Source organism: Chenopodium album, chromosome 8, assembly GCF_948465745.1.
Source record: "Chenopodium album chromosome 8, dcCheAlbu1.1, whole genome shotgun sequence".
NCBI lineage: Eukaryota > Viridiplantae > Streptophyta > Magnoliopsida > Caryophyllales > Amaranthaceae > Chenopodium > Chenopodium album.
Window position 1 is genome coordinate 10,027,424 of NC_137841.1, and position 72,089 is coordinate 10,099,512.

Genomic DNA, 72,089 nt, shown 5'->3' on the forward strand with positions numbered 1-72,089 from the left:
CTGTTAATTGTTGATTAAATTCAATTTAGAGTTTTTCTAAGGTGGGTTATTGAACTATTGGGTACGATAATAGAAAGATTATGGCCAGAATTTGTGTTATTATTCATATTCAATTTAGAGTTTTCTAAGGTGGGTTATTGAACTATTTGTTTAGGGTTAATACATTGTTCTTATATATCATTTTCTTGTTTTGTGTAATGTAGAATGGAAGATGAAAACATTAGACAAGCATGCATGATTATTGCATTACAAGAACTCCGCGATTCACTAGAAGACAATCCTGATTCAACAACAATACCACCAATAAGGCAACCGAGAAGAGAACTAGGGGAAAGTGGAGCGCAATATATACATAGGTTGTTAACAGAAACTCCTACGGAATGTCAAATTCAATTAAGACTTGATCGACACATGTTTGTTCAATTAGTGAACTTGATGCTTGAAAGAGATCTACTTCACGACGCTAAATATGTGAAAGTAGCGGAGCAAGTAGGTATATGTCTATATATTTTAGCAAAAGGAGGTTCATATAGTGATGCTCGCGACAAATTTAAGCATTCTATTTCTACGATATGCAAGTATTTTAACCAAGTGTTAGAAGCGTTGGTTATTTTGTCCTTCGATATCATTAGACCACATCGTGACTTATCAGAGGTGCCTCTCGAGGTAGCTAATAATACAAAATATTGGCCTTATTTCAAGGTATAACTTCATTATTTATATTCACTTGATTACATTTCAATGTCGAAAGTTTAGATGTTTATTAAAGAATTAATTATAAATGCCATCATTTGTCAGGATGCTATTGGAGCTTTGGATGAAACTCTTATTGATGTCATTGTAAGTGATACGAATGGTGTGCCATTTCGTGATCGGCATGGGAGAAAAAGTTGGAATGTCTAAGCTTGTTGTTCGTTTGACATAATTTACACATTTATTAATGTCGGCTGGGAAGGAAGTGTTCATGATACAACGGTGTGGAAAGACAGTTTGGGTGATCCAAAATTTAATTTCCCTCACCCACCTCCGGGTAAACCCTGATTCTTCAATTACGTATTAAATATATATTTTCATTTATTATGTGTATAGTAATCTTAAATCTATATAATATTATTATTAATGTATAGATTTATTATGCTTGATTTTAGAATACTGCCACCTAGAGGATTAAAAGAACATTTTAATAAGCTTCATTCATCGCTAAGAATGAATGTGGAATGTTAATTTGGACAATTGAAAAAAATGTGGAGGATACTACATAACATGCCACAAGTGTCACAAAAGAGTCAAATGTCAATTATTATAGCCACTTGTACACTACATAATTTTGTTCGGATGCATAAGATTGGCATACCAATCATTCAACATGACGCAAGTATAGGAGTAGCAGATTCAACTATGTATGCACAATGGCGCAAAGATAGTATGACCAAAGTGCGACATCGTATAGCACGCCGAATTTGGAGGGCTAATCGCTCGGAAAGCGACAATGAAGGCGATGACAATGAATATCAAGATGACAGTGAAGATGATGAAAATGAAGATCATATGGAAGTAGATGGTTAATTCACCACAATGTTGTAATAATTTGAATATTTTAATCCATTGTCATCTTTTATCTATTCACTATAAACATATGTTAACGATGGTACACATCTATTTATGTTTTCATTCACCCATCAATTATAATAGTGGTAGTAGTAATAATAATAATAATAGTGGTAGTAGTAGACTAGTAGTAGTAGTAATAGTAATAATAATAATAATAATAATAATAATAATAATAATAATAATAATAATAATAATAATAATAATAATAATAATAATAATAATAATAATAAATAATAATAATAATAATAATTAAAAAAATAATTCTAATTCTAATAATAATAATAATAATAATAATAATAATAATAATAATAATAATAATGGTAGTACAATGCGATAATGATAGTAATAATAGTATGGTTTACACACTGTACAGGATAGACTGTCTCTTTGGACTGGCATTAAACAGTTAACTGGTATATCTGGAGCTTGGTTGTGTATGGGTGACTTTAACTCTATTCTATCCTGTAGTGATAGAATCAATGGGGCTATGGTTACTGAGTATGAAACTAGAGACTTTCAGAATCTTATTGATGATTTGTCTTTGACTGAGATAAAGAGTAAGGGTTCATTCTTCTCTTGGTGTAACAAGGCTCATAATGGTCCTAGGACTTACTCTAGAATTGATAGAGGTCTTGTAAATCTAGATTGGATTGAGGTGTTTGGGCATGTGGAGGCTATTTATTTGCCCCCCTCTCTTTCTGATCACAATCCAATTCTTGTTGATTTTTTTCATTCTCAACTGGGCAAAGGGAGACCTTTTAGATTTTTCAATTGCTTGGCTGATCATGAAGATTTTTTGTCTGTAGTGGACTCTTCCTGACAATGTTCTGCTACTGGTAGTGCTATGCATAGAGTGTGGTATAAACTCAAGCAGGTTAAGGCTGCTCTCAAAACCATGAACACAGAGAAATTTGGCAAAGTTGGTGAAAGACTTGAAGCTGCTCAAAGTGCCCTCACTGATATCCAGCAGCAGATTATCAATGATATTGATAATGCTGTCCTGCACACTCAAGAGCATGCAGCTGTTCAGAAAGTCAAATAATGGATCAATGTTCAGGAGAGTATCTATAGGCAAAAATCCAGAATTGATTGGCTTCAACTTGGGGACAGTAATAACAAGTATTTCTTTGCTGTCATGAAACAAAGACAAAGCAAAAATAGAATTGATACTATATTTGCTAATGATGGTACCTTATTGAAAACCCCTGATGCTATTGAAGATGAAATTACTGGTTTCTATAAGGCTCTTCTTGGTTCTTGTGCTATCTCTCTGCCTGGGATTGATCTTAGTACTGTGAGAAGAGGTGCACAGCTGTCTAGGGATTCTCAGCAGTCCCTTATAGCCCCTATCTCTATTGAGGAGATTGATTCTGCTTTGAAAGATATTGATAGCTCCAAAGCCCTTGGGATAGATGGTTTTAATTCTCACTTTTTCAAGAAGTCTTGGGATGTGGTGAAAAATGATGTCTATGTTGGTGTTTTAGAGTTTTTCAATACTGGTATTATGTTGCAGCAATGGAATTGCACTACTATAACCTTAGTTCCTAAGGTCTAAAACCCTTCCTTTTCTAAAGATTTTAGACCAATTGCTTGTTGTTCAGTCTTATATAAGATCATTTCTAAAATTCTTACTGCAAGGTTGGCAAAAGTGATTTCTGAGGTGATTGATGGCTCCCAAGCTGGTTTTATCCCTGGGAAGCACATTGGTGATAACATTCTTTTAGCAACTGAGCTTATTAAAGGTTATAGGCATAAGTTTCTTTCTCCCAGGTGTATGTTGAAGATTGACTTGAAAAAGGCTTATTACTCAATTGAGTGGAGTTTTTTGAAGACTATTATGGCTGAGATTGGTTTTCCTAACCAATTTATTGCCTGGATTATGGCTTGCTTGACTTCTGTCTCCTTCTCTATCTTGATTAATGATATCCCCTCTAAGCCCTTTCCTGCAAAAAAGGGTCTTAGACAGGGAGATCCAATGTCTCCTTTCTTGTTTGTTATTGGAATGGAGTATCTCTCTAGATGTCTCTCAGAGTTACATTTGAATCCTGATTTCAACTATCACCCTAGATGTGAGAAAATGTGCTTGACACATCTTATGTTTGCTGATGATTTGCTCCTCTTTTCTAGGGCTGATGCTCAGTCTGTTTCCTTGCTTTTCCAAGCTTTCTCTAAATTTTCTGGAGCTTCTGGTCTCTCTACAAATTTGGATAAAAGTGAGGTGTATTTTGGTGGCCTTGATGCTGCTGGTCAAGATGAGCTGAGAAATCTTATTGGGGTTCCTTTTAGGTACCTTGGGGTTTCCCTATCCTCAAAAAAATTGACCATTGCCCAATGTAAACCCCTTGTGGATAAAGTGACTTCCAGAATCAATGGTTGGTCTGCTAATCATCTTTCTTATGCTGGTAGACTTCAGTTAGTGAAGAGTGTCTTGTTTGGAATACAAACATACTGGGCTCAGATCCTTATCCTTCCTAAAAAGATCCTGAGAGAAATTGAGGCAAGATTTAGAGCTTTCTTATGGACTGGGAAAGCCAATCCATCTAAGAAATCTCTTGTTTCATGGTCTCAAGTTTGTCTTCCCAAAGTTAGTGGTGGTTGGAACCTTCTCTCCCTTCCTGAGTGGAACTGTGCTTCTATTTCTAAGATGCTTTGGGATCTTGCCCATAAAGCTGATAATTTATGGGTGAAATGGGTTCATATTTACTATTTCAAAGGCAATCCTTGGTGGGACAAGCCAGCCCCTAGGAGATGTTCTTGGGTGCTTAGTAGAATCTTGAAGTGCAGAAATGTAATTGATGATATTGGTGGTTGGGATGCTGTGAAGCATGGTGGTAGAGTCAAGATTAAAAAAATCTATCTGAAGATCATGGCTCAAGCTCCCAAAGTTCCATGGAGAAGGCTTTTTTGCAATAATGCTACTACTCTTAAAAGCTTGTTCATTCTGTGGCTAGCTGTTAGGAATAGATTGCTTACAAAAGATAGATTGAGCTCATGGAATATGCAATGTGATCCTATATGTTTCTTATGTAATATTTACCTTGAGTTAGTTCAGCATTTATTTTTTGAATGCAGATTTTCTAAGGCTGTTTGGGGAAGGATCTTGGCTATATTTGGTTACAACAGGGCTATTTTAAGCTTTGATGCTGAAGTTATGTGGATTGCTAAAATCTGCAGGAAGGATAGAACTAAGAATAAACTACCGGGAATGTGTTTTTCTGAAGCTGTTTATCATATTTGGCTGCAGAGAAACTCTTTGATCTTTACAAGAAGCTGCAAATCTAGTGAAGCTGTGCTCAGGGATGTTCTGTTTGTTGTTGCCTGTAAATGCCCTGTTCCTGATAGGAATTTGCTGATTTTGTAGCCTTGTGTTTTCTTTTGGTGTTATTTTGTTTTTGGTGCTTAGTTTGGTGTCTCCAACCTGAGTACAATTTGTTTTTGGTGTAATGCCTCTTTGTTTAGCCCTTCTGTGTTTGCAGTTGAGTCTAGGTGGAGGTGTTGTGTTTGCTGTAGTTTGCAGCTTGGTTTTTTTAGTTTTTGCAAGCTTTTCCTTGCTTTTCTATGTCTTTTGTCTGGCTCTGGCCCTCAGAACCCTTCATAGAAGGTGGCTGAAGCTTGAGTCTAGACTGTTCTTGTTTCCTTTTCTAGAACCCTTCCTAGAAGGTGGCTAGAAAATGAACTTGAATTGTTGGGTGGGTGTTTGGCCTGTTTTTGGTCTTGTGGTGTTTGTTGCTTGTTGCAACTTTTCTTTGTAAGTTGTAACTTCCCCTTTTGGTAATAAAATTTGTTATTTACCAAAAAAAAAAAAATTCAATTTGGATTGAAAAAGTAGAACTTTATCACCAACATAAAATGTTTTTTTGGTTAACATTTATCAACTTTGTTATATCCTTGTAAATCTGAGCATTATCATAAGATTCCAATTGAAGTTCCTCAAGTTCCTGTAGATGCAACTTTCTCTCAGTTCCTGGTAGGTCATAGTCCATGTTACATTATTTGATAGCCCAAAAATATTTATGTTCAATTTCAACAGGAATATGACAAGACTTACCAAATAGCAAACAATATGGGGACAAACCTATGGGTGTTTTATAAGTAGTTTTACATGCCCATGAAGCCTCATCAAGTCTAAGACTCCAATCCTTCCTATTAGGCCTCACTAACTTTTCTAAAATGGACTTAATCTCTCTACTTGACACTTCAACTTTCCAATTAGTTTGGTTATGATATGTAGTGGAAAGCTTATGGGTCACATGATACTTTGCCAACAAGTACCCTAGGTACTATCGGCGAAGTGTGTTCCTCTATCACTAATGATTACTTTTGGAGTTCCATACCTATTAAGACTTCGACTCTTGATAAAATCCACCACAGTTTTAGCATCATCAGTTTTAGTAGCTTTGGCTTCTACCCATTTAGACACATAATATACAACCACAAGTATGCAAACATAACCAAAGGAATGGGGAAAGGGACTCATGAAATCTATGCCCCATACATCAAACATTTCACAAACCACTATATTTTCAAGGGCATTTGGTTCCTACCAGCTAAGTTCCCTGTACGTTGGCATTGGTCACAATTCCTACAAAATATATATGCATCCCTAACAAGGGTAGGCTAGTATATTCCACTTTCTAAGACTTTGTGTGCGATTATCCTAGGTCCAAAGTGTCAACCACATTTAAAAGTATGATAAAATTGTAAAATAGATTCAAATTCATTGTCATTCACACATCTCCTAATGCATTGACCTGAATAATTCCACAAATAAGGATTATCCCACAAATAATACTTAGCCTCTAATTTTATCTTTTCTTTTTGAGATCTTGTGAGTTTCGAAGGTAAGTTCCTAGTTCACAATATCAACATACCAAGAAATTTCTGCAGAAACAACATATAAATATTCATATGGAAAAGAGTAGTTCAAAGGTAAAGTATGTTCCTTTTAGACCATTTGACTCAAGTGGTCTTTTACTTGGTTTTCCGCTCCTTTCTTGTCTTTGGTTTGCAAATCAAATTCCTACAACAATAAAACCCATCTAATCAATCTAGGTTTAGCCACTGATTTAGAAAATAAATATTCCAGTGTAGCATGATCAGTGTACACAACTACCTTAGTTCCTAACAAGTAGGAACGAAACTTCTCTAAAGAAAAAACAATAGCATAAAGTTCCTTTTCAGTAGTGGTATAATTAGATTGAGCAGGGTCAAGGGTATGCAAAGCATAAGAAATAACAGTTAGAACTTTACCTTGCCTTTGCCCTAATACTGCTCCAACAACAGTATCACTTGCATCACACATAATTTTAAGTGGTAAGTTTCAGTTAGGGGGTTGCAAAATAGAAACTGATGTGAGTCGTTCCTTTAATTTATCAAAAGATTCCTTACACGGATCATCAAAATTAAACACAACATCCTTGGCCAAGAGATTACACAAAGGAGTTGCAATTTTTGAAAAATCTTTAATAATCTACAATAAAAACCAGCATGTCCTAAAAAAGATCTAATATCTTTAACACAAGTAAGGTATTGGTAAGGAATTTATAATTTCTATCTTAGCTTTATCAACTTCTAATCCTTTAGATGACACTATATGACCAAGTAATACAACTCGTTCCACCATGAATTGGCATTTTTTAAATCTAAGAACAAATTAGTTTCAATACATCTTTGTAATACCATGCTTAAATTAGTTAGGCATATATCAAAAGAATCTCCATGCACAAAAGTCATCCATGAAAACCTCCTATTATTTCTTAAAAATTCATAAAATATGCTCATCATACACCTTTGAAAGGTGAAAGGAATAAGTTCTAAAAGGGCAAGTAAAAGTGGTTTGTTTCTTGATCTTCTGGAGCTATGGTTATTTGAGTATAAACTGAATAACCATATAAGAAACAAAAGTGAGATTGACCAGTGTAGGGAATATTTCAAGCATCCCACACTTGAGCCCCACTTTGATCATACACTTAAGCATGGTGGCGTCCAAAGGGAAGGAGGCTAGAGTAAAAGAGTCTCCAACAAGTTTTAGGAACTTGTAACCGTTCACAGGGTGAAGGTTACACCCCTTCACGATCCATGAGATCGCTAACTCCATAGTAGTCTAGAACCATGACTGGATATTCGGGGATGAAGGTACAAATCCAACCTAAAAGTGATTGAACCTGCCCTAAAAATAAGCCTCTACTTTATTCTTCTCATATTCATGTGCGCTTTTTGACTAACATACAATCAATAGGTTAACCCTAAACCTTTTTAATCTATGTTGGTTCAATATTAATGCACAAACAAATCTATTATTAGTGATCACTTGAATTATAATCATATTTACCTAAACAAGATTATTAATTATCTTATTAAGTGTGATTACAAGTACAAATTCCCTTTAAACATGCATAAAAGGAGTGATCAAGCAATAATAATACCAAGCAACATAACAACAAATCATAATCATCACAATAATATTCCTAATAAAGCATAATAATATTAGCAAGATCCTAGGCATGATACTAACAAGATTAATAAAAAATCCTAGCATGTCACTAAAAAATAAAGATCAAGGCTTTATCCCTAACATGATACTAGCATGATAGAAAGAAAGAATAAAAAACAACCTAAGCATGATGCTGTAAAACAATAACAACATCCTAACATGATACTAGGAATAATAATATAAGCATGCTTTCTACATCAAAGGAATAATTAAATTACTTACTTCGTTGCCTCGTATCTCTTTCTAATAACAAAATACACGCATAAGTAAATTCAAGGAAAATATTAAGTCAAACAATAAAATTAAATAATCAAAATAGGGATTTGGGACCAAACCCTCATAAATTATCAACCTTTCACGTCTAGGGAGAAGACAACATCTAATTTGGCTAGGTATGTCTAGAACTTGTGAATATGGAATTTTGTAAAAGGGAAAGCTTAGAGAAAGAATAGAAAGAGAATAAGCTTCTAGCTTTTAGAGAAGAGAAGAATAGAATAAGTGATTGTGAATGATTGTTGATGAATGAAAACGGGGAAATACGACCCCTATATTTATAAGAAAATAGTCCAGAATTGATAGAAACTAATCAGAATATAAATCGGAATAAAACTGATCTCTGTCGCGAGCGACAGAGCCCAGCGCGAAACGACAAGGATAGCGCATGGCAACAGGCTCTGTCGTTTGGCGACAGGCTTGTCGTTTTGCGACAATTAAAACATAAAACGTGCTTTTAGTACGGAATCCTTTTCTTAATATAATTAAGCAGTTAAAACTCCATTTTAATTAATTTTAAATCAGATTTTATCAAAATAAACACTCGTTTTATTTCAAACCAAATTCATTATTTTTCTAAAAGAATAATTATCAATACTAATGCTATTAGAACTCAAAATAACCTCCTAGAATATTCTTGAAGACTATAATCAATCCTAATAATTTTAGAAATAATAATTAATGGGCCGTCCAATAGATCATTGGGCCATAAAATCATTTCAGACCCAAACTAGTATTTGGACCATAACTTCCTCATTATTCATCGGAATTGGCCTTATAATATATCATTGGAAAAGTCTTTACGAGCCTGACCCAACTACACTATTAATGGAACCTTATCATGGACTAAGTTAAATTGGACTGGATATTTCCATAAATAGAGAAGATTTCGAAAAGAGAAAGAAAGATTTTTATTAAAAAAAACTCACACAAGACTTTTCACACTTTTACCTCATTCGATAATCAAGAGACGTGAAAAGTATTCATTGCTGGGTTTGGTTTTGGGGAGACACATTTGGGTGTCTACAGAAGCCCCTACTTTGACTGAGTTTGGAGAAACGCATGTTTTGAAAACAAAAGTCAAAGTAGCGATAGGGACGGAGAATGATTCATAACGTTTTGCGATCCTAAATCATTATTGCAACGCCGATACTTGCAAACTAGCGTTAGTTAAACTGATAAAAGAGTTAAGAAACGCGCCTTCCACCGTGTGGTACCTGGTTTCTAGTGGACAAAGATTAGTCTACCAAAGGTTCCACTTAAGTGTCTGATAAGACTTATAAACAAAACTTAGATTCGCCACCTTATTTTTATCCGAATAAGGATGAATTTTAAAACAGTCAATTTAAAAAAATAAAACTAAAAAAAATCGACTGTTAACTCCATAAAGATAAATAAGGCACATAGTTCGGGGTTTAGGTTAAGAGAATCGAACGTCTGTAACTCATCTTCCTTTCCGTTCTAAGGAACGAGCTCTTACTATTGCGTTGTTAAAAATCAAGTTTTAAGACATATTAATTACAAAAAATGATATAATAATTAATATAAGGTAGATTTGAGCACCAAAGTTGCACTACGTACCGATCATAGTGAGATTTTGAATTCACTCACGGATCAAAACCTCCGTAGTTCAGACAGGTGCCATGTTATAAATAACCAAATCCATTAGGTTTTTAATTTGGGTAGATGACATAAACGACATTTTTGTAAGTGGGATTTTTAGTGATCTTTGACAAATTCACTCATAAAAGTAAATTGAACCACCTTGGTTTAGGAAAACCACCTCGATTAGTGATCACCAAAAATTTCTTTTGAACAAGACAATTCAACAAATGCGTCCCAATTGACGACTTTTTGGAGGTCAAGGTATTTTTTGAGTGAAGCTGGAAGGGTTCATTGTATAATCTCACTCAAGGGTAATTTTTGTAAGGTTTTAAGAGTTATGTGATTAGGCTTAATGGAACTGACCAAATAAAACACGACACCTGTCAAGGCCTTACTTCCAAATAAAAGGGAACAATAAACTATTTAATCATATTCGATTGTCAATTAATCCATCGGGTAATTATAATGGGATATAAGCTTATTTTTATGGAGATGGATAATTGTTACAACCTTATATAATTAAATAATTAATCTTAAACCTCATGTCTAGAATTGAGGCCATAACCTCATATTAAATATCATTAATTATTAAAACAAACAAGCAAAGTTATGATTCATTCTTGCGTTGCCAAAGGATTTGAAATAAGAAGGTTCACAAAATTATAAAAAACAAAATTAAAGTTTGTTGAAACTCTTATTTTTGAAGTCATCTTTAAAATAAGATTAAAGATTTTAAAACGTTTTTTTTAATTAAAGATTGTGAAAAACTCTTATTTCTAAAGTCATCTCTAGATAAAATTAAAGTTACTTAAAACTCTTAATAATTAAGGTTCTATAAATATTAATAAATGATATAGTGTAATATAGGTTCCATAACACCATTAGTTTCTTGAAAATAAATTAATACAATTTCTTTTTAAAAAAAATTAAGAGAAAAATGTGCCTATTTCATCTCTTTGATAGCTTAAACTAAAAAAATCATTAAAAATCATAGAAAAATTGAAAAAAATTATTGTGAGATACGGTTGGAAATCTTTTGAAAAGTTCTATCACTTGAGCTAAAGAAATAGAACTGATTTTGGACGTAAGGGTTGTTTTATAGGCTATCTTTAGGACGTAGTAAGTAACTCTTCACTCTTGAACACCCTTTACATAAACTCTTAATTCCTTAGGTCTTTAAGCTCACTTTAAGAAGGAAATTATTTTTAAAAAATATATCTTAGATAAACACATGAATGTATTAACCTTTCATATTTAAAATGCATTATAAAGAGTTGCAATGCAAAATGCAATTAATCCCCCTATTTGTAACCTATCACCTCATTAATAGGCTTCGCTTTCTAAATTGGAGTAATGAAAGATTTAGGGCTAATTTAGCACCTAATATCGTCATTACCCCTATTGGTCTCATCACATGGAAATAAACACATTAGTTAGCATAGTAATAATAATTAAGGAAATTAAGAAAGGAATAAAGATAATACCTTGAGCTAGATGTAGCAATTTTTTTGATAACCTCTTTAGTTTATCAAGAATGAAAAGGTGATAACTCCTTAATTAAAATGCAATGAAAGAGACTAAGTGATATTTTTTGGAATTTTGAGATATTAAAAGAAATTAGTGCAAAATAAAGCTAGTGATTTTATTTATTTTTTTATTATAGAAAATAGACTTGAAAAATAAAACTAAATCTTAATAAATAAACTAATTTTTTTTTTTGGTTTTAGTATAGAATAGGAGTACTTAAATAATTAACTAATTTTTTTAACAAAGATAAAAATAACAACAATACTTGAACTTGAGATATTTTTTGTGTTTTTTTTTTTTATTTTTATTTTTATAGGAATTGGAGATAATAACAATACTTAAAATAACAACTTAATTATATGATGCTTTTTATCAGCTAATAACTTAAAAATAAAGCTAAATTAGAAAGATTTTAACTATAGCAAAATATCCGAGGAGAATTTTTTAGAGAGAATGTTTAGAGAGAGAATTTGTAGGAAATTTTTTATGTCCCAAAATGAGAAAATTAGGGGGGTATTTATAGGAAAATAAAGGGGTTAATTTGTAAATAAAAAAAAGTAAATAAAATATAATTTAGGGATTATTTTGGTAAATATCAAGATTTTGGTAATAATGAGAATCTTGATATTAAATTCTCTCGTTTTATATGTAACAAACTACTTAATTTGTTTTGCAACACTTAAACTGATAAAATAAAGAAAACTGTAATAAAATCAACTCTAATATTCATATAATAAAAAGGTTCTAAAATGCCATGGTATTACAAATAAAAATGAAAATATATGACCAAGTCATATCACAACTCAAAAATAATACTCACATGGTATATGATAACAGAGTGCCTAAATTTATTTAGCGACTATTATACTCACCAAGGTACTAAAACAACTCTTATAAAATAAATATCAGCTCTGAGATGTCAACTATGAAAGTTACACAAAGACATTAGGTTACAATACTAGTAGGTTGGACATAATATTTCAGAGTTTATTTAAATAAGTAAAAAAAAAAAAAAACCCATGCCCTTATTAGATAGTACATATAAATTTACCCAAGAACATCTAAACATACGACAAAACCTTATAAACACGAGCATTTCAAATAATAACCCTTACTAAAAGTATAAAGTAAGGTAAATCATATAAAATCATAAGATTGACATAGTCAAAGTGAAAATACACCATGTAAAATCATACAATATTAAGTCATACGACATAAATTTAAGGTAGTTAAGGGTAAAATATATTCCCTTAACTGACCTTTAAAAAAAGATGAACTCTTATCTTGCCTCACTCTACTAAAACACAAATTTATACTTATCATAGTCGTAAAAAAAAGATAAAAGATACAAAACTAGATTAAAACAACAGGAAAACAAATAAAACTAAAGACCAAATTCATGTTGGCAACGCAAATTAAAGTAACGGAAAATACTATTTAAATAGTGTCAAATAGTGTTTTGAATAGGATATGCAATATGTGATGTGTATGAAATCCAACTGTCCCAATTAGCGTCAGATAAATATTGATACAATTGATCCAATATTAAAATTTATTGGATCCAATATTAACTGCGGGGGATAAAAAAAGGTAACGTTATTTCACTATTGACAATGTTCCTCAAAATTGACGAAAGGATATAAAAACTAGACTGAAATAAACAAGTCATAAAAAAAAAAAAAAAAACAAAAACGAAACTACCACCAAAAGAAAAGATGCCAGAAACATAATTCCACTATCGAAGTGGATGAATGAATGCAACAAGGTGATAATTCGCAGCAACATGATCCTAAAATAACGCAAAACATACTATTCATCTAAAGTTACGCGTAAAAACCATACACAATTATAAACAATTATACATATGTATCCCTCTTTTACTCTCGTCCATACAACACCTAGATAAATATCGACGGGTTTGGTCCAAACTTGTATTTATCGGAACAAGTATTAACTGTGGAATAAAAAAAGACAATGACATTTTAACAAGTGTATATAAAAGGGGATCCCTTTTGCACTACAACATGTAGTACCTATTTAGGTGTGGGAATGTTTGTCATTTCCCTACATTGGTTGGGCATGTGTCTTTAGAGTACGTAGCGGACTTTATTGGTAAACTGGTCATATAATAGGGTATTGCACAAATCGGAAAAATCACTAGATAAAATTAAAAAAAAAAAAATACTCCAACAATCTAAGTTAACATACGAATATACTTATTATAATCTAAAGGAGTAAACAATGCTTGTTTATAAAGAAAATGATATATTCCCCTGGCGAGACAAACAATATTGTACTTTATACTATACGATTATTATACATATACGTATAAAAATATGATTTAAAATACCTACTTTTTACTATAAAAAGAAATTACCCTTATCCAAAATCTCCACGCATCACCACTTAATTATTATCTTCTTCCATCTTCCTTTTTACTCGAAAAAACCAAATAAAAACCACCATTAAACTCGACCACCATGTTTCAAGAAAACCAGAAAGATCATCATGTCTTCACCTTAACTACCACAAAAATGGGAAAAAGTAACACATAATATAGAACTGTTAAGTTGAATAAGCGTTCTCCAGAAATATATAGAACGCCTTTGATAGAAAACTGTGTTATAAGTTAAATCAAATGGAACACCTTTTTTATTAAACCGTTCTATTTGATTTTACTATAGAAAAGTAAAATAAAATATTGAATTTGACTTTATATTATAGGATGGTGTTATGAGATGAGCGTTCTATTTGGTTTTAGTAATAAAAAAACACAGTGGGCGCGTAGATTCCCGCGAGGCCAAATATTTAGTTTTGGTAAAAAATTAACTCTAACTAAAATAAAGCCTATTGCATTTTACCAAAAGGGAAAAAAAAGGCTAAAATAATAATAATAAAAAAAAAGAGTAAAAACCCTCTGACATTGAAACTCCAAAACTTCCTCTCCACCTCCACGACTCCACCTCCATAACTGCAATTCTTCTCCACCGTTTATCCGCCGGCTGTCGCTTCTCCGATCCCTTCCAATTCATCAATAGGCGCTTCTCATCTCAGAAACATAGAAGCCAGGTTCGTAATTTTTAGTATGATTTTATTTTACAAATACGAACCCTATGTTATTGGCATGTTAATTAGTTTACGATTAGCGATTTTTGAGATGATATTATTGGAATTCTTGCTGTTAAACAATGAATTATGAGCATTAGTTCCATTTATTTCTGATTTTCGGCATTATTCATGTATTTATCGAGGGTGATTCTATTTAATTGCAATTAAAATTGGGTGCATGCATGAATATATTGTGATGAAATCCTTGAATTGATCTGAATTTCGAAATTGAAAATTATGACACTACTCTATTGTATTCGTGTTTTTTGTTTTTATTGAAGTGCTGGAAATCATGTGAAGGAGTATGCCATGAGTAGATAGTAGTCGATTGTACAAGGGACAATACTCTGAACAAACAAATGAGTATACGAAAACTAGATTACCCACTTAATTATAATAAGTTTAGACACTGAGTGTCAATCAAAATTTTTACTAGTAGGAATGAAATTATGAACAAACAAAAAATAATACCAAGTAGATTGTCTTAGATTAAAGAAAAGTAGAAAATAATGAAACTCATATATAGAAAACCCTTGCAGTAGCAATAGTATAAGATGATAAAGTACAACTAAGAACAATAAAGCACTAACTAACTACTCCTAAGTAACGCATCAAACTAATAAAAAAGTAATGGACTATAAATAAAATTAAAATTAAAAAGAGTTTAAATATTGAGGAGGTTACTCTATTTTACAGCACATGAGAGTTTGAATGATAAAATTAACTTTAGTTTTATTGATAAGGACTCAATGTCTTTGAGTGCATATTTATCTTTATTAACATATATTACACATTTTTTATATATAGATTCATGTTTCTCGTTTTATTTTCTAGTGTTTTGAAATGGATAAAAGTTGGATTTCAACCAAAAAACCCGGAGACCCAGAATATGATGCCGGGGTTGTCGAATTTATTAAATTTGCAGTTACGAATAGTGAAGGTCGTGATGTTATTCCTTGTCCTTGCCATATCTGCCATAATCTTAGTTATCACAAGGTTGATGTAATACTTGCTCATTTGAGTAAATGGGAATTTGATCGAACATATACTTGTTGGTATCGCCATGGAGAAAGTAGAGTAGGAACTTCATCAATGGGTGAAAAAATGGATAATTCTAATGTTCATGGTGAATATGAGGGTGATAACTTAGATGACATGATAGATGAATTTGAGGAAAGGGTTGAGAATGATCCTGATGTGACCATTGAGGATTTGATAAGTGATTCCGAGAAGCCCTTATATGGAGGTTGTGACAAGTACACAAGATTGTCTGGTGTACTTAAGTTGTACAATATAAAGGCGGGTCATGGCTGGACAGATTCGAGTTTTAATGCATTACTTGAGTTTTTGATTGACATGCTTCCTCCTGATAATGTTTTACCGAGTTCTACATATGAGGCAAAAATAATATTATGTACAATGGGCTTGCGTTATGATAGAATTCATGCTTGTCCTAATGATTGCATACTGTACCGAAAAGAATATGAATCTCTTAAGAGTTGCCCTCAATGCAATGTCTCAGAGGGAGTTCCAGCTAAGGTGTTACTGTACTTCCCAATTATTCCAAGATTCAAACGTATGTATTCGAATCCTGAAGAGGCAAAGAAATTGACATGGCATGAATTTGGGCGAAGAAAAGATGGATTACTTAGACACCCAGCTGATTCTCCACAATGGAAGTCTATTGATGACAAATGGGATGACTTTGGTCGTGAAGAACGAAACCTCCGCCTTGCATTGTCTACTGATGGAATGAATCCATATGGCTCTCTAAGTAGCACCCGTAGTACTTGGCCAGTTATGTTGGCCATTTACAACTTGCCTCCCTCCTTATGCATGAAAAGAAAATACATAATATTGTCAATGATAATTCCTGGACCAAAACAGCCCGGAAATGATATTTGTGTGTACTTGGCACCTCTCATTGACGATTTGTTATTGTTGTGGGAGAAGGGGGTGGAAGTGTTTGATGCTAACCGAAAAGAATTTTTCAATCTGAGAGCATTATTGTTTTGCACAATCCAAGATTTTCCAGCATATGGTAATCTTTCAGGGTATAGTGTCAAAGGAACCGCTCCTTGCCCTATATGCGAAGACCATTGGAAGGGAGAGTATATGAAAGGATCTAAAAAAACAGTCTACTATGACCATCGCCCATTTCTTCCTTGTGATCATTATTATCGAAGAATGAAAAAGGCTTTTACTGGAAAGCAGGTGTTTGCTAGCCAACCACATGTCTCTTCTAGCCTTGAAGTGTATGAAAAGGTTAAAGACATTCGAATTACATTTGGCAAGTTGAAGAAAAATAAAGATGTTATTCCTAAATAGGGGTACAAGAAGTGTTCGGAATTGTGGCGCCTTCCTTATTGGAGATTTCTCTATGTACGGCATTGTTTAGATGTGATGCACATTGAGAAGAATGTATGTGATAGTCTGATTGGCACTTTATTAGACATTAATGGTAAGACAAAAGATAGTAAAGGTGCTCGGTTAGATTTAGCAAAAATGAAGATAAGAAGTGAGCTTCATGCTATTAAGTCTGGAGACCGTTCATATTTACCTCCTGCTGCGTATACACTATCTAAGAAAGAAAAGACAGAGCTTTGTGCATCCTTAGCTGGGGTAAAAGTGCCTGAGGGTTTTTCTTCTAACATATCATCTCTTGTTTCAATGCAAAATTTGAAACTTGTGGGTCTTAAGTCTCATGATTGTCATGTTTTGATGCAATATCTCCTACCTGTTGCTATTCGTTTTATTTTACCGAAAAATGTGCGATATGCCATTATTAGGTTATGTTCTTTCTTTAATGCAATATATAGTAAAGTCTTTAATCCTAGTGATTTGGAGTCTATGGAAACAGAAATTGTTGTCATTTTATGCCAACTTGAGATGTATTTTCCCCCGGCATTTTTCGATATCATGGTTCATCTACCTATTCACTTGGTTAGATAGATAAAATATTGTGGTCCCGTGCATATGAGAAGTTCATAGCCTTTTGAAAGGCAAATGAAAACATATAAGGGATATGTTAAGAATCTTTCTCGACCAGAAGCTTGTATAGCAGAGAAAATGGTATATGAATTAGCTATTGAATTTAGCGTGGAACTTCTTGGAGATATGAAGACAATAGGGCTTCCAACTGCTTGACACAACGGGCGATTTGATGGTAAAGGGACTATAGGTCGTAGAAACAGTGACTTGTCTCGAGATAAATGGCGTATGGCACACACATATATTCTTCACAATGAAGAGGAAGTTGCACCTTACGTTGAGCGGCATATGAATCTTTTAAGGAGATTAATTCAGAAGGCTAATCCAAAAGCAATAGCTGCTGAACATAACAAATCATTTTCCATCTGGTTCAAGAATGAGGTAATGAGAGAGCTTCAAGTTTCATCAAGTTTGATTTCAGATCGTCTTAAAAGTTTGGCTTATGGACCAGATTTTCAAGCCACTTTTTATTCAGGATATGTCATCAATGGTTGGACTTTTTATACAAAGGATCAAGATTATAAGAGTACTATGCAAAATAGTGGGGTATCTTTAGAAGCAGAAGCAATGCATTTTGCAAGTGCGAAAGACAATCGTCCTGTTTTGTGTAAAATGCAATATTATGGGGTAATTGAAGAAATCTGTGAGTTACATTACTCTGATTTTTCTGTACCCGTGTTCTGTTGTAAATGGGCTGATAACAACAATAATGTTGTCCATGATGACATGGGGCATACTTCAATGAATCTTCACAAGATTGGTCATAAAGAAGATCCTTATATTTTAGCTTGCCAAGCTAAACAAGTTTTCTATGTGACTGATCCACTTGATAAGAGAAGGTCGATTGTTATAGCACCAAGACCTCGATATGCCATTGATGAACATGATGACAATGTTGATTTTGAGGAAAGGCCCGGGTTAAATGATGATGTTGTGAATGATGATGTTGATGCTGATGATTCATTAACATATGTACGCAATGATCACGAAGAAGGGATTTGGGTAAATAACAAAGATGGTAATACTAAAAGACCTCAAAAGCGGCGTCGTAAAGCAAAGTGTCCATAGAAAGCTGGCAAGGCTATGGATGTAGAGGAATTAGAAGATCATTTGTGATAACCTTAACTCTAAACAGAGTTTCGGTTCTTAATTTCTTATATTAGTGCAGTAGCTAGATTATTTGGTGCGTGTACTTAATAGTTATTTTATAATAATCAAGTTTTCATTCTTCCCATAAAAAGTCTTCTAAGAAATTAATGTTTCTTGTAACCAAGTAAAGTTAATATCCTAATGTTGACAGGTAGTGCTATCATGCGTACGTTTCTCTTTCTTTAACTATCTATATTAATTGTGCTTAAACCTCATAAAATTTTCTATTTTCACAGGTTGATGGCAAAAAAGAGAAAGCAAATAAGTTCCTCTCAAGAGACCGCTGAACGTGAGAATCGCAGGGGTCGTACAGTTTGTACGGTAGTTGGAAAAGCAATACAAAATGGCACCAAAATCCCCTTACAATGGAATCATAGGAAATTGCCTTGTGGGGATCATAAAGCTACCTTTGTTACTTACATTGGCGTAGTTGCTCGCCAACGAGTAAGTATCAATTATAGTCACTGGGGAAAACTTCCAAAAGAAGTCATCGATGAAGTTTATAGTTTTATTACGGTAAGAAAGTATGTTGGTTAGCATGCATTAATTTTCACATTTGATTATTGTGCTATTTTATTGTACTAGTCTCGGCAGGGCAACAGAAACTGCACCTTGCCATCCTAGCTGCTGCAGCAGTCTCGGCAGGGCAGCAGTAGCTGCAACCATCCCAGGCCAACTTCAAGAACAATGCATAGAGTTCTTATTTCCAGCACCCTTGTAGCTCTATATGTTTTTCTGTGTTTTGTGTCTGCTGACAGCAAGTTTTCTACGTAAGATAGAGTGTTCAGATTAACACAAAACAAAATCCATTCATTTAATTTGAAGTACCCTATATGGAATCAGCTTCATTCCCTTATCCACTCTAATCAATTTTAGAATCCTCCTTTATACTGGAAGAATTTAAACCATCAGTAATCGGTGATATGTGTCTGATAGTTTCCTCACTTAGCTCTCTTTTTACCATGTCTGATAGTTGTTCATTTTTCATTATATAGTTCTTAATGATGAAATTCATTACGTGTTTATATTGACTTATACAGAAGGCTTTCATAGTACCAGAAGATCGTAGAGGATATGCGCTAAAGCAAGCTTCAAAGAGGTGGAGAGCATTCAAGTTTAGATTAAGGAAGAGTTTATGTATGAATCTGATGAGGAGGGAAATATCACAGATGTGATAATATGGACACCACCTCAATTGTATCCATGGATAACCATAGATGACTGGAAAATGTTCGTTGAAACCTGTACTCATCTTAACTTTAAGGTAATCTTCCAATACTTTACATTAAAGATACAAGTTATTTAAGGTGTAATTGTACACTAACTTTATGTATATCATATGTTAGAAATTAGGTGATGTGAATCGAGATAGGGCTAAAAAAAGGAAGACTTCTTATCGTGGAGGTCGAAAGGGATACTCGTATTATGAGGATGAGATTGTAAGTCCAGAATACTCTATGTTATTATAACAACGAATATAAATAAAATAGTAATTTGTTGTAAATACTGATTTTTCAGGCAAAAGAACTACAAGAACAAGGAGTCCAAGTTGCTGATGTCCCTCGCCATCTGGTTTGGATCAGAGCTCATTCTAGAGAAGAAAAAGGAATTCTGAAATTTGACAGTCCTGCAAATTTGGAAATAGCTCAAGCGATTGTAAGAATTTTAATCTATCTTTAAGTTTGAACTCATACAAATAGAAAATCATGCTAACAAAAACCTTTTTTTATGTCTACTTTAAATTTCAGAAAGCATTGGAGGCTCAACATAACCAAGGAAAAATTAATGCTACGGGTCGAAATGATATATTGGCAAGAGCGTTAAAGACACCTGAGCATGGTGGTTGTGTTAGGGTTGTTGGAGGAGGTGTTACGAACAAGGAATACTTTGGATACAACAAGCCAACACCCCCTAACCAGTTGCAGTCTGAGCTCAAAGAAGTCAAAGCAAAACTGGCCAATGTGACCAACACTCAGACTTTACTAATGTCCTTTATTATGTCTAATTTTCATATGACTCCTGAGCAATTGCATCAACTTCAGCTTGGTAGTTCAAGTACCCATATAGCAGGGGGGTTTGATGGCAACCAAGAATTTTATGGTGGTTCATTTGGTGAATTACTTAACAGTCATGGTTTTAAGGCAACACATTTGGATGTGTCAGGTGATGAGGGTGCCCAATATGCGAGTATGGCCACTCAAGGAGTTCAAGGTTTTAATTTCCAACTTGCCTCAAATCCTCATCATCCTCACCATCATGAGGTATCAACTGAGTTATACCACGTAGCATGGCCAGATCCCAAGCGTGATATTGAGAAAGAGTCTGTGTCTGAAAAATCATTCAATCCAAACCTTGAATCTCAACCTGAACAGTATACTACAAATCAATCTTTCCTCGAGGTAAGTACATTTTATACATGGATTATTTACAAAATTAGGCCATTTTTCTAAAAATATATACCATTTTTCAGTTTTCTTATTGCAATTCGGTCAGTATATATACATAAAACTAATAAAGTGCATAATGGATACAAATGTGTTTATGCATCTAGGGTAACAATGATTGTTCACTGGCAATAGAGCAAGCCAATGGGATACAAATAGTTGCCATTGGACAAGTTTATATAGGAAAGGAATATGAAGTTATCAAGCATCACTTCAAACCCGTACCGAGTGGTCGCTACCGAGTTTGTATTAAGGAAGAAATTTATGCAACTGCACCTTTGCCGTTTCCTGAGGGAAAAATCAGATCAGTTAGTGAAGGAAAGAATCATTTTTTGTTATGGCCAACTCACTTAGTTTTTCCCATAAAGAAGGTAAGATATTGTTTTTTAGCTAAAATATGTTTATATATATTACAAGGATGATACTAAGTTGGTTTTGTTATTGTATTAAACCTAAGGTTGATAAGCAATCTGTAAAAGAGCTCAATACACTTTCTACTCAAATGCCTTCATCACATTCATCATTCACCAAGCGTGTACTTGCTCCTATTGCTCCCGAGGAAAAGCTGAAGTTGACTACTACTTTGATGCGAGTTTGTAGGAAGCTAGCCGTTGAAATGAAAAATGGTGGAAAAACCATACCTATTAAAATACCAAATAGTGTATTTTATAATGAGCAGGATGTTTGCATTGATTATGAAGATATGCGAGATTGGTGCTATCAAAGAATGATTGGAGCAAGTCACATCTCAACTTTTATGATGTAAGTATACTAGTAATTTTAATTTCTAAACCCTTTTTTACCAATTTTTGTTAACTAATTGTTTTAAATTTTGTTTCTAAATATACAAGGCATCTAAGTGAGATGGTCCATGCACAAGGTATCTCAGGAGTTTATGGATTTTGTGATTCTAATTTCATATCACCGCAAACTCCAACGCAAGAAAACGAAGATGATCGATGTGACTATTTGGTTAGGGTATTTGCATGCAATAATGCCCAAAATCGAAATCAAATATTCTTTTCTCCATATACTAACAAGTAAGCTACTTGTTTAATTGAAGTACTCATTTTTCAAGATATTTGATATCATGAATCTTAGGTCCTATGATAACAACACTAATTTTACGTGTAGTTTGCATTGGATGTTAGCGGTGATATGTCCATGGGTTGGATTGGTGCATTGGCTAGATCCAGCTGGTGCAGAATTTCAGCCTCGTCAATTTGCTCGAGATATTATCAATAAGTATATGCTTCTGCAATTTATTTATAATAAATTAATCTTACTAGTTTCTTTAGTTTATTTAATACTCTTCCATAGTTAATATCTAAATGAGTCCTACTTATGAATATAAATAGGGCAATTTTGAGATTCAACTTAGAGTTCCGATCAGAAATAAAGTGGAATAAGAATTCGCTTGTTAAATGGAAAAATATAGAGGTATTTGACCTTTACATTATATATTTTTTTTTGCTCGCATACTTATGTTTTGTATTCGTTGATTATAATTTTTACTATATAATTTGAATTTATTGATGTAATAGTGCCCTCGTCAAGGTTTAGACGTCAATTGTGGATATTATGTTTGCCGTTATATGCTAGAGACAATACAATCCAGAAAGTCATATGTGCCAAACAAGGTATTATTCTTCTTAAAATTATTGTGTATGGTGGTATAATCCATCCATGGTCCTTATATGGTGTTTGAGGAAATTCTTCTGATAGATTAATTGTTTTTGTGATTATTCATAACGTGGAAATTTAAACTTACTGTTTTGTTGATTTCACCATTTTTTTTTCATGAAGTAGTTTAAATGCTAAAGGGTACTGCATTGATCCATCAGACCCTTTTTTTTTTTTTTTTTTTTTTGAAGACTATGCATCAGGCCTTACATAATCAGTGTTGTGGATTTTTTTAACAACTTAGGGCTTGTTTGGCATCAGTTTTGGTTTTCATTTTCCTGTTTTTTTGAAAACCAAAAACCAAAAACAGGAAATAAGAAAAAGGAGTTTCCACTTTTCTGTTGTCAGTTTTCATAATTATCATAATTTTAATAAGTTTATATAATTTTTGATTCATTATGGGACTCATATCATATACTTTTAGAGAACAAAAAACCAAAAAACAGAAAACCACAACAATGCCAAACGAACCCTTAGTTTATTTTATTATTTACTTTTATTACTACATTAGGATTTATTTTTTAACTAACTTAGTTATTATACTTGTAGTATTTTGATAAAGCTCCTGCCACATATTCTCAAAAATTGATTGACGAGGTTCGGGACATGTGGATTACATTTGTTACAAAACATCAACCAATCGAAGATGACGATGATGATCAATGTGAGTTGTAGATGGTTGGACGACTGGTACATTAGTTATATATGTAATTTGGATATAAAATAAAAAATTATAGCAGGTTTTTTTTTTTTTTCCTAGGTAAGAAATTTTCTTGTATACTGGAATGAAATATTTGCCTATGTATTTATTTTGGATCAATATAGCAGTTTTGGGAAAAGTTGTGCCCTCATTTGGTGAAAATCTTATTACGTAAGCTGATGAACAGGTTATTGTAATGCATTGCCTGTAATAATGCATCCAAATTAGCAATAGCTAGCATCTACAAATATCCTAGTAATGCATCAAATAATGGTGCGATTTTATTATTTGTGTTGGTATTTTTAATTCAAAAAAAAAAACAAAAAAATATATATACGCAACTGTGATCTATCATAGGCGATCCTTTTGTGATGTATATTCATAATATTTTAATAATAAAATTATATGTAAAATAGAACAACAATCTATCATAGGCGTAAGAAAATAGACCGTTTAAGTAAGGTAGGCGTTTCCTATTCTATAAAAATAAAAACGCTCATCAATGATCACTGTTCTCTTTTCCTATATTTAATATTATTATATACACAAAAATAAAGCAGGCACCTTTCATAGGCGTTCTATATTTGTATCAATATAAGACGTATCTAGGAGGCGTCTTATAAACCTTATAAGGCACCCTAGTTGAAGTACGCCTCTAAAGCGTTTATATAGCCTATTTTAGGCGTTTATATATATAATTCTTTAAGGAAGACATGAGGATGATAAGGGTGTACTTCATGTTTATTGTGGGTCTAGTGGTCCTCCTAATGGCTGTATTAATTTACCTGCTAATTCACAAGTAAAGGCCGAAAATTTCTTCGGTGAATTAGGGTAAAAGTGCATGTGGTGTTAGCTGTACTTCAATATTTTGTAGTTTAGTAGTTTAGTAGTTTAGAAGTACAAATTGTAACATGTATTTTGGAAATTATGAATAGAAATCATTATTATTACTCGTTTTCTTCGTTTTAAATAATTAAAAAAAAACGTTATTAAGTTTATAAAAACATTTAGCAAATAATAATAATTAATAGTGATAATTACAAAAGTAGGATCAAAATTTGGTGTCTACAGATTGCCCCACATTGATTGAGTTTAAATAAAACGATAATCAATGTTTGAGAAAAGACACAAACTTTTGATGTATGTTTCTGAAAAAAGGAAGGAAAATCCCAATTGATTTTCATTTAAACATTGGCTTGGGTGCAGTTGAAAAACTGGCTGAAAAATAGAGTAAAGTTCTCACTCAATTGCATCAACAAATGTTGGCTTAGGTGCAGTTGAAAAAGTGGCTGAAAAATAGAGTGAAATTCTCACTCAATTGCACACAAATGTTGGCTTGGGTGCAGTTGAAAAACTGGCTGAAAAATAGAGTGAAGTTCTCACTCAATTGCAACACAAATGTTGGCTTGGGTGCAGTTGAAAAAGTGGCTGAAAAATAGAGTGAAATTCTCACTCAATTGCAACACAAATGTTGGCTTGGGTGCAGTTGAAAAACTGGTTGATCCTTGCACTAGTTTAATTTAGACGAATGTTTAAAAAATCAATTTGCACGACCTTAAGGGAATATAACAATCATTCTTGAAAGAACATAGTATATGGATTTCGGATGCAAAAACATCAGGTGGTTTGTACTGAGTTTTCGGAAAAGTAAACTCCATCGACCTTTTCTTCCTGACACCATTTTCACCACCACCCCTATAAAAAGGGAGGTGATATTCATTCTTTCTACACCAAATCAATTCCTTCCTTCTTCTTTCATTCTTTTTAAGCCTTATTTCTTCTCTCCTCAACTTTTCTAAGAAAAAATGAATGCCATGTTTTAAGAAATCAATGAAATCAGTGGAGCTAGAAAGCTCCAACTAAAAGGGGTGGTAGAAAATATTTCTCCACCTCGCCTTTCCCCTTGTACAAGCGTCTTTACCAGAACCATCATCCCTTTCCTATCTATTCAACCTCGGTATGATATGATTCATGTTGCTGTTGAATTTTAGGATGAAGAACGCCATATTTTTCGCTTTGGAGAGACGAAAATGACTCCCCTTATGGAAGAAGTGGAGGGTTTACTAGGTCTTCATAAACGAGGCCGTGTGATTACACCTGCTGACCTAAGGGTAGCTGATGCGTTCATGAGGGATTTGCTAGGTATACCATTAAATATGGAAAGCAATTATCGCTTGCTTGACATTTTAATGTTAGAGAATTTCCTTGAAACTTTCTCTTTACCTCATTGGGAATTTGCCAACAATGAAAATTTCCAAAAGTGCCAAGAAAGAGCTTGCATCCTTTTATTGCTCAGCCTTTTTTTACTCAAGGAATCATTATTTTCCTGTCATGTTCGATGCCTTTCTTTGTTGTCACAGATTGAGTCAGGGAACCGTTTAGGGCCTCTTATCCTAGGGGAACTTATGATTGGGGCTTGACCATCTGAAACAAAATCCAGGGGGTTTTGTTTAAGGGTGTCCAATCGTGCTTCAACTCTGGTTATGTGAGAAATTCAAGCTGTCTAGACCACATATTCAAATTCTTTAGCAAACCAGACATATTCGCGAGAGAGTTTTTTTTTTCCTATATTCCGTCAATGTTGCAACCATGGCACATGGACAGACCTTTTTGCCGCAGCTGGTGTGGAATGGATCATTTCATTTCTCAACATAGATTCTATAACAATTAGCACTAGCAGGCGCAGGGGTGTTCAACTTGCGAGATTGAATTGCGTCACCTTCTATCTTTCTTGGAGATGCTTAAGACAAGCAGGCCAACTCCAACGACTCCTAGAGCTCCATGAGCTCCCAGTGGTACCTTTTACCACCTATGAAATTGGTAATGTTGAATCTCTTAGGGCATCATCTCGTGTATGGCAATTTGCACGAATGCTCCCATCATTTTCAGTTCTTGAAGATAATGTTCAACCGCGTCCTACACAACATGGTTGTTGGAAGACCTCGAGGGTGATGCTTGAATAAATCCTTAGAAGGATTTCCTTATTGTATTTCAATACTTGAACTTGTGTTTCCCTTGTTTGTGTATTTTTTCAATTCCAAAAGAAGAAATCATATCCGAAGGCATTGGTTTTTCGGGTATGGTGTATGTGGTTGTTGTTTTCATGGTTTTTTTTTTTAAAAAAAAAACTATAACCTCGCCAAAATGCGAGAGAGTTTGTGTTATGTTTGAATAAATAAAAAAAACTGTTTGTTTGTTGTAATCATATTTTGTTAAGTATTGACTTGATCATGATCTTTTTAATAATAATGAATATTTCTACATGACCCTTAAGCATGCAATGCAAACATGAATGAAATCTAAACTTTAACATGATACACGTATACCTATCTAAAGCTAGTAAAAGATTCCTGTTTTTTTTTCCTTTTTTTTTTTTTTTTTTTTTTTTTTTTTTTTTTTGCGAATCTCACAAATACGACATTGTACCAATCAAGCATAATACTTTTTCAATTGATCAAGGTTGGTGAAATGAACAAACTCATTTCCATGAAGATCCATCAATTTTACCACTCCCGATGGTGTAAGATGTTTGACCAGAAAGAGACCAGACAAGTTTGGCTTGAACTTTCCACGTGGATAATGTATTGGTGCTCGATTTTCCTTATGTACCAAATCTCCTTCTTGTATATTTCTTTCCCTGAACTTTTTATAAAAAGCCCGAGCAATGCGTTTTTGATAAATTTGAATGTTGTGAAGGGCTTGTAACCTTCGTTCACTTGCTAAAGAAAGCTCATCGTATTGTTCTTTAAACCATTGTTCCTCAAATATCTCGCTTTCACTCATTTTGCGAAGCGATTGAATCTCTGTTTCGATAGGAAGAAGCGGATCCATTCCATATACCAAAGAATATGGAGTAGTCCCAGTTGGTGTTCTAATGGAAATTCTACATCCCCATAGTGCATAGGGAAGTTTATTAGGTCATTCTCTAGCACTGCCTGTCATCTTGGTGATTATCGTCTTGATGTTTTTGTTAGCTGCTTCAACAGCTCCATTGGTCTAAGGACGATATGGCGAATATTGGTGATACTTGATTTTGTACTTCTCAAGGGTTTCTTTAAGTTGGCCTTCGAATTGTGAACCATTGTTAGAGATAATTTCAAAAGGTACCCCATACTGACATATAATGTTGTTGATCACAAATTTTGAAACTTATTTTGCCCCTAGTTTTGAATATGATGATGCCTCCACCCATTTCAAAAAATAATCAACAACAACCAATATATATTAATGCCTGTTCGAAGCTTTCGGATGTATTTGCCCAATGATATCTATGCCCCAGCTAGAAAAGGCCCATGGCAAAGTAAAATTATTCAAGCTAACAGGCGGCATATGATTAAGGTTTGCAAATAGCTGACTTGTTTTGCATGTTCGTACGAAATGGATGCAATCACTTTCTAAGGTGGTCCAATAATACCCTGATCAAAGAATCTTCCGAGCAAGCATTCGTCCATTCATATGAGGCCCACATTCTCCCTTTTGTACTTCTTCCATGATCCTTTGTGTCTGTTCCCCATTGATGCATAATTGCAAGTTTCCATCGAAACTTTTATGATACAACAAACCTTTTATTATTGTGAAATGAGAAGTTTTCAGGATATTCTCCATCAATTAGATACTTCTTAACATCAGTATACCAAGCATCCTCACTATCTTCTTAGGTTAGTAGGGCAGTTGTTGGTTCAAAATTAACCACTGTAATTTATTTTTCTACAATCATTACCGACTGTACCTTCACATCATTGTCCCAAGTCAAATTTACCGCAAGATTTGCCAAAGCATCGCTGAAGCTATTTTGCTCGCGAGGGAGATGTTTGAACTCTATTTCTTCAAAGAATGGGATAAATTGTTGAAGATACTCCGTGTACATTTGTAACCTTTTGTCCCAAACTTTCCAAGCTCCAATATTCTGGGAAATTATGAGATAAGAATCACCGTATACCGTGAGATTTTTTGCACCATCTGCTAATGTTGCTTTGATTCCATAGATACAAGCTTCATATTTAGCTGTGTTATTCGTTGTTGGGAAACTAAGTTTCACAGTGAAGGGAGTATGTACTCCATCAATCAATAATACTCCTGCACCATTGCCCCTCCCGTTAAAGGCTTCATCGAAATACATCTTCCATTGTGACGTACTAAGACAGAAAATATGTTCATCTGGAAAGTCATCATCAAATTCATTACCCGATATAGGTCCATCAGCCAAAACTTCATATATAGCCCTCCCTTTGACATACTTTTGCAATATCGCATGCCATCTTGCTATTCTTTCACTCAAGATTGGCTTCTCAAAAATGTACTCGATTGGATCTAACCTCGAAACCAGATTAGTAGTATGTGCTTGCAAATAATGTCGAAGCTTCTTTGTTGCATAAATAAGGGCAATGCAAGCTCTTTCCAAAGGAGTGTATCTAGTTTCATACTCCAGAAACTTTTTGCTGAGGTAGTAGATAGCTATTTCCTTGTACCCTCTTAGTATTGTGCCAAGAGAGCTCCCATGGTCGTTTATGTGATAGTAAGATATAATATTAAGGGCTGCCCCAGCTTTGGTGGCATTAAAACTAGAGGATTGGAGAGGTATTCTTTCATTGAATCGAATGAAGCCTGACATTTGTCATTCCATTTTGTAGGAACATTTTTCTTAAGTAACTTGAATATAGGTTCACACCGGGTTGTCAATTGTGATATGAACCTACTAATATATTGAATTCCACAAAGAAATCCCCGAATCTCCTTTTCCGTTCTTAGTGGAGGAAGCTCTTGTATGGCCTTTACCTTGTCAGAGTCGACTTTAATTCCGTCTTGACTCACAACGAAGCCCAGAAGTTTTCCCAAAGTTACTCCGAATACACATTTTTGAGGATTCAATCTCAGATTGTACTTCCTAATTCTTTCAAAATATGATTTTAAAGCATCAATGTGTGTCTCACGATCATGACTCTTGACAATCATGTCATCAACATAGACCTCCACAATATCATGGATGAGATCATGCAAAATCGTCGTTGCAGCCCGTTGATAGGTATCCTAGCATTCTTTAATTCGAAGAGCATTGCTTTATTATAAAAGTTTCCCCATGGGGTAATAAAAGAAGTTTTTGACACGTCCTCTTCTGACATGAGTATCTGATTGTACTCTGAGAATCCGTCCATGAATGAGAACATGGCGTATCCGGTAGTGTTATCAACTAGAAGATCAATGTGGGGTAATGGAAAATAGTCTTTCGGTGATGCTGAATTTAAATCCCTGAAATTAATGCACACTTTGACCCTTCCATCCTTTTTAGGCACTTCCACTACATTCGCCAGCCATTCCAGATGCTTGATTGGGTTGATGAAGTTGGCATCAAGCTGCTTTTGAATTTCTTCTTTAACTTTGAGACTAAATTCTAGTTTCATTCTACGAAGCTTTTGTTGCTTTGTCTTGCTATCAGGGTAGAGTGGTATACGATGTTCAGCAATACTACAATCGACACCAGGCATATCAGCATAAGACCATGCAAACACATCCACATATTCTTTAAGTAAAATAATGAATGCATTTGTTCATCAAAGGAAGGGGTCGATCCTATCTTGACTTCTTTTACATCATTATCAATACCTATGTTTACAGTTATAGACTCTTTCATGGGTGTCACGCATGATTTAGGTTCATTGAAAAGTTCATTATTAGAAAATGCATCATGATCAAGATCAATTTCTTGTACGCAAATATGTTTACAAGCAACTCCTTCGATATCTTCATGATATGAGATATCAGGAAATGTATGGATAGATGATTGGCTAGATGATGAGCTATCGGTTACATAACCATCTGAAGTAGAGGATTGAACAGGATATAGTTCGGGGAAAGGAAGGAATTGTTCTGAGTTTCGGATTGGATATTGTTTTAAAGTTCTACTTTTATTGGAGTGATAAGTGTAATGGGATCGAATCGGACTTCACAATAAAAAATTGGTGAAAACAAGCCTCTTAGAACTCCTTGCTTTAGATGGTCAGCCCAATCAATATCTTTCTTAAATACTGGTTTCTTATCGAACCATTTCTTAATAGATTCTTCATTCCTTGCTTTTGCAAAGAAAATTTCTAACCCAGGGAGAATTTTCTTTTTATCCAAGTGTAGGGAATATTTCAAGCGTTAAACCCCTAGCTTGAACCCCACTGTGATCATACACTAAAGTACGGTGGCGTCAAAAAGGGAAGAAGATAGAGTAAAAGAGTCGCCAACAAGTTTTAGGAACTTGTAAACCGTTCACAGGGTGAAGGTTACACCCCTTAACGATCCAAGAGATCGTCAACTTCATAAGGTCTAGAACCAATTAAGGGTTCGGGGATGAAGGTACAAATCCAACCTAAAAGAGATTGAACCTGCCCTAATAATAGGCCTCTACTTTATTCTGATCGTATTCATGTGCGCTTTTTGACTAACATACAATCAATAGGATTAACCCTAAACATGTTTATCTATGTTGGTTGAATTTAATGCACAAATAAAACTATTACTGGCGATCACTTGAAATTATAATCAAATTAACCCTAACAAGATTATTAATTATCTTATTAAGCATGATTACAAGTATTAAATTCCCTTTAAACATGCATAAAAGGCATGATCAAGCAATAACAATAAATAAGCATCAAGCAACATAATAATAATAATAATAATAATAATAATAATAATAATAATAATAATAATAATAATAATAATAATAATAATAATTATAAAGTTATAATAAAAATAATCGTGATTAAAATAATAATCAAAACAATAATCATCATAATAACAATCATAACCATCATAAATTATAATAATCATAGCAATGATAAAATTATATATTCATAATCATAATAATTATGAATCATGTTAAAGCATAATAAAAATAGCAAGATCCTAGGCATGATACTAACAAGATTAATAACAAACCCTAGCATGTCACTAAGCAATAAAAATCAAATCTTTAACCCTAACATGATACTAACGATCATAAATATTAGGAAGAACATAGGAAGCATCGTAACAATCATATTTAATATTAAAATTACCCTAGACATGATACTAGGAATATCATAATAACAATTTAAACATGATTTCTACATCATAACATCAATAAAAATCATTAAAGTACTTACTTTGATGCCTCGTACCTCTTTCTAATAACAAAATACACACGTTAGTAACTTCAAGGAAAATAATAAACAAACAATTAAATTAAATAATTGAAAGAGAGATTTGGGACCAAACCCTCAGAAATTAAACCTTTCACGTCTAGGGCGAAGGCAACTTCGAATATGGCTAGGTGTTTCTAGATCTTGTGAATGCGGAATTTTGTATGTAAAAAGCTAATTTAGAAAAAGAGAGAAAATAAGAGATGGTGAATGATTAAGGAGAATGAGAATTAAAAAAACTGGTTGTAGGTGAATATAGATTAAAACTGGTTGTTAATGAATGAAAACGGAGTTTTTAATACGTTATTTATAGAGAAAATTAGCCAAAAAGATAAAATAACAAAACAGAGCATTGGCGCACCTAAAACAGAGCTGGCGCCAACACTAGCGCCAGGCGCCAATGCCAGCGCCAGGCGCCAGGCCTAGCGCCAGGCGCCAATGCCTGGCGTCAGGCGCTAGTCCTGTTTTTGACGCGTTTTCGAAAATCAGATAAATTTTGCCGTACAGGAGGATAAAATCGTATCTTTTCCTAAAAAATGTTATTTGATTTTAATTAAAACTTTGAAAAGTCAACAAAAGTCAATTTATCAATGCTAATTGAATTAGGAATGAAAAGAACCTTCTAGAAGAATCTAGAAGACTAAAACCATTCCTAATTGCATTAGGAATGATAAATCATATTAGGCCCTCCTCTAGATCATTGGGCCGCACATAAGGCTCAAACCGGGCCCAGTTTAGTAAATTGGCCATAACTCCCTCAATATTCATCGGAATTGGGCTTATAATATATTGTTGGAAAGCTCTTGTCAAGCCCCATCCAACTACACTACTATTGGACCCATATCATGGACCAACCAAACTGGATTGGCTGTTTTCTTAAAATAAGTTTTCAAAAACAGAGAGAAGAGAAAAGAAATTAAAACTATCCGCAACACTAGACTTTCCACACTTTCACTTCATTCGATTATGATTCGACGCGAAAGGTACTCATCACCGGGTTTGGTTTTTGGGGAGACACAAATGGGTGTCTACACCAAGTCACACCAAGGTTCAGAAAAACTCATAAAATGGCTCAGTGTTGTTTTGCAACACAAATTGCCCTTTCAAAGTGAGAGACTTCCTTTTCATAGCTTTAGAACCCATTTTCTCATTGAAACCCAAACCATGACGATTTCGCTTATCAATTATTGGGATTGGGTGCCTGATGCCTTTGCCATTCCGTCCTAAACCAGTTCCTGAAACATAACCCATTTTCAACATCAATTGAAGTCCTCTGGTAAGTGTTTGTGGTATTGGATCTTGGATTTCTTGAATGGAATTCGGGGGTAGTGTAGAATTTCGAGTTTGGTTAGTCATTGATTAGCAAAGTATACCTAAACATGACATACTCGAGATTAGGATTTCCTCCTTTTTTGAAAATAAAAAGTAAATGATAAATGTAAAAATTCATGCAAGGAAAAAAATGGTAAACATTTAAAAGAAATATGTTAAGTTAGATATGTTAGCGGGGTGTTCATTCCAAAAATCTTTTAATTATTCGGGGTTGTGCCATAAAGCTGCCTACGTATCTCCAGATAGATTTTGTATTTTCTCTTCTTTTTTTTTTTTGGAGAATCAAACCCGTCGTAGTTCATAATGGAAGAAATAAAGATTTTTTTAAAAAACAGCTGCACTTGATCAGAGTTGCTTATGTACCCCAATAACAATGTGCGTGGAAGTACAATTTTTGTGTATAATCAAGGAATAGTGCTTTAAGGGATCAAGCTTTACCTAGTTCGTTGTACCAAAAGAAAATATAAAGAAAAAAAATGCTTGGTTTACAAAGTTCATACTACCCCTCTCATCCATCCTTCTAGATGGAGGGTAAGATAGAGATCACCATATTGTTATTGCAGATGCTTCCTTCCCCATGTAGAGATTCCTTAGGCTTCAAGGTTTTCAACAGTCTTTCTCGTAGTCTTGTTGAGATATATTTTCTGAATAGTGACGAGCAATCAAAAGAGTGGGATCGTCTTCGCGTGTCAAAATGGAAAGGGCATTTATGGACACTTTCTGATTCGGGCAGGAAATTCTAGTTGTGCACTTTATACACCAACTAAGGGCGTGACATTCTAGTATCATGGCCATGTAACTGATGGTAGTGACAATATTTGTTGAGAATTTGGCCTAACAGGATCAGCTCCCGCTCGACGAGGTAGTGGCTTGATACGACCTTCTTCGAGCAATTGAAGGAACAAATCATCTTGAGAGGCATGTGGATGTGCCGGGTTTTTCTCTGGTGCGTTAGACTTAGGATGGGCTGGAGTGATGATAGCACGATAAATGATATCTTGGATTGCACACCTAAGGTCATAATAGGAATATGTTCTATGCCCACATTGATGACAATAACTACAATATTGTCTCATATCGGGTCCATGTGGTGGTAATGAATACACATAGCTTTTTTCCCAACGAATACCTTTTTTGCTCAAACGATCATACTCCACACTCAATGGTTTGTCGATTCGAGTGAATATCCTCCTGTTAGCTCTTTCACCTTGAGGGTGCTAGGCCTTCTTTCCTGTAGTCGATAGGCATCAATTTTGTAACCATGTCTCTCCATGTGCGAGAGGTCGACGTATTTGATGGAGACCATATGACAATAATATAAATCATATCATTTAACTTTTTAGTAATATCAACATGAACTCCCGATCAGTAATGGGAAAATGAATTTGAGCCCGAATGTAAGAACATCTTGAAAAGTGATGTGAAAATGATTCCTGATCACTTTGCTCCATATTCACTAGCTTCATTTTTTTGGTGTCAGTTTGTCGAAATTAAAATGCCCAATCACTGAATGCTTGAGCTATTTCTCCCTAAGAACCTTTACTTGTTGCCCTTGAGGTATAATACCAGGATAACGTGGGTCCATCTAGACTTCTGTTGAACAACATAGGAAAATGTTCTTTTGGAACATTTAAAGGATATAAGGTGTTCACAAAGTTGTATAAATGGAGGATGGGATCTCCCAACCCATTGAACTTCTCGAACTGGGGGAGATTAAGATGACGATCTATGACGAGGTGAAAATGTATGTCGTTATCTACCCTTCCCCCAAGTCAAACTAAATTTGTAAACACCCAACCAACCTTATATGAATATAGGGTAAGTTAAGGGTTCGATCCCTAGGGAATGCAATGATGAAAACTAGAGTCTAAGTCAAGCTACCTCGAAGATGGAGTTTAGATTATGGTTGGCACTATGGTAAACTAAAACAAGTCTAATCAAGTAAATCAAAGGTCTAAACACTAGGGATATGGGTTCCACATGCAAGTTCAATGATAATGCTAGTTTAGAGCTCAATCAATTAATTCAAGTATTGCAATGGACAAACAATAGTAGCAATCAAGAGAGTTCAAATGCTATCTCCTATAGGCCAATCTAGGTGTCACTATAAAAGGCAAATCAAGAAGAATCACAAGCAAACCCAATTAATTAGAGCAACTTTCAATTCAATTGTTCATGTCATTAAGAGTTGCAATGCAATCTAGATTAATCTTATAGGTTGATCACTCCTAGTCTAATCAATCACATGCAAAACTATGTCAATCAATTTAATTGCAACAAATCAATCAATCAAAGAGCATCAACTAGCAATTTCATTAATCAAACATGCTTCCCCCTTTCCCTAGCAACTAATCTACTCACTAATCATGGTGAAATTCAAGAACAAATAACTAGAAATTGCATTAATCTTCATTCTATATCAAAATCTAAGAGAAATCAAAATATTCAACAATATCAAATTCAAATCTAAAGAAGAACAAGCAACAAGCAAAAATCAAATAGCAAGTAAGTAAAAGATGAAAGAAGAAAGAGATTCTCACTAATATTGATGATTGAAAATGAAGAAATCCAAACTTGATTGATCAAATGTTGAGTTACAAATCCAAAACCAAGAACTTCTCTCTAAATTCTCTCTCTAAAACTAAGCTAATGAAATATTATCAAAAAGTTGGTTTCAAAAAGGAATTACAATTCTATTTATAGGTAAAGAAGAAACTGGCAAATCCCGCGATCTCTCTCGATGAATCCGCGGCCGCGGAGAAATGGGTACGGAACTCTCCGCGGGCTTTCTGGGCAGCACCCGCGCCCGCGGCAAGATAGACCCGCGCCCGCGGCTAATCCCCTACTCCCAAAACTCAATCAGGGGGCCGCGGTCTCTCTGAGATGGAGCGCCCTCTCCAGATTTCCCGCGCCCGTGGAGAGCCCGCGGGGCAACCGCGGGAAGCTCCTGCCAAAATCTTGCAATTTGCTCTTCTTAAGCCCGCGCCCGCGGCCTGCTGGAAATACCTTGGAGACCTCTCCGAGGCCTCTCCAAGGCCTCTCTAAGACCTCTCTAGCCAAATGCTTCTTCCTTACTTGATCATTAAGGCCCCAACTCGATTCCTTTGCAAAGGTGATTCTCCAAATACCTACACAAGCAAACAAAGAAAGGAAATAAAAGGAAAAAGGGCCAAATAAAAGGAAAACACGAGGAAAACACGAGAACCATAAAGAAAAAAGGAGAAAGAGAAACCTAAAGAAAAAGGACCAAAAATAAGAGAAGAAAGCATGAAAAAGGGAAAGAAATAACCCTAAAAGACTACCCTATGAGTGCCATAAATGACACTCATCAATCTACATGCCTGTAGTTAGGGAATAGAATCAACTCCTCTGGGTGTATTAACCTTCTATAACACAGGACATCGAAATCCAAATCAAAATCCTCGGTCCTAGACCTTTTCCGAGATCCCTCATCATGACCCTGTCTAAAAGAATTAGTTGTCCAAGATTCTCCTCTAAAACATGGATCGTTGTCTTTTTGAGTTTTAGGCTCTTTTTTTGCCTCGTCTTCATTGGACTAATTTGTTCCACACCTAACTTCTTGAGGATTAACCTCATAGTTATTGTCATCGTCTTGAAGCCCTTCTTCTAGATCTTCCTCAGTTTCTTCTTCTTCTGGATCTTCCTCAGTTTCTTCTTCTTCCGGATCTTCCTCAGTTTCTTAATCTTCCTCTAAGTCCTCTTCCGGATCTTCCTTGGTTTCTTCTTCTTCCTTCCATGAGCCAATTGAATAAGATCCTATATTATGAATAGTGAATCCGTCTAATTGACTACCCTCTTCTTCATCTAAGTGGAGCACCGATTTTCCAACACTAGAAACATTCATAACTTCTAGATTACCCACAAGTGTTACTGCACCATGATCCGTGAGAAACTTCACCTTTTGGTGTAACGTAGAGGCTATCGCCCTGTTCTCATGAAGCCAAGGTCTTCCGAGCAAAAGGTTAAAGCACGCTTCAATGTCAATTACCACAAATTCAACATGTCTAGCCACTAGCCCATATTCAAAAAGTAACTCAATTGACCCCAAAACATCTCTTTAGGCATTTTCATAAGCCCTAACAACCTGGCTTAAAGGTGTCAAATCTTTTTTTTGATAACCCAGCTTTGTCACAACTTGATACGGGCATACATTGATGGCAGAACCATTGTCAATAAGTACCTGAGGTATTGTCCACCCATGGCATTTCACAGTTATGTGATGTACACACCCATTTGTGTCTTCCCAAAACCAAACCCAGTGATGAGTACCTTTCACGTCGAATCATAATCGAATGAAGTGAAAGTGTGGAAAGTCTAGTGTTGCGGTTAGTTTTAATTCTTTTCTTTCTCTCTGTTTTTGAAAACCTAATTTAAGAAAACAGACAATCTAGTTTGGTATGGCTCATGGAAAGGGTCCAATAATGGTGTAGTTGGGTCGGGTTCAAAAAGAGCTTTCCAACGATATATTATAAGCCCAATTCCGATGAATAATGAGGAAGTTATGGCCAAATTACTAAACTGGGCTCGGTTTGATATTTATATGCGGCCCAATGATCTAGAGGAGGGCCTAATATTGATTTATCATTCCTAATGCGATTAGAATTGATCATAGTCTTCTAGAATCTTCTAGAAGGTTCTTTTCATTCCTAATTTAATTAGCATTGATAAATTGACTTTAGTTGACTTTTAATAGTTTTAATCAGAATAAAAGAAGTGTTTTTAAGGAAAATACGATATTGCCCTCTCGTACGATTAAATTTTAACCAAATAAGAAAATGCGTGGAAAATTGTTTCTGGCGCCTGGCGACAGGTCTGTCGTCTGGCGACATGCGCGTGTTTGGCGCTGCGGTCGTGTTTTATTCTTTTCGAAACTCTGATTTGTTTTTTATCATATTGTAGACACCTAAAAATGTCTCCCCAAAACCAAACCCGATGATGAACAACCTTTCACCGCCACTATTGGTCGGGTTTAGTATTTAATCCCGAGAGTGCTTAAAAAATCGTATTTTATTAAATTCATATTTTTGAACGGTCCATGGATTAGTCTTGATGTTTGGTAAAAGCATAGTTTTAATTTCAGCCCAAACTTATTAATTAATTTTTAGCCCAAACCTTTTTTATTTTATTGTTTTATTATATATTTTTGGCCCAAACCTTTTATTTATTTAATTATTTTCTTATTTTAGCCAGAATAATAAAAGTCAGAAAAGGCCCGAAATTATCAATCAGCGCTAAAAAAACCGAAGGAAATTAGGGTTAAAAATGTATTTAGACGGAAAATGGACTGGAAATTCCCGCGCCACGGTAGACTGTCACCGTGTCACGGGAATCCTTCCCGTCTGACGGTGGGATTTCCCGTGACACGGGAGGTCTGCCGTGACACGGGACATTCCGTGTCTTTTCCGCGTAAACCCTTGACGCGTTTTCTATCCCGTTTTCTGAAAATTTCCCGCTTCACGCCAAAAGTGTACCGCGTCACGGGAATGTGTGTCGTCTGACGGTGGGGCTTCCCGTGTCACGGTACAGTTTGACCGTGTCACGGGATACTTTTTTAGGGTTTTTATCATTTTAGGGTTCCGTGTGCTCCCTCAGCACATTTTCCCTATAAATACCCCCTCATTTCTGATGTACGGGGCACCGAGTAATTCTCTGATTAATTTTCTCTCTTCTATGCTTTAGCCTAAACACTAGTCTACCCCTTTTCTACTTCAAAATTCCTTCTTCAAGTACTCAAAGGAGTCCATACTTTACTCGTGGTTCTATCCTTAAGCCAAGGCGTGAAAGGTAGAACTGTTTGAGGGTTTGGCCCCAAATCTACCTTACTTTATTTAATTTAATTTAATTATTGCTTTATTATTTTCTTGAAGTTACTAACTCGTTTATTATTTTGTAGTTGCAAACAAACAGAATCAAAGTAAGAGTCATGCTCCTTTTATTTTTATTATTTTTCTAACGATTTTATGTTGTTGGAATTGTGATTAAATTGGTTTTAATATTAATGTTGTTTTATTATATTTATGATCACCATATTGCATGTTTAAAGGGAATACGTAATTGAAAATCACGCCTAATAAGATTTGGACAACCGGTTTAGGATCCTTTTTAATCTTATTATTTATTGAAGTGATCACCAATATTTTAGAATTATGTGTGCATTAACATTAAACCAATTTAGTTAAATAATAGTTTAGAGTGAATTGAATTATTGTTTGTATGCCTTTGAGATCACAGGAATGCTTTTCAATAGAAGAATCGAGTAGAGGTTAATACAGGCGAATTTGACTCCATGACTCACTTCGTACCATCATCCCCGATCCTCCTTTCGTGGTTCCGAACCATATGGAGTTAGTAATCTCATGGATTATGAATGGGGTGTAACCTTCACGGGTCAATCGTTGTTTCCTATCGTTGTCCCTTATCGTGGTTGCGTTTTATGATCCGTGAACGGTTTACAAGTTCCTTACAAACTTGTTGGCGGCTCCCTACTTTATTTGTCCCTAATCGTTGTCCCTAATCGTAATGTCAATTCCCACTTCCTATGAGTGCCAAGCATATTCACAACATGCTTTTATGTAGGCGCACTTCGAACGACGCTTACACATATCCGACTGATTTTCTCTATAAATAGCCTCCTAAAACCTCCGTTTTCAATCATCAATTCTTAGGAATTCTCTCTCTCACCAATTCTCATCAAGAATCTCTTGATTACTCACTCTCTCTTTTCTAAACTAGCCTTTTGCATACAAAATTCCGCATTCACAAGATCTAGAAACACCTAGCGAAGTTTGAAGTTGCCTTCGCCCTAGACGTGAAAGGTTTTAATTTCTAGGGTTTGGTCACAAATCTCTATTTCAATTATTTAATTTAATTGTTAGATTTTATATTTTCCTTGAAGTTACTAACAAGTGTATTTTGTTATTAGAAAGAGGTACGAGGCATCCAAGTAAATGATTTAATTGTTTAATTGATATTATGATATAGAAATCATGCTTAGGTTGTTATTTTTTGATTCCTAGTATCATTTTAGGATGCTTGATGTTTTGAATGACAACAATGATTCCTAGTATTATGTTTAGGGAAAAGGTTATAATATCAAGTATTCTTATTATGATTCCTGTGATGCTTCCTATCCTAATATTCATGTTAGTATCATGTTAGGGTTAAAGCTTTGATCTTTGATTTTTAGTGACATGCTAGGGTTTGTTATTAATCTTGTTAGTATCATGCCTAGGATCTTGCTATTATTATGCTTTAACATGATTATTTTCTTGGAAAAATGGAAAAGAATAGTCCCACCTTTGCTCAGTCTTCCAAAAATAATCCCACCTTCTATTATTCCTGAAATATTCCCACCTTTAACATCAATCTTCTTTTAACAAGCCTTGACCGGTTTTATTAGGTTGGCAACTGGTTAGAGAAGGTAACTTGACAGGTGTTGCTATCTAATTGGTTTTTTGGATGATTAAAAAAAAAAAAAACTCCCACCCTTCCTTTCCTTTTACCCTCACCGGAGATAGCCTCAGCACATGGCAGCCGGCCTGACCAGCCCCACCCTCCCAGCCTAAGCCGACCCATTCCCTTCCCTGCCGCATGACCAACTCGACACCTTCCCCTTCCTTTTCCCTTTTTTCTTTTTCACTTAAACAATCTCACCCCTTTTCCTTCCCTTTTCTCCATTGAATGTACTCCAAGTTCACCATCAGAGCAGCCTGTGAGCTTTCTCTCCCCCATTAAAGCAACTTCTAAGGTAACATGGATTGTTTATATTAATAATTAAAGGCTTTATCGTCAACTCAATTGGTGATTTGGCTTAATTTAAACATTGTTAATTGTTGTGCTGGGGCGACACGATGGTGGTGGTTTTGGTGGTGGTGAGGAGGTGGCTATTGGGGAGAGGTAAGGGGGGTAGTAATGGGTGCAGGGTGGTCGGAAAGGAGGTGGGCTTATTTTGGTTGGCTATTAGTGTTGGGGGGCAGACTGGCAGTGGTGATGGTGGAGAGGAGACATGTTTCTAAAAAAAAAAAAAGAAAAGAAAATTATTTAACCGGTAGAACAAGTAACAAGTCAAAGGGCTTGTTAAAAGAAGATTAATGTAAAAGGTGGGATTATTTCTAGAATAATTGAAAGTGGGATTATTTTTAGAAGACCGAGCAAAGGTGGGATTATTGTTTTCCATTTTTCCTATTTTCTTTATGATTATGATTATTGTTTTGATTTTTTTATAATTGTTATGATGATTATTATTATGTTGCTTGATATTTTTATTGTTATTGCTTGATCACGCCTTTTATGCATTTTTAAAGGGAATTTGTACTTGTAATCATGCTTAATAAGATAAATAATAATCTTGTTTAGGGTTAATATGATTATAATTCAAGTGATCGCCAATAATAGTTTTATTTATGCATTAATATTCAACCAACATAGATTAAACAGGTTTAGGGTTAAACCAAATGATTGCATGTTAGTCAGAAAGCGCACATGAATACGATTAGAATAAAGTAGAGGCCTATTATTAGGGCAGGTTCTTTCTCTTTTAGATTGAATTTATACCTTCATCCCCGAACTTCCATTCATGGTTCCAGACCTATTAGAGTTAACGATCTCCTGGATCGTTGTGGAGTGTAACCTTCACCCTGTGAACGGTTTACAAGTTCCTAATACTTGTTGGCGACTCTTTTGCTTTAGCTTCCTTCTCTTTGGATGCCACCATGCTTAAGTGTATGATCACAGTGGGGTTCAAGTTTGGGGTAATGCTTGAAATATTCCCGACAGTTTTTGGCGACTCCACTGGGGAGGATTTCTATTTTTATTCCTAAAATTTATTTTGGCAATGATTTAGAATGAGTGGATGAGACTCGAAAAGTTCTAAGTATTTCATGTGCGTAATTTTGATTAACATCATTGTCATATGCATAAAAAAGATCTCATTGGAAAGACCATCCGTAATGAGTTAAAAACATAGGATTTTTACACGTAGGAAATTTGAGGAATATCTTTCACAACTAGGATCGAAATAATGCTGCGCGAAACTAGAAAATTTTATCGAGCACAGAAAGCTGCTAAGGCATGTAGAAACATCCGTAGTGTGTCGCTTGGCGATATAGTCAAATCCTCGATGACGGCCTCTGTTCGCTGGCGCCAAGTTCTTCCAATAGCGAGCCATAAATATGCATTCTAATTTTGACAAGTTTTTAGCACTGTTTGCTCGATCCTTCTTCCTGATTGAGTTTTTCTCACTATTCTAAAACCATATGTGTTCTACATATGTACATAACCCTCTGGGAATTCATGCTCCATCTACCTGGTTGAATGCTCTGTGCAACAAAGGGTACATCCGAGAATGTTGAATTCACCAAACCATGGAAGCTAGTTTTTAACTCTCGGTGTCCCATCCACTCGCGCCAACCCTTCAAAAGGCAAGGCTTCCGTGCGGTGCATTTGGACATTTAACCATGGACCCTCTTTGGCTAACCCATATCCCAAACTTTAGAGAACTAGAGCTATGGTTAGGTGGCGAACTCATTGCATCATATTGTGCCTACTTGCCTAATTGTGCATTATTTGTTGTGCATACTCTATGTGTTTTTCCTAACCTTTTGTTTGACTTGTGTTTAAGACTAAATAAACTGATTAATGACTAAAAGGACTTTGCCTAATTAATTAATTAATTTGAGTAATTAAAGTCTAATAATTTAATCGGAATTGACTTAGTACGACTTTAGGCATGTCCCGTAGAGATAAAATACTGAAAGCAGTCCCAGATCAACGTTCCAGCAATGACGCCACGATTTGGACTGTACCGCCACACTTTGTTGTGCAACGCCTGGCCGCTGCACTGCAAAGTGTGGCAACAGTCCTGTTGCTTTGGTGACAGTTCGGTATTTTGCTCGAGTCATCACTATGTGTCTAATTAAACAGTTTGCTAATTAATTTGATTATTTTGTTAATAACAGTACCTTTGTTAAGTCCTTAATTGAGTCTAGACACTAAGTCCTATGGTCTTACACAAGATTCAAAGCATGTCACTTGCACTCACAATATAAAGCACACACTAATATGTATATATACTTTAACCATGTCTAAGAGAGTCTTGTATGCGCGTGTTTTCCGTCATTGTTTTAGGGGGGTAAGTCGGATACTAATCCTCCAATTAAACCACTTGTTTGAACCCTATACTTGATTCCCAAAAATATACACCCTATTTTTGCTTTTTTCTTTTTCTTTATAAACCCGTAAAGTCAAGGTTAATTTGAGTCAAGTCATTAAAATAAATGGTTTAATTTACAGCGCGCGGTCAAGAAAGGAAGGGCGTTTGATCAAAGACAACCTTTTCATCCAAGTACAACTTTTTGACAAACCAATCGCTCGAAAAAGGAAAGCTAAGAAGATAATGGCAACTCAAGAAGAAGTCAACGAACTTAGGAATCAATTGACTGACATAACTGAAGTGTTGAAGGCTTTAACCCTTCAAATTAATGATCCCGTGAAGCAACAACAAATGGACCTCATGCAAGAAAGATTGAGCAAGCTATCTAGTGACTACAAGTTTCAGGGCATTAGTTCACAAGGGGTTTCAGTGGACAAGGAGCTTCTTCCGCAGAAGTTCAATGCCAACGACATCCCAAAATTCAAAGCAACTGACAACCCTTATTTTTATCTAAGAGCTTTTGAAACAATAATGGTATTAAGGGTATTGATAAAAAAGTATTTCCTTCTTTATTTTCCTTATCTCTTGAAACCGTTTGCCAACAATGGTTCTTTTCCCTTCACAAAGAGAAAACCTCTACTTAGGAATCAATAGTAAACGCTTTCATTGATAGGTATAAGTGCAATATTCAAGTTGAAACTGATTATAGGGAACTTGAAATACTTAAACAAAAAAAGAATAAAGGTTTTACCTCTTTCTTCAATAAATGAAGAGAAATCTCTGCTAGGATGATTGAAGTACTAAGCGAGAAAGAATCTGTGAGGTTGTTCATCAAGAACCTTCAAGAGAAGTACTCCAAGCATCTCAAGTATCAAAATAATCTACACACCTTCAAGGCCGTCTATGACATTGGAATTAACATTAAAGATGACCTTGCTAAGCTAAAAGCTGCTAATAATAACTCCAATAGCGGCTAGAAAGGCAAGAAGAACGACAATCCTTCTTCTTCCAAAACCACCCACTCAAGCAATGTTAGCACCTTTAATTTGAGTGAAGTCCTTGCTATGAACAACCAAGGACAAAAGAAACCATTTAGGAGGAACTTTACTCCTATTGGTATGAGTTATGACACCGCATTTGACCGACTGAATGCAAAAGGTCTTATAACTCCTATTGGACTATTTGGGGACCACCAATTGAAAAGAGGACAGCTAATTGGAATCCCAATGCACACTGCAAATATCACCAAGGTAGGGGCCATCTCACTGGAAAATTGTTGGAAGCTTAAAGAAGCTATCCAAGATTTAATTGATAACAACAAACTACCATTGCCCCCTGCCAGTAAGAAGCCAAGCATTGACAACGCACCTCTCGCTCATTCCTTGGCCATCTCCGATGAGGAAAATGAGGTTAATCCCTTATCTCTCATCAAACCTATTGAAGAAATTCATGCTATCGAAGAAGAGGAGGAGATCTTTTCGATGCCATGGATGAATTTCCAGAACCAGCAAGCAAGGAAGACGTGCGAATGCTTATATGGTCCATGTGGGAGGGAACAGACTTACTACGTGAGGCTCTTGAATTTGCAAAGAAACAAACGGAGGAACTTCAAAAAAAGTATGATAAAATGACACCCACGAAGAAGAAACAATCCCTCTACAAGTAATCGAAAGACCCAAGAAGAGTAATAAACTCTATACTCCAATTGGGACTTCATATGCTAAAATGTTCAAAATGCTCTCTAAGATTGGTAAGGTCAAACCTCTCGAACCGAGACCATTTGAATCTCTAAAGAGGACATACAGGTTCTACTGTCAATACCATCAATTAGGGGGACACACTATTGAAAACTGTTTTAAATTTAAATATTTAATTCAGAAGATGATTGATGATAAGAAGCTAGTTCAAATCCCATAAGAAGAAGACATAAGCATCAATGGGGTTTAGGACAGCGATGAAGAAGACGTCTACCTAAAAGACATGGAAAAACCTCCACTTTCAGTGTCGTATTCAGTAGGTGATTTTTGGGATGAAGAGGATTCACCCATAGACGTCCTCACAAGGTCTGGGAGAACACAACCTCCCATCTCTACACAGCCTATTCCAACTTCGCAATAAGTTCCCATACTTATCATAGAAGGCAATGACATTGTCAAACAATTCAAAAAGACCAAGGTGGAGATGAATGTATGGAAACTTCTAGCTACGTCTCGAGAGCATAGGTTGGCAGTAATGAATGCCTTGGATAAGATAGGGATAGATTCTGACACCACTCCTTTTTTTTTTGAAAAATATTCTGACACCACTCCTAAGGGGTTGGCTAACTTCCTTACAAGTGATCTTCCTAGTCCTATCAACTTGATCACTTTTTCTGATAAATATTTACCTCCAGAAGGTGATAAGCATTATAAGAAACTAAACCTCACAATAGTCTGCAAGAGAATGAACGTCCCAATGACTCTTGTAGACAATGGATCGACAATTAATGTATGTCCACTCAGAACTGCAAAGATGTTAGGCATAAAGGATGAAGACTTAACCCCGTCAACACAAGGAATAAGATATTATGACAATACTCGTCGCCAAGCTCTTGGTAAGATTACTATGAATGTAGCGGCGGGAGCTATAGAACATGCTACTCTCTTCCAAGTGGTAGATATTAAAGCTTCATTCAACTTATTGTTGGGATGCCCTTGGCTTCATGACCTAAAGGTCGTCCCTTCATCTCTCCACCAACAGGTAAAAGCCATAGTTGGAGGAATCCCTATCACAATTGATGCTTCACCCATAAGGATTAAAGCTGTAGAAAATCCGATTATCAATGTGGAGCACGAGGAAGATGATAAAGACTTGTGGGGCTTTAATGAGGAGGTCTCCTTAATCGAGGAGGATGAAAGGACCTCTATGTCATGACCCCCACTCCAATATGACAGTAAATGCTATTCTCAAGAGACAAGGGCATTTTCCTAGATTGACTCTAGGAAAGAAGATGGGAATAGAAAAACAGCTGGAATTACCTGGCCTCCCTAAGTTAGATACTTTCGGACTTGGTTTCGAACCGACTTAGGAAGATCTTAAGCGAGCCTAGGAAAGGTCTAAGGTCCAATGGATCAGTATCCTCTTAATCTCAATGGACAGTTCATAAGAGAAGGAGAGGACTATCCATGTTATGAATTTCCTGAACCTTTTGTTGTAAATGGCATAAGGCAACAGGGATTTGAAATCTTCTTAGATTGCTACTTTCTAGATGAAATCCCAACTCCTATTCACAAGGATAAAGCACCCCTATGCTTTGACTTTAATGTCATGGGATTACTATTTGGGCGAGAAAAAGATGAGCCGAGATACATAGAGGATAACTCCTCGCTCATCCAAACGGTCCTACAAAGCGATATTTTTGACCCCTCAAAACTCATCACTCTAGCAGAAGGATCAGTACAAGGGTGGCGTAAGACGGTCAAGGTGACTACTCCAAGTGGAAGGAAAATCTCCATAACAACAGGGCAAGGACCTATGTTTGAAGAGTCGTCTGAGTAAGAGTCCGAGTGAAAGTCCTTTCCTGTAGAGTCATCCAAGTTTTTAGTTGTAGTTCCCTCTCCTTCTTCTACTTCTACTCCTAGAATAGTTAATAATCAAGTCCCTGAGGACATTTCCCTTTTTGATGTAATGATTTCAGAGTTTAATAATATGTCTTGTTCTGCTTACTCCTCATGTTTTTCTTTAACCTAAGATGACGAGCATTGCTTAACTAACAATGAAAATGACAAACAAATCATTAAAGCAATGGAAACACTCGAAAAGAAAACACCGATAATTGAGGAAACTGCGACGGTTGATATTTCAAACGATTCAACCATTAAAAGAGAAGTTAAAATCGGATTAACACTTAATGAACAAGAAAGAACCAATTAAGTTAATCTACTTACAATATTTATCGATGTATTTGCTTAGTCATATGAAGATATGCCAGGTATTAATAGAGAAATAGCTCAACACACTATACCACTAATTCCAGGAATGAAACCTATAAAACAAAAGTTGCGTCGAATGAAACCCAACGTAGCTCTTAAAATAAAAGAAGAAGTTCAATAACAAATAACTCTAGGTTTTATCAGGGTATCCAAATACCCCGAATAGGTGGCCAACGTGGTCCCAGTTCAAAAGAGGGATGGAAGGGTAAGAATGTGTGTCGACTATCGAGACTTAAATAAGGCAAGTCCAAAGGACGACTTCCCTTTACCACACATCGATATTTTTGTAGATAATACAGCAAATCATGCACTTCTCTCGTTTATGGATGGATACGCGGGATACAACCAAATTCTCATGGTAGAAGAAGATATGGACAAAACAACATTCATAACACCATGGGGTACTTACTGTTACATGGTAATGTCATTCGGGTTGAAAAACGCGGGTGCTGCTTACCAATGAGCAACGACTTCCTTACTCCATGACATAATGCATAAAGAGGTTGAAGTATATGTGGAAGACATGATTGTAAAATCAAAAGATCGCCCAGGAAATCAAATAGCCTTGAGAAAATTTTTCGAAAGGCTAAGAAAATACAATATGAGGTTGAATCCATCCAAGTGTGCTTTTGGAGTCACCTCAGGCAAGCTTTTGGGGCATAGAGATAGACCCAACCAAGATCAAGGCAATCATGTCAATGCCACCGCCCAAAACCGAGAAACAAATTCGAGGATTTATTGGCCGGTTGCAATATATAAGTAGGTTCATATCAAAATTAACAACAATATGTGAACCAATATTCAAGAAGCGCAAAAAGAATGTACCAGTAATATGGGAAGATGAGTGTAAAAAATCCTTTGAAAAGATCAAAGCCTATCTTGCAAATCCTCCCGTATTAGCACTAGCACTCCCTGGAATACCTCTTAGGTTGTACTTAACAGTCACCAAGGAGACAATGGGAGCCATGCTTGCACAAGAAGTAGAAGGTAAGGAAAATGTGATCTACTATCTAAGAAAAAAGATGCTCGAGTATGAAGTACGCTACACGCCACTTGAGAAATTGTGCCTCGCATTGGTATGGGCCACAACCAAGCTAAGACATTACATGCTCGTGCATACAGTCTTTGTAGTTTCCCGAATGAACCCACTTAAGTATCTATTCGAGAAGTCTAAATTCAATGGGCGCATATCAAGATGGATAGTTAACTTAGCCCAGTTCGATGTGAGATTCATGCCTCAAAAAGCTATCAAAGGATTTGTAGTCTCGGATTTCCTAATAGAAGATTTGACGCCAATACACGACAATGAATTTCCAGACAAAGACTTGATGGTCACAGAAGATGATACTTGGACTTTATACTTCGATGGAGCCTCAAACCAAAAGGGATGTGGCGTTGGAGTATTATTAGTATAACCTAAAGAAGAGCACATCCTAATCTCCATAAAGCTAGATTTTAACGTTACCAACAACGCAGCTGAATACGAAGCAGTAGGCCTTGAAACAACTTTGGCATTGGGAGTAAAGAAATTACGAATATTCGGGGACTGTTCATTAATCGTCAATTAGATTTCTAAAAGATGGAAACTAAGGAGTTAAAGTCTAGCCCCTTACCAAACTTATTTGGAAACTCTCAATAATCAGTTAGAAAAGGTAGAATACACATATCTACCTAGAGAGGAAAATCAATTTGCTGATGCTTTGGCAAGACTAGCCTCAATGGTTAGGATTCCTACGGAAATCGAGTAAATGCCTCTAACTATAGAGAAAAGGCACAAACCGGCTTATATTCAAGCTATAGAAGGCGATGAAGTAATCCAAGATGAAAAACAAGATGAAGAAGAACCATGGTACACAGATATACTTAACTATGTCACAAAAGGGGAATACCCTTCTCATGCTGACAATAGAGAAAAACGAGCATTAAGACTCTTGGCTTCCCAATACGTACTCATAGAAAACGAGTTACATATAAGGGTACCTAAGGGTCGAGATCTCTTATGTGTAGGGAAAAAGGATTCTCAAAGAGCTATGAGGATAGTCCACGAAGGCATTTGTGGAACCCATGTTAATGGTAAAATGATAGTCCAAAAGATAATGCAAGAAGGATACTATTGGACTACCATGAATAGGGATTGTCATCAATATGTAAAAAGATGCCCTAAATGCCAAATCTATGCTAATCTACAACATGTTCCTCCATATCTACTTTACACCTACACTTCACCATGGCCATTCTCTACATGGGGAATTGATATGATCGGTAAAATTACCCCTCCAGGAACAGGAGGCCACGAATATATCCTAGTAGCAATTGATTACGTCACAAATTGGGTTGAAGCACAATAATATGCTGAACTCACTGCGAAACATGTAGCACTCTTTATCGAAAGGAATATCATTTGTAGATACGGAGTCCCTTATGAAATGATAAGTGACAATGGAACTCACTTTCAAGATGAATGTGAAGAATTATTGCAAAAATATGGCATTCAACATCATCATTCTTCCCCTTATAGGCCTCAAGAAAATGGAGCAGTTGAGGCATCTAATAAAAATCTAAAGACTATATATCATCGAGAAAATGACATAAAATTACAAGGATTGGCCTGACAAACTCCATTTCGCACTTTGGGGTTATTGCACATCAATTCGCACATCAACAGGAAATACGCCATTCTCCTTGGTTTATGGAATGGATGTCGTACAACCTGTAGAGCTAGAGATACCATCTCTACGCATTGCACTAGAAAGTAAACTCGATGAACTCGAATGGACTAGAGCAAGGTATGAAGAGTTAATTCTAATTGATGAAAAGCGGCTAGACATTTAATAAGAAGGTCAAGACAAGGAACATCAAAGTAGGAGATTTAGTGTTAAAAGCATTAAGGAAAAATGTTTTGGATCCAAGAGGCAAATTTAGGCCTAATTGGTCCGGACCGTATGTTGTCAAAACAATCCTATCAGGAGGTGCAGCAAAACTAACTGACATGGATGGCAATGAGTCCTCGAACATGACAAATCTTGACCAACCTAAAAAGTACTACCCATAATTACTCGAGGAGGATACTCAAGAGAGCTACGTTTGGCCTGATTCCTTAGGAAAGGATACGTAGGCAACCCTTTACGGGTGCGACCACTTTAATTCTTGCAAAAATCGCATTCCAGAAATAAAAATAAATTCGACGGAACAATAGCGTCGCAGAAAAAAGCCTGTCGCCGGCCGACATACTGTAGCGCAAGGCGAAAGTGCTTGTCGCCGGATGATAGACGGCAGCAGCTTGCAACAACCATAAAATAGCGGCGCTGCTCTTCTGGGAGTACCTGGGCAAATTTCGGTGTTTTTCGGAAAATATTCGACTTTCGTACTCGAAAAAATTTCTAGAAAATAAAATTTTCAGTTTTCATTGCTTTAATAAATTAAATTTAAAGAAGTCGATTTAATTAAAAAGAAGAAAATTCATTAATAGAATAAAATAAAAATTACATTATTGATGGAATTTAAATAAAAGCTTAAAACAAATTAACTTTAAATTTAAAACTAAGTCTAATGAATTGGAAGTTAAGCAATGCTTCAATCTTTCTTCTCTTTCTTTGCTCTTTTCCAAATTTTATCTGCATCCTCTTCATCATCCATGACTTTAGCTAGTAGGCATTCTTTAGAGGACCTACATTCAATTTTAGAGTAATGGTTTCTCCCTTAGCTAGGATCCCATGTTTCTTCTCTACCCAAACCTTCTTCTCTGAAGTGCCAGCTTTTCTTTTCCCTTTATCTTTTGCAGAGTCTTTCTTTTTAGGCATCATAGGTGTTTTGAATTCAATCTTTTCACCCAAGAATTCTTTAACAGGAATCACCTTGTCACCTAGACGATTCTTCACATTGGTTTTACTCTGATTTTTCTTCATGTCCTTTGAAGGTTTCTTAAGAAGCCACCTCTTTACATCATTGGACAAGGAAGGAGGAACCTTTTGGGTAATCACTTCCCATAAAGCTCTAGCGCTCCAATATGCATCAAATTTCTATACTTATTGTGAAACAAGGAATTCATAGGGACAACAAAGATCCCTAGACGGAATTGTTTGAAGTAGGCCGTACTGTCTTTTTACCCTGCAGGGATAATAAAAAGTCATCTTGGTTAAGCTTGGAAGACGACAGAAAGGTTTCTTGTTGACACCAACCATCTTCTCTATTTTCCACCAAGGGATGACCCACTTGATAGCAAAATTGCAAGAGGCAAAGACTTTATTCCATTCATGACGCCCCATCTTAGAGAAGAGTTTCTTTTGCCTCGCAAAGCAATTTGGAGTATATTTTTCAACATTGTCAGGAGGACTAATTAATTCTAGTCTCTCCATTAGCCATATCTGCAAAAATTCAATGCAAATAAATTAATATTACTATACAAATATATGTTTTTGATTTTTGTAATTAAAAATATTATTTTTCTACCTGTAATAAAATTGGAGAGCCCCGAAAAGGTGCTTTTGAATTTCTCTTCAATTCATCAAGACTAAGCATAGTCTCTCCAACAATTAATGGCATTAGATTTCTTCCAGATTCAATTTGCTCCAAAACAGTTAAAATAATTGCTTGACCCTCTTTAGTTCTACCCCTTGTGAGAAGATATTGGTTAAGCATGCAAAAGAGAAAAGCCCTTCTTCTATAAACATGAAAAGATTCATAATAAGGTATATCAAAGTAATGGAGTGCAAATTCTTTCAAATTAACTACACTACCATATACAATATTTGTTAGATCTTTGTCTCTTAAATTAATGAAGCGCTCAAAATCTTTATAATAATATTCATTTATTCTAGGGATTACCGCAAGATCTAAAGAAGGGAAGCCTAAGATGGCACCAAATTCTTCCGGTAAAGGGCTAATTTCATAACACCCTAGTCTAAAACAATGATATCTATGTCCCAATATTCTAAGGCGGTATGAATAAAATCTATATTAAGATCTACCCCATTAACACCATAGATACCTCCCATGTGAAAAAAGTCAAGTTCTTTTCTCTCTTTAGCAGTTAAAGACCGACACCATTCACGAGTGAAGTTGGTAAAACTCTTAGTAAGTAAAGACATGATTATTTTTTCAAGAAGCTAAGATTATAATTAATCTGCTAGAATTATGAAGAAACTCAGCAGATTAGGGGGCTATTTATACACAAAATCGATGCAGTCTCAATCCGGAAAGGATTCGGAGTAAGCGTACTTCAGCGCCAAACGACAACTTTGACGCCTGGCGACAAAGTCTGTCGCTTGGCAACAGAAGCAACGCCCGGCGCCATCGCAAAACACGTGGCGCTGCAGCGTTTTATCAACGAGCTATTCAAACCACGTTTTTCTGGCAATGATTCGAACTCGTACAATGACTTTACGATTTTATCCCTTTTTACAAATACTCTTACATATTAATTTCATATATTTTCCTTCAATTTTTCTTTTTTGGATTTATTTAGACTTAATTTAATTTTAGGTTTGTAGCAAAACCAATTTATTTTTCATTTTTTCTTTTTGGGGGAGAAAGTCGGATACCCTCCATTAATAATAAAAAGGACGGAAATTTTTTGCGCAAAATTAATTCACAAATTTTTTGCACACACAAATATGCACATGTAAATGAAAAATAAATGCAAGATAAATGAAGTCATAAAAGATAATAGTATGTATATGAAAATACGTCTAATAAATGAGTCAATTAGGCAAAGTTCTATACAAGTCAAAATAAACAAAACACAGGTATAACTACGGCGCTGGAGGACGCAGATGATGAAGGACGCCCGACATATCAAAGAACTGCGCAGAACGAGGAGTATGCTCCCCACCAACTCCAGCTCCAGTCTCTCTAGGAGGAGGAAAACTCAGCTCAGGACCCGTCCACCCAAGGTCGGCCTGATGAACCGACAGAGGCTGAGGCTGTGGAGGCTGCTGCGATAACGAGCTGACCTCGTACATCCCACTACCTCTAGGAGCCGAGGTGGCCTCTCCCTGGCCTACCGGCCCGGCCTGTGCACCCTCAGATGAAGAGCCCGAGCGCTCCATCGCCTCGGTCCGGGCAGTGTCAGATCGACCACCCCGACCGCCATAACTAGTGCGGCGACGCCTCGAGCTAGACCTCGTTGGCTCTCTCCGGACCTCAGGTCTCGTCTGGGTACGAGAAGGAATGGGCTGACCCTGCAAGAAGAAACCAAGTCAGAAGCAATCAAAAATAAGAGGGACATAAAGTTAGTCTGAACCTAAAAGGAAAGATCAAATGCAAAAGAAAAAAATTTGTTCTAAACCTAAAACAAAACTTGTCAAAAAAAAAAAAAATAAAAAAGAGAGAAATAAAAAGGGAGAGATGAGAAGGAAAAGACACCTAATGTAGGAAGTTGCCACATAAAACAGAATGGTTTTAATTCAAGAAGCACCAAAAGTAAGGGATTTTAATAGTATACTTGAGCTTGCCCATTGTTCATAACCCCAAGCCTAGCCACGCTACAACCTTGGAAAGGCCCTCCTTGAGGTAGACCATAACCATATACCAAAATCATCATTCCATGAAAATATGGCCAATCTTAGGCCTTTGCACATATGGACCTACTATTGAGTAGTCATGCCCATATATAAAATGCATGAAGTGTTGAGTTATGATTACAAGATTATATAAAAAAATTCAAATGATTTGGATATTTGATAGCCATTGGCTTGATTAAATCATGTTAGTGACGCAATCGAATCAAACTAAATTCGATGTTTTTAATATCTTTTGCCAAAGAGAAAATGAGATGATTATCACTTTTTAAAAAAAAAATCATCATCTTTTCTTTTAATAATAGGGCTATTTATTAACAAGGTAATTTAGGTTCTATATACATTACCTAGCAAGAAAAAGAGTTAATACAATAAATTGATTTGATATATCGACAACCTCGACGTCAACTTTAGATGTCTTTTACAACTCTTGAGAATTCGTTTTTTCACTTGTCATGAGTAACTAAAATGTCCGCCTACGTGAAATATCTCCATCTTCTCTAAGCGAGGAAAATTGATTGAACATGATCGCTACATGAAAAATATGGTCGTTATCGCTATCACAAGTATACCTCACTGCCAAGTCATCACGATGATTCAAATATTAAGTCAATAATCCTTGCTTTTCGAAAACATGTCTAATTTTCTTTCTTTATTCTTCTATGGGAAAGTTGGATTCCCCTTCCTTTTTATACAAATCCGTCTTTTTTGTTCATTTCTTTTTTAGGGGGTAAGTCGGGATGATCCCTCCAATTTGGCAACTAAAACACTCGAAAATAGTATAATTTTTTCGCTCATTACCTCAAATTGGGGGCTTAAAAAAACTAGGACATCCGCACTTCTCTCTGTTTAAAGATTTGAACACGCTATTTATGCTGCGAAATCAATGTCATGCAAAGCTTATTACTACCATATTAATAACTTTAAATGACAAAGGGAAGAATAAAACTTTCTATTATTTGAACAAGATAATTAATTATGTTACTTGATCAAACAATTTATGATAAACATATGCAATATTCTGCAAATTGATAATACAAATCTTGGGGCCTTAAGCAAACATGAGAAACATCCCCTAGCATATGTATACATAAATTCCAATAGCCACTTAAGTCTACACTTGGGGGCTTGAAATTAACAATATAAGCCTCACCTTAACTTTCATTTTAAAATGAGACCATATTTTGGAAAGTGATTCGAATGATTTTATAATTATTCTAACACTTCACCAAACCTAGGTTTGATAAAAATTCGTTTTCAAACTACGGTGCTTATTTAATTGAAAGAAATTCACTTTCAATTAGCAAAATATGACAATGATGACAAAATGTAAAACTTAAACAAAATTAGATACACGGAAGTTTGCTAACATTTTCATACCTTTGTTGAAAAAAGTTGCAAATTACAACTTACCTTCATCAATCTTTGACAAAAAAAGTCACACTCAATTACGAGCTAGACTTTTCTTTCCAATTTGGGTTCAATTTTGAAAAATAATATTACGTATTTTGCCAACTATACAAATTTTCTTTTCAAAACAAAATTTTATTTAAATTATTGGACCCTTTTGAAATTTTGAATTCTAGTTCGAAATAACCTGTCTCTAATAAAAAAATTATATTAAAAATTTCCTTTCTGAATATTTGTTTCATTTCCTCAAATAAATAAATTGCAGATTCTCAATAACCGTTTGGATAATACGTGTATGTACATTTATATTTTCAAAAGATATGAACTAAGATTCGACTTCTTGGCTCGAACTTGTTCTCATTTGCTTAGGGATGGTAAACAAACCACCTGGAAGACCAATATCAGTTATTGATAAGAACAAAGAAAATATTTGATGTTCTAAGTCAACTTTGAGAATTAAATCACAACAATGATCTTTACAAACATTTAGACATAAGGTATGATATACTAAACCTTAAACACAATTGTTTTTGTTAATAAACAAGCAAAGAACTAACTTGCTTTCTTGAACATGACTTTAACTAAAATGTGAAAGCCATGTCATTGTCCTAAATATCTCAAAACAAAAAATAGGACATATACATAGGTCCATCTCAATATCATGATTATACGAATGGCCTAATCAATAGCAAGTCATTAGAACTACCCCAAATTGGGGGCTCCAAGACATGAGAAATAGCAAGAATGCGCATAATCCGACACATGGGGGCTCCAATATCCACAAAGAAACAAAATGAGGTATTCATGCCATTCGAGCTACTCTCAAGAATCGCCTAAATAGTTGTAGATCTCGAGCCTTATAATTTTCAAATACATCACAATGATTTAATAATCATTTTGTTCCTTTGAAAACTAAGTTTGCAACTGAACTTGGCCATGAAACAAGTTACATATTCAAGCCATTTTCAAGTTCAACTTCAAGAACTAATCTTAGTGCATAATTGTTGTTTCAATACTTCAATTTACTCTAGAGATTAGAGAGTATGACTGGTGTAGAGCAACAAAATCATGATACTTGCTCATACGAAAGTTTAGTACTCAATCATTCATCATGAAAATTGTATCAAGACACATTATTAACATAAGACAAACAATTTCATGAGTTAGAATGTAAACAAAAGACTCCTAAATTTGAAATTAAGGAGTCTTCATTCTAAATTATTCTCCATTGTTGCGCACATTGGAATTTTGCAAGGAGGATAAAATCTAATTTCTCGAGCTTCAAAACAGTGACAAAATTTAAACTTAAAATAAAGAATTCAAAAGTAGCAAGAATAGACAAAAATTTGAACAACATTTCATTTTTTTCCCTTGTTCTAATGAATGACCAATATTGCTAGACTTAGCAAATTTCTTTGTTAAAACTATGAATGGTCAAAAAACGATTTAAAGACATTAGTTTAATTGTTTCCAAGATCCTAGTTGTTATCATAATAAGATGAAACACGGGATTTCTAGACCCATTTCAAGCAACATGAAAGGGTCTAATTATTTAAAAACAAACAAGTCATCGAAGTCACCCAACATTGGGGGCTACAATATTCGAAAACATAAAATGGGAGCTCAAAAGCCCGAAGTATAGCCAAATATTCCAGTTCAATGATCTCTTCAAGAATTTCATAAAACTAACTAGTGTTGTGGAAATCTTGAAATCAAAGTTTTATAAGTGAATAATAATAACAATCGGTTATTTTTTTTATCATTGATAAAACCAATTTTGCAACTTACGCATGAAAAAAAAACATGAGTCGCAAGAACAAATTCGTGCTACTATAAAAATTCAAAATTTCATTTATAGTTTTAATGCATAATTGTTGTTCTAAACACTTCAATTTACATTAAAATTAACAAGTGTAGTTTATGTGAGCCAAAAAGAGGAATAAAGTTCAAGCACAAAGTCAAAATTAGAATGAACAAAAAAACACATATATACTTGACATGCTCATACAGGATCCATACTTTATCACTTCACATTAAATTTGTTGCAATATGTTTCTTACACATGACACAACTACAACAAACAAATTCATGAAAACAAGTCAAATCAATAACCCCCAAATTAAAAATTTGGGGTTTAACGGTTCAAAAATCGCCCAAATTCAACCAAGAGTGAACGAATTATGGAAAATATAAATTAAGAGCGAGATCTACTTCCCTTAGCTTCAAAAATCGCAAGAAAACAAGCTTTCTAGAGAGAGAAAGGTTCGAAAATGGCGAAAAGGGAGGCGAGAGAATGCGAAATGAAAATCGCGTTCAACGTTTTCTTTTTGCTGAATTAAATGCTGCGCGCAACTGAATCAGTCGCACATGACAGACTAGCGCAACTCAGAATGATGCGAGCGCCTGGCCAGCGTGACCTACTGAGTTGCGCGCGGATACTGCTCACTAAAATGACCGGTATCCAGATTTTGATCCGTTTGATCATTTTCCAACGGATTTTGCTCGTTATTAGACGTAATGGCGCGCAAATTATCAAAATCTTTTAAATTGCTTTGCATTTTTTAGTTTGTTTTCTTCTTTGTTAGTTTTTTGCATCATCTTACATGCACACCGTGCTTTATGCCTTTCCTAAGCATACGTTTTGAACGTTTTTCGTAAGAGTGTCTTAAGACGTTCCGTGGTGGTGCTTTACGTAAAAGCACCCATAGACAGGTTTTTCATTTTACTATACTGACGTTATAAATGTTTGTCTTTTCTTCTTTTTTCACGTCCGAAGCAAAAAGGAAGGCGTTGTCATGCAATGTAAAAATGCAAAAGGCGCATCGTACGACGCAAAATTGTACAGCGTAGGCGTTGCGTAAAAGTTCACTCCAGCCCAAGCTTTGCAAGATATACGTATCGGAACTAAAAGGTAGAGGATTACTTTAGGCGTTAGCTCACGAGTCGACAGGCACGCCGAACCATCAGGAACAAACACTTCTTGATTGGAAGCAAATACGGTAGTTGGTGAGCTACTAGCTTACGGGACAGTTAGGGTGTACATCCACACCCTGTATAAAGAAGCAACAACACGATGTCGCGCCTATGTAGTCACGTTCCCCCAGTCCTTAGACACGTGTACTCATCTTGTGGACAAAACTGCTAAGAGAATTGTTTACTTTATTCCCTCTTACTGGATATGGATATATGCCTCCAGTCCTAAGACATGTATTTCTATCTTGTGAACATCCGGCTCAAATACCGGACCATTTCGGCTCAAATACCGAAAACACCTTTTTTCATCTTTTTACTTTGTTAAAGTCAGGCTAAAGTTTCAATGACATATCGAGGGACTTTAGACCAACGATGACATGATTGAGAGGAAATCATCCCCTTTACTCCTTTTTTAAACCGATCTCTTTTCATGACTTGACATCACCCAGAACACCTTTACTTGTAATGCAAAGGATCAATCTAGATTCTTTAGCGCGTTGAGACTAGAGATAAATTTTTCTAGCTTTAATAGCTACTTGTTTTAAACACTTAGCGAATCAAGGATTGTTTCGACATCCTTAACATTTCTAAAAGATTCTCTATTCTTTGAGAACATCGCCGAATGAGTCTCGGATTTATTTCCTTAACTACTTTGATCATCGTCTATTATAGACTCGATAAAAGTGGGGGCTAAGTGTAGACACCTACTTTTGACCTTTTTCCCGAAAGGAACTGCGATGATGTTACAAAAATTCGTTCTTCATGTTAGATCAAAGTTGAAATGTTTATGGACTATGAAAATAATTATGAAGTAAGTTAAAATCCATATTTAAGACCAATTTATCTTAGAGCCGTGTACAATTACTAATTAGTCCTAAAACATGTTCATACATGTTTAAAATTGATTAATAATGGACCTTAATGCGTCAAATGCAATGATTGGATCCAATAGAACCTACATTGTTAAAAGAATCGAGCCAAACATATGAACCAAACATAAAATTCCCATTCAAGGCCTATACAAATGGATAAACCTTTCAAAGAGATTTCTAACGGTTTATTATAAGCCCAATTCCGAGCCAAAACAAAGAAGTTTTGATCAAAACACCAAACCGGGCCCTAAAACCAACATCCTTTCACTCTAACAACCATAACTTTTTATCCATAATTTATTTTAACCTTATTCTAACTTCATTAGAAAGTAGACATGCAGAGATTTCCAATGATATCTCACACGCCTGATGAGTGACATTTATGTCACTCTTAGGGAGTAGTTTTAGAGTCATTTTCCCGTTTATTTTATCCTATTTTCCCTTTCTTTCTCTTGTTTTCTCTTTAATAAAGTTTCTTGTTTATTTGGTAGTGTTGGAGCGTTTTAGTTTATTTCTTTATTTTATTAATTTTAGTTTATTTTCGTATTTTATTTTACTTTATTTGCTTGTATAGCTTTTATTTATTTTTATTAGTTTAGTGTTACTTCTCTTTTTCTATTTTATTTTATTTTATTCCTTATTTATTTATTTTATTTTATTTGTCTCGGTTTCACACTTTTATCCTCGGGTTTGTTTGTGTGTAGGCTCGAGTTCAAGGTCCAAGTCAAACACCACCAATTTCACCCCTGAACCAACATCAACCCAAGCTGCTGCCTCCTATCCTTCACCCCATATCTTCATTAACCTCCACCACACCAACCTTTCCCCTGATGCCTCCCTCAACCAACACCAACAGCAACACAACCTGACCACACCACAACAGCCCCTGCTTCACCCCGCAGCAGCACCAACACAAACAAACCGCACCTAGCAGCCATCTAGCAGCGCAACCAACACAACAGCAGCTCCCTCGACCAGCCACACAACCACACACACCAACACCACCACACACAACAGCAGCTACCCCCTGCTCTCACCACCTCACACGACCACAACCAACAGCCACCAGTCGCCAATCCCCAACCAATCCGCAATTGCCCAAACCGCCCACAATCAACCACCAATTACCACCAGCCGTGCCACCGTTCTCAACCACCAACAACAGCAACAACAACGAACACAACATCAACAATGACCACGCTGCCCCTGCTTCACCCCGAATTCACTAGCCACCTCAATACACCTCTCTGCGCACCAACAGCAACACAATCACCCCGCAACACCACCGCGCAACAGAGCAGCCACCACCAGCATCAATTACAGCAAAAATCAGAACAAATTGAAAATCAATCAAGTTCGAGCAAACCCATTGAGATGTTCGGCCGAACTTCGAGTCAGAGAATTTGTGGGTTTTGTTAATCGAAGAGGAGTGGTCGAACATACCCATGGTTCGACCGAACCAACCCCGTAGTTCGGCCGCACCAACCCATGGTTCGACCGAACCGCTTCACGAGCCTCGCACATGATTTTTAATGAGGATCGAACGATTGAAGCTTGGTGATGGCCGTTGATCTTTGATTTGTGATGACTATGTGCGGTGATGATGGTGTGTAGTGGTGATGAAGTTCAAGCAGCCAAGAAATGTCGAAGAAGAATGGAAATAGCTGATGGTTTGGTGGGGATTTGTGGGTTGATTCGGTTTTATTTTCTTTTTCTTTTAATTTTAATTTCTTTCTTTTCTTTTCTCTTTTTCTTATTTTCTTTCTTTTATTTTTTTATTCTTATTTTAGTTTTCTATTTTTACTTTTCCTTTTAATTTATTTTATTTTATTTTCTTTTTCTATTTTTCCTAGTTTTATTAAGTTAGTATAAATACCCATTTTTTTTGGGGTAATTAAGAACAATTCAAGAACTATCTATTCCTCTCTCTAATTAGTTTTAGATTAGATTAGGTTAGGGTTAGTCTTCATTGGTAGAGAGAGAAAGTGAGGTTTTCTTCATTAATGAACTTGGATTTTGAAGAAGGAGCTTGTTCAATCCTTTGTAGACCTTCATCTTCAATTAATGAGCAATTTCTTACTCTTTCTCTTTACCTTTGTTCTTGATTTTGTTTATTTGCTTTTATTTTTCTTCCTTGCTTATTAATCATGTTGATGCTTATTGATTTGATGATTGATATTGTTTTCAACATGATTTGTGAGTAGTCATCTAGCCAAGGGTGTGGGGATGGTGTAGTTGCTAATTGTTCATGCTTTTAATGTTGGGGTTATGTTAATTGTGATTAAAGTCTTTGCATGCTTGATATTCTTTGGTCTTTCTTGCAAGTGCACATTGTTAGTTGATCAAAGATGAGTCTTTACTAACAAGTAACGGAAGTTGACTTAGTTGAGATTCATTACTATCGATTGTTATTTAATAGTACCTCCTAGTATATGGTTCTAATGTGGAAACATAGAGGCTATGTTAGGAGAAGCCAATTGACCCCGGAAGGCGGCTAGATTGGACCTTTTACTTCGGTATTCATGCATGTTTAGTTTACCATTGATATGCTACTTTGTTATTGTAGGGTCAAGCGTCAACTTCGCCTACCCATTTCCCTTGGTGCCTTAATGTTTTATTTCTTGTTTTAGCATTTTTAGACTTTAGTTTATTTATCCCCTATTCCGGACTAGCTTAATTGTCGATGACATTTGGTGGTGTTTACCGTTCTCTGTGGTTCGACCCCTATGCTTGCCTTGTACTCGTATTAGGTTTGTTTAGGTTGTATAAATTGTATTTGATCTAGGGATAGACAATTGACGACGCGTTTATTCCCTTGTCAACGCCTTAATCCGACTCCGCAATCAAAAGTTATGGAAGTTTTAAAAACTCGCTTTCGTATAAGGCAAATCGCAAACCAGCGAAACTCAACCAGTTGCGCGCGCCACTTGAAGGCGCGGTTCTAAAACCTAAACCTAGATCCTTACGCATATAAATAGGGGTCTTCTTTCAGTATTACGAGGACCGAAAATTCAGAATTAAAACCTTAGTATTCTCAAAACCCTAATCTCTCAACCTCTCTTACTATCATACTACTTTCTCTTCTCTCTTCCCAAATACTTTCCAACCCTAATTGAATCCATTGAAGTCCTTGGAGATATGAAGAAGAAAGAAAGTTCATAAACACATAAAACGGAGATTTAACATAAAAGAAGAACGGTTAGTTTCCTGAGCACTTAGATAAATCACTTTTCCTTTATTGTTTAAATAACTTTAATTGAATAAATAGTGATGTTTTATCACTTTAAACATACTTTTAATTAATTAATTCACATAGTGTTCTTTCGTTTATCACTTAAGACAAGGCGAATATTGTTTATTTATTGTTCTTTCACAAATATTGATTAAATAAGAATAACGACTTTCGCAATGTAATTCCTACATAATTAATGCGTGTAAATAAAATCAACTAACTTAGTTTTAGGTATCACGTTCCATATATTGTTTGGTGGTGAAATTGTGAAAAAGGAAGAGCTAGTAGAGGCCGCACTAGGGCTAGAATAGCGATTCCTCCCTAAAAGGAGCGTTATTTTAGTACCCTCGCTCCCGAACTCATTTCTGGTTTAAGTAGACCAATTTGGCCATGGGTAAACTTACAATTCGTGCTAATAATTATCCCTTGAACTCTACTTGGGAGAAAGGCATGAACGAGGTTTATGAGTTTTCCTAAAACTCATTGGCGACTCCTGGCCTACTTGTTTCTTATAAAAAAGCTTGATGAGAGTATCATTTCTAACTCAAGGTCTCCCAAACAGTTAGGAATTCAAATCCTAATACACCCTAACAAGTGTAAAGTCCTAGACTTTCAAATGGGCATGGGCATCTAAGGAAGGAGCCCCTACGATGGGATCACCATCCTTACAATGGCGACTCCACTCGGGACATAAAGGTTACAAGCACTACTACAAAATCAGCCAAAGAGACCCGTCCAAATTAGCCAAAGAGACTGCTTTAGAGGCGGTCTCTAGCTAAGTGCTTTCTTTGGCAAAGAGACTGCTTGACTAGAGGCGGTCTTTAGAATGAGAAATTTTTTGTGAAAAATTGAAACCGCCTATGGAAGATAAGCAGTCTCTTTTTTAAGAAACTTGAGACCGGTTATTAAACTTAACAGGTCTCTCGGATATCATTTAAAATAAATAAAAAATTGCTTATTTGATACGAATTTTAAAATTATAAATTTATAATCACAATTCATCAATATAACTCATTTAATTTTTTTTTAAATTATTAAATATAGAGTACAAAATAATTCTTGAATGTCATATACCTCAAATATTACAAACAAGATACAAATATACAGTAATTGAAAATCCAATACACAAAAATAAAATAAAAAAACAAAACGCTATAAATAATAACTTCTAGTTCCAAAGATCTTCTAGATGATAACTTGTAGAAATCTTTTAACTGTAACCACATATATACACAAAGTAAAACCAAACAAAAACTTAGTATCTAATAAAATAAATCAGAAAAAAAAAATCTTTGTTTTAAAAAAAAATCAAACAAAGATTAATATGGAAACTTAACCAAAAAAGTAAAAAATAAATAAAAAAAAAAACATATGAAACAAAACAAAGATCTAAAAATTGAAAAGAAAAATTCATAACTGATGAAATACAGGATGTAAACTAAAAATTTTGTTAAATGGCGATTTAACACACAAAAAGAAAAAATAAAAATGAAATTTCATAAAAATAATTTTAACCAATTTCAAAAACGAGCTAAAGAGTGAATTAATAGGAAAAACTAAAAAGATAAATTTTAAAAACGAAAAAAATCTCTAGAACTAAAATCTGAACAACTAAAAAATGACATTGAAAATGGAAATAAAAGAAATTCATCAACATATCAGATCTAGCTAACATAAAAGAAGAACGAAACGAACAATAATATATAAAAACATAAACGAAAAATCAACTAAACTAGATCTAACACTACAGAAGATCTAAGGGAAAAAAATGTTAAAAAAACGTAAAAGAAAAAGGGAATAAAGCTAATACATCCATTGAAAAAACCCCCAAAACGAAACTGAAAAACACATCATGTTCAAATCTCACAATTTTATTTTTTTTTTTGCAAAAATAAGTTTAAAAACAAAAACATTAACAAGAAAACTAAATAAAAAATTAATTATCATAACTAACGAAGAATTGAATAAAAATATTTTTACAAAAACAAATATTATAATCAATTATAAGATAGCCAGATTTTCATTAAAGACAACGAAAAAATGAAGATCTATCAACACTTAAAAACAGGGAAAAATATTTTAACAACTCACCTTGACAGTTGATCTTGAAATTTTGACATGCCGGAGTTCTTTAAATTGAAAAAAAAAACATTAAGGAAATTAAAATTGGGGTGAAATTGATTGTAATTGCGCTTTGATTTGTTAGATGATTGTAATTCAAGAAGAAAGAAGGGAGGAAAGAAAGGGTGAGGAGGAAGAAGGGAGGAGGAAAGAAGAAGAAGAAGGAAGGAGAGAGAGATGGAGGAGGAAATGAAGAGGGGTAAAGCAGTAGGGTTTCATTTATTTTCTAATTTGTAAATAAGGGAGACCTGTTAAGTGGTATAACAGGTCTCTCCCTATAAATTATTTTAATTTGTTTTTCATTTTTTTATAAAGAGAGACCAGTTTTCTTAGAAAATGAGTCTCTAACTATTTTTATCGAAAAAATTAATTTAAAAAAAAACGCAAGAGATCGGTTTTCTTAGATAACTGGTCTTTTGAATTTTTTACCCTCAAATAAATGAAGTTTGAGACCCGTTGTTAATAATAAGCTGTCTCTTGGATCAAAGAGACCCATTATGTAGATAATAGGTCTTTTTTATTGGGTCTCTTTGGCTAATTTTGTAGTAGTGAAGATTAGTTCGTAGTTATGGTTCAAGGTTTCCAACACTAGGTTGCCTTTGGATTGTAACGAGAACTAACTTGGATAATCTCTAGTTAGAGAGCGAGACTCGAACGCATAATATCTTCCTTTTTCACAAAAGTAAAAATCAAACAAGCAACATTGCATCATGCATAATCATAACACATTTTAACCATTGGGAATTAGCTCATTAACTAGGGGTTGCCAATGCAGGCTTCTATCCCAAAATCAATAACAATCATCCCACCCATATCGCCAACAAAATATTGGGAGGGCTATGTCGTGGGTCAACACGTTGAGTGATTGATTCGTGCATCGTCCATTAAGATATGGTACCTTTGGACACCCAAGCCTTTACCTTAGAATGACATTGCATACTTTGACGGTTCCTTTTATGTGCTTATGTGACTACATGAATATGTGGTTCATGTCTAATCTAACTAATTCCAACTTGTTACCTAGAGATAGAATAAAAGAAAATTCGCAAAAAAAAAAAAAAAATTGTCAAACCTACCAGGTGGCACTCGCAACTATCAAACTTGCGCGCCCTCCTAGCGCAAGTTCAGAAGTAGCGCGTGACACCCCCGCGCAACACTATGTCTTGCGCGCACCCATTGTTCAACGTTGACTTTGACTCGTTATGAGCAATATCATACGGAGAAAACGATACTACCGCTTCAAGGTTAATCGTTAAGTAGGTGCTAAAAATATCTCTTTTTCTAACAACGTTGTCTAACTTTTACGATGATCGTCTTTTTTTTTCTTTTTTTTTCGAAAAATTTAAAAACATGTTTTTTATCGTTCTTTTTGCGTTTTCGCAAAAAGAAAAATAAATAAAAATAAAATATAAAAAATAAATGTTTTTTATCGTTCTTTTTGCGTTTTCGGTAATAAAATAAAATTGCTCTTTCCACCTTAGCGTAAGACGGAAAATTGCACGCGAACTAGTTTTGATTATGATGATTCATTTACGTACTTCATAATCAAAGTAATAACATTATTTCTTATGAGGTTAGTCATTAGAAGTTCGCATCCCTTAATAGGACACATCAATATGTTTATTCTTAAATGTGCCTATTTTCGTGTTCATCATGTTTTAGTTGTAATTGATCAACCTTGATTTAAGAGTATAATTTTTTTTACCTCTTCTATGGTTTAAAAAGAAAATCCCGAGAACTTTACTTGGGATGATTGATTGCCTCACACAAAAAAAAGAGAGAAATAGAACAAAAAAAAAAAAGAAATGTCGTTCTTAAAAAAAAATAGAGTATGATACAAAAAAAAAAAAAAAAATTCTCAAAAAAAGAGAGAAGATAATGAATGCACTAGTAGAAAAATATAAAAAGGCAACCCCAAAATGCCATCGGTTCAGACCAAACCGGTGGGAAAAACCGGCCTAAAATTGGGCGGTGTGTTTGAGCAAGAACAATGGCACCGGTTCACCTCAAACCGGTGCCAAAAATACAAAGGCCACCGGTTTGAACTGGTGTCACTGAACCGGTGCAGGATTCAAAAAAAAAAAAAAAAACTCGCGTTATCTTCTTTCTTCTTCCTTCTCTCTTTCATTTTTATTTCGGCTTTCACTGTTGCATTCCCTTCATTGTTCAAACCCTCACCAGCACTCTCTCCATTTTCCCTCCACTAGATCCGCCATCGTCGCCGGCCACCTGCCCCGCCCTTCTCTTTCTCTCTTGCCCTGCTCTTTCTCCCTTGTCCTTCTCTTTCTATGTTGTAATTCGAGGGCTGTCAAGTAGGTTTCCCTCTTAATTCGAGGGTTGTCAAGGTCTTGAAGCTGCGCCACCACCTTAAGGTTGTCACGTCACAACCCTAATGTCGCCGTGCCACCAAGCTTCTGCTGCCCTAAGGTCGCCGCGCCACCTAGCTGTTGCTGTCCTCCATCTTCCCTGAGGCTCCTCCACCACCGAGCTTCTACTTCCCTCCATCTTCCCCTCAAGATTTTTCCTTTTTTTTTTATTTCACAATTATTTTCCAATTATGCACTTATATTAATGTGTTTTGCATGTTGAATCATTGTTTGCAAATTAAAATTTAGGTTTGAATATAATTATACTTCAATTTTTCTCAATTTTAGGTTTTTTTATTGGGAATTTGTGAAAATATTAGAGATTTTTCTCAATTAGTTGGATTTTATTATGTTTTAGTGGTTAATTTAATTTGTTTTGGTGGATAATTTTGAATTAATTAACCTTGGTACCTAATTAGTTGAAATTTGGTATGTTACTTTTAATGGTTAATTTAAGTTGTTTTGATGGGTTATTTTGAATAAATTAGAGATTAGAAACCTTGTTACTAAAGTAGTTGAATTTTGGAATGTTTTAATGGTTACTTTTAAGTTGTTTTGATGGGTAATTTTGAATAAATTAGAGATTAGTAACCATGTTAGTTTAGCAATTTTGAATAAATTAGATGAATTTTGAACAAATTAGTGAATACATAGTTTAGCAATTGTTAGTTTGATGAATGATGTGTTTTAGCTTAGAAATAAATTAGTAAATTGACATGTTATGAGAAAGAAATAGTACATACATAATATTTAACCTAATTTTTGTTTTTGTTTTTGTTTTTTTTTTAATAGTTTCATATGTGAAGCACGAGTTTAGGTTGAGGACTACATATTGAGCTCAAGGGGGTAATTCATAAGTGTACATCCACTATACTTGCTATATTGGTATGACTTATAAACTTTACTATGCTATATTTCTTTCTATTTATCCATTTAATAAAATTTTATTCATTATATTGCAACTTGTTTATTGTTTAATTGCAAATAAATACAACAATATATAGAATGCTTGCATCATCATATGCCTAGATACCCGTTCAAGGCTTTCTCGTTAGGAGAAAGTCTTGAATATTTCCCGGTTGGGACTGTTTTTGAATGTAAACTCTCACTTAGGTGGTGAATGTATGTTTTCTTTTCGATTTTAAGGAACATCTTGGTTTACCATTTCCTCACTATGTTCTCTGGGTACATATGTGGGTAATTATTATCCACACCGTGTACTTAGAGAACTAGGGGGAAATGCTGTCGGATTATCCTTAAATTGGAAAGTTGACATACATTCACTAGTGAGAGTAGACATTCAAGGATGGGTTAGGTTGGAGTGATAAGGACCCTTTGAAAACATGCATTTTTTCACTATATGAATGGTATGTTCACGTTCTGTACTTGAATTTGATTTACATAAATTATGTAGGAATTACACATTATTCATTATATGTTGCTATATATGTTTAGCGACAATTTACTAAATGGAGAAGGATCGTGGTTGGATGTATGGTAGACGCGATACATTGGAATTTTGGAATGGGGTTCAAGAGTTTTGCAAGAGGGCTTTATCTTATCAACGCAAACTGGGTGACAAAGGCCTTTATTTTCCTTGTGTTGATTGTAATAATGTGAATGTGGTCGATAGTGTTGAAATCATTAGAGATCATGTATTATGTCGTGGGTTTAGACATAAATACCATGTATGGATTTGGCACGGTGAAGGTGGAGAGTACAGTGGGGATCTTGATCGGAATGATGTGCGTGTTAGAAGAGATGGGATTCATGTGGACGAGGAATACGAGAATGATGACTATATTGTTGATAATGGTGAGGATAGAGCCAATGATGATCAGGCGGATGAGGTTGAGGATGAACACGTGGATGAGATGTTGCATGGTGTTGAAGGTGGAGTGTTTAAGTTATTATCGTAGGCTTCCAAAAAGCCTTTGTATCCTGGGTTCAAAAAATACTCCAAACTATCGGTCGTGCTAACACTTTTCAACATTAAGTCGAAGCATGGGTGGACGGACATTAGTTTTACTTCTTTGTTGACCGCATTAAGTGATATGTTGCTTGATGGGAATGTAATTCCTAAGTCTTACTATTATGCAAAGAAGATCATGTGTCCCTTTATTAGTTTGGAGTATAAGAAGATACATGCATGTTCTAATGAATGTATTCTGTATCGAAATGAGTATGAACAATTGCTAGAGTGTCCACGATGCAAGCGGTCGTGCTACAAGCGCATGAGTTGCAATTATGGTACAGAGGGACCTCCTGCTAAGGTGTTGTGGTATCTTCCCATTATTCCAAGGTTTAAGCATCTATTCTCAATACCAAAAGACGCTAAAAACTTGTGGTGGCATGTAGAGGGTAGAAAGAAAAACAGAATGTTGAAGCATCCAGCTGACTCTCCACAGTGGAAGAACGTTGATTTGAAGTTTGAGAAATTTGGTGATGAAGTCAGAAATTTAAGGCTTGGGTTGTGCACGGACAGGATGAATCCATTTGGCACTCTTAGTACCCAACACAACACATGGCCAGTACTTTTAGTGATTTATAATTTGCCTCATTTGCTGTGCATGAAACGTAAGTATGTAATGCTTTCATTGCTTATAACGGGGCCTAGGAAACATGGAAACGACATAGATGTTTACCTTGCGCCGCTTATTGACGACTTGAGAAAGATGTGGGACGAAGGGGTTTCCGTTTTTTATGCTCATCAGAACGAGATGTTCACATTGCGTGCAGCCCTTATGTGGACCATGAATGACTTCCCTGCATATGGCAACTTGTTTGGGTACAAGGTCAAAGGGAAAAAAGCATGCTCCATATGTATTGATGACACATCAAGCGTATACCTTACTCATTCTCGTAAAGATGTATACTTGCGGACTCGAAGGTTCCTTAGGCGTGATCACCCGTACCGTAGGCAGAAAAAGGCTTTCGATGGAATAGTGGAAGAGGATATTGCGCCTAGACCATTGACTGGTGCTGAGGTTTGTGCTCGGGTGAAAGGGATACGAATGGTGTTTGGAAAATCAGAAAAAAAAACTGTGGTCTCAGCTGATCTGTTTAAGAAAGAATCAATCTTTTGGAAGCATCCGTACTAGAGAGAGCATGACGTTAGGCACTGTCTTGATGTGATGCATATAGAGAAGAATGTGTGTGATGCTCTTTTGGGAACACTTATGAATATCCAAGGTAAAACAAAAGGATGGAAAGGGTGCACGGTTAGATTTGAAAGAGATGGAGATTCGTCCAGAATTGTGGGATCAGGAAAAGGTTAGAAAGGTAAAGGAACCGAGAAAAAAAGATGAAAATGTTTCGAAAAAAGGGAAGGAGAAGAGCAAGGGAAAGGGAAAGGGAAAGACCACAGATGGGTCAAAGAAGAAAGTTAAGGGTAAAGGGAAGGATTAAAAGACTTATTTACCCCCAACTTGCTATACATTGTCAGGGGTAGAGAAACGTATGTTTTGTGCATGTCTGTACGACATTAAGATTCCATCAGGGTATTCATCAAACATGAAAAGATTTGTAACCTTGAATGGAGAATTGAAGCTGACAAGTATGAAATCCCATGATTGTCACATTATGATGCAAGTATTCCTACCGATTGCAATCTGTGGTATTCTACCGAAACACGTGAGGGAAGCGATTACAAGCCTTAATTCATTTTTCAATACAATTTTTAGCAAAGTGCTTGATCCTAGTACACTAGATGCTTTGCAAGAAGATGTGGTTGTGACTTTGTGCAAATTAGAGATGTATTTCCCACCCTCATTTTTTGACATAGTGGTTCATCTGATTCTTCATTTGGTGCGTGAGATTAAGTTGTGCGGTCCAGTGTTCATGAGGTGTTGCTACCCTTTTGAAAGACACATGGGTACATTAAAAAATAAAGTACGGAACCGGGCTCACCCTGAAGGAAGTATGTTGCAAGGGACCGTGGGTGAGGAGATAGGTAACTTTGTGGCGGACTACATAGCCCTTGCTCAACCTATTGGTCTTCTTACTTCTCGACATGAAGGTAGACTTGATGGTCATGGAACAATTAGGTTGAAACGAATGTCACCTGATCGAGATCAGTTCTTACAAGCACACCTTTATGTAATACACCATGTTTCAAATGTGCACCCATATTTAGATGAGCACATGGCTAGTTTGCGTGACGAATTTCCATCGAAAGATGAAAGGGCACTTATGCAGTTGCATAATAAGAGGTTTGTTAATTGGTTTCGTTATCGAGTAACGGGTCGATTGGATGATACTAATGTGACTGATACAGTACGGTTGCTTGCGTACGGTCCTAGGGATGATGTTCGTTCATTTGAGGGATATGACATCAATGGGTACACTTTTTGGACCGAGGTTCGTGATTTGAAATCTTCCTCTACCCAAAACAGTGGTGTAACGCTTGTGGCATCGTCAAGGGTGTTGGAAAGTGCTAAGGATAAATCATCTGTCGATGCATAGTTGTCATACTATGGTCGAATTCAAGAAAAATGAGAGCTTGATTATTGTAACTTCACGGTTGCTCTTTTCAGGTGTAAGTGGGTTGATAATATCAAGCGTAACGTCAAATATAAGGACTTTACTCTTGTTGATCTTGGCCACTTGAATGATAGTACGGAACCATTTATCCTTTCATCTCTAGCTAAGCAAGTGTTCTACGTAACTGACCCAATCGATTCAAAATGGTCTATAGTGCTAGCTGGCAAAAGAAGAATCCTAGGCATTAGGGATGTTGAGGATGAGGAAGAATATGATGCCTTTGATGATTCTGCACCTTTCACTATTCCTAGACCTATTGTACTAAATGACGTAGACAACGAAGCAGGTTATATGCGATCAGACCACAATGAAGGAATTTCAGATTGAGGTAGTATGATTAAAAGTTAGTAATGGTTTCATTGCAAATATAGTTTAGTTATCATGTATATAGGATCATAAGTAGGCAAAAAAGACCATAAATGAGCTTGTATTTGACCCAAATCCTTTGTTTTTTATATAAACTAACATTTTTGTAGTTTTAAATTGCCTAAGTGTACTCATTATCATGAATATACAAGGTTATAGGACCATAAGTAGGTGAAAATGGCTTAAATGAGCATCTAGTTAACCCAAGTCCTTTGTTTTGTATGAATTAACATTTAATCATTCTAACAACTCATATTCATTATATTTAACATGTTTATAGTTTGAAATTGCCTAAGTGTACTCATTTACACTAATACTTTACTATACACTAATATTGTTTTATGTTTGTTTTGACAGGTGCTTATATCTCATGGAGGACGATCATAACCCTGATTGTGTAGAGGACATTGAGGATAATGACTATGATGACGAGTACGAGGATGAGCCTTATGATGTGAACAAGGAG

General features: G+C 35.4%; 3 protein-coding genes across 3 annotated transcripts; 2 read left to right on the plus strand and 1 right to left on the minus strand.

The window, feature by feature from the left end:
• The first annotated feature begins 14,379 nt into the window (after positions 1-14,379).
• On the plus strand, positions 14,380-23,813 carry LOC145641711 (uncharacterized). Its single transcript, XM_081692631.1, has 14 exons — positions 14,380-14,578; positions 18,994-19,273; positions 19,798-20,021; positions 20,104-20,196; positions 20,276-20,413; positions 20,506-21,156; positions 21,309-21,572; positions 21,659-21,963; positions 22,053-22,241; positions 22,336-22,446; positions 22,560-22,641; positions 22,746-22,841; positions 23,434-23,548; positions 23,645-23,813. The coding sequence occupies exons 3-14, from the start codon at positions 19,893-19,895 to the stop codon at positions 23,671-23,673; spliced, it is 2,202 nt and encodes a 733-aa protein (XP_081548757.1). The 5' UTR covers positions 14,380-14,578; positions 18,994-19,273; positions 19,798-19,892; the 3' UTR covers positions 23,674-23,813.
• On the plus strand, positions 15,461-16,945 carry LOC145642725 (uncharacterized). Its single transcript, XM_081693902.1, has one exon. It carries the CDS (start codon positions 15,461-15,463, stop codon positions 16,943-16,945), a length of 1,485 nt encoding a protein of 494 aa, XP_081550028.1.
• A 3,200-nt stretch (positions 23,814-27,013) lies between the features above and the next one.
• On the minus strand, positions 27,014-29,195 carry LOC145642726 (uncharacterized). The gene is made up of 3 exons (XM_081693904.1): positions 28,314-29,195; positions 27,612-27,697; positions 27,014-27,467 (listed from the first exon to the last, which is right to left on the minus strand). The coding sequence occupies exons 1-3, from the start codon at positions 29,193-29,195 to the stop codon at positions 27,014-27,016; spliced, it is 1,422 nt and encodes a 473-aa protein (XP_081550030.1).
• Positions 29,196-72,089: the final 42,894 nt, after the last annotated feature.

Coding starts and splice junctions, on each gene's coding strand:
- LOC145642725 (XM_081693902.1), top strand. CDS start 15,461: ATGGATAAAAGTTGGATTTCAACCAAAAAACCCGGAGACCCAGAATAT.
- LOC145641711 (XM_081692631.1), top strand. CDS start 19,893: ATGTATGAATCTGATGAGGAGGGAAATATCACAGATGTGATAATATGG. Junction 20,414..20,505: donor TGGAAATAGCTCAAGCGATT/GTAAGAATTTTA, acceptor TTTAAATTTCAG/AAAGCATTGGAGGCTCAACA. Junction 22,447..22,559: donor GCTCGAGATATTATCAATAA/GTATATGCTTCT, acceptor GAATATAAATAG/GGCAATTTTGAGATTCAACT.
- LOC145642726 (XM_081693904.1), bottom strand. CDS start 29,195: ATGTCAGGCTTCATTCGATTCAATGAAAGAATACCTCTCCAATCCTCT. Junction 27,698..28,313: donor CTTGGGACAATGATGTGAAG/GTACAGTCGGTA, acceptor ATTATATGTCAG/TATGGGGTACCTTTTGAAAT. Junction 27,468..27,611: donor CTTGAGAAGTACAAAATCAA/GTATCACCAATA, acceptor ATGGGGATGTAG/AATTTCCATTAGAACACCAA.